This window comes from Meleagris gallopavo, chromosome 15 (assembly GCF_905368555.1).
Source record: "Meleagris gallopavo chromosome 15, MGAL_WU_HG_1.1, whole genome shotgun sequence".
Lineage (NCBI taxonomy): Eukaryota > Metazoa > Chordata > Aves > Galliformes > Phasianidae > Meleagris > Meleagris gallopavo.
The window spans coordinates 11833308-11902500 of record NC_139418.1 but is presented as its reverse complement, the minus strand read 5'-3'; the positions used below and the strand labels follow the sequence as shown (position 1 = coordinate 11902500).

At 46.4% G+C, this 69193-nt stretch overlaps 4 protein-coding genes and 1 long non-coding RNA gene across 9 annotated transcripts in view; 2 read left to right on the top strand and 3 right to left on the bottom strand.

The window, feature by feature from the left end:
* GRIA1 (glutamate ionotropic receptor AMPA type subunit 1) overlaps positions 1 to 6903 on the top strand; it is a 109347-nt gene extending 102444 nt beyond the window's left edge. For both annotated transcript variants that reach the window (XM_010719161.3, XM_010719162.3), the window contains exons 15-16: positions 2194 to 2328; positions 4135 to 6903. In XM_010719161.3, the coding sequence (XP_010717463.2) occupies positions 2194 to 2328; positions 4135 to 4323 (324 nt within the window). In that variant the 3' untranslated portion in view covers positions 4324 to 6903. The remainder of the gene's footprint in view (positions 1 to 2193; positions 2329 to 4134) is intronic.
* Positions 6904 to 24455: 17552 nt separating this feature from the next.
* LOC104913298 (LON peptidase N-terminal domain and RING finger protein 1-like) lies at positions 24456 to 34679 on the bottom strand. 2 transcript variants are annotated; one of them, XR_795282.4, is made up of 13 exons: positions 34140 to 34679; positions 31924 to 32042; positions 30817 to 30939; positions 30514 to 30624; positions 29987 to 30107; positions 29443 to 29533; positions 28524 to 28638; positions 27826 to 27947; positions 27475 to 27633; positions 26728 to 26890; positions 26477 to 26623; positions 25605 to 25993; positions 24456 to 24808 (listed from the first exon to the last, which is right to left on the bottom strand). XR_795282.4 is itself a non-coding variant. In XM_010719163.4 (12 exons), the coding sequence occupies exons 1-12, from the start codon at positions 34516 to 34518 to the stop codon at positions 25814 to 25816; spliced, it is 1830 nt and encodes a 609-aa protein (XP_010717465.2). In that variant the 5' UTR covers positions 34519 to 34679; the 3' UTR covers positions 24456 to 25813. The 2 variants fall into 2 exon arrangements, 1 of the variants encoding a protein (XP_010717465.2); XM_010719163.4 differs by having other exon boundaries at positions 24456 to 25993.
* A 5881-nt stretch (positions 34680 to 40560) lies between these two features.
* On the bottom strand, positions 40561 to 42974 carry LOC104913299 (uncharacterized). The gene is made up of 5 exons (XR_795283.3): positions 42854 to 42974; positions 41377 to 41437; positions 41223 to 41299; positions 40836 to 40883; positions 40561 to 40692 (listed from the first exon to the last, which is right to left on the bottom strand). It is a non-coding gene; the product is annotated as an uncharacterized LOC104913299 (long non-coding RNA).
* Positions 42975 to 46441: 3467 nt separating this feature from the next.
* FAM114A2 (family with sequence similarity 114 member A2) lies at positions 46442 to 56174 on the bottom strand. Of its 2 annotated transcripts, none has more exons than XM_010719164.3 (15): positions 55855 to 56174; positions 55262 to 55391; positions 54922 to 55124; positions 54645 to 54738; positions 54101 to 54196; positions 53707 to 53819; positions 52707 to 52841; positions 52388 to 52546; positions 51687 to 51810; positions 50605 to 50684; positions 49835 to 49963; positions 49481 to 49620; positions 48639 to 48711; positions 48013 to 48066; positions 46442 to 47265 (listed from the first exon to the last, which is right to left on the bottom strand). In XM_010719164.3, the coding sequence occupies exons 3-15, from the start codon at positions 55117 to 55119 to the stop codon at positions 47164 to 47166; spliced, it is 1497 nt and encodes a 498-aa protein (XP_010717466.1). In that variant the 5' UTR covers positions 55120 to 55124; positions 55262 to 55391; positions 55855 to 56174; the 3' UTR covers positions 46442 to 47163. The 2 variants fall into 2 exon arrangements, with proteins under 2 accessions (XP_010717466.1, XP_085092690.1); XM_085236564.1 differs by having other exon boundaries at positions 54922 to 55121; positions 55855 to 56000.
* Positions 55856 to 65999, top strand: MFAP3 (microfibril associated protein 3). Of its 2 annotated transcripts, none has more exons than XM_003210371.5 (3): positions 55856 to 56012; positions 60126 to 60585; positions 61948 to 65999. In XM_003210371.5, the coding sequence occupies exons 2-3, from the start codon at positions 60306 to 60308 to the stop codon at positions 62691 to 62693; spliced, it is 1026 nt and encodes a 341-aa protein (XP_003210419.1). In that variant the 5' UTR covers positions 55856 to 56012; positions 60126 to 60305; the 3' UTR covers positions 62694 to 65999. The 2 variants fall into 2 exon arrangements, with proteins under 2 accessions (XP_003210419.1, XP_019476027.1); XM_019620482.3 differs by having other exon boundaries at positions 55989 to 56110.
* Positions 66000 to 69193: the final 3194 nt, after the last annotated feature.

Here is a 69193-nt window from a genome sequence, read left to right as displayed (position 1 = left end):
AAGTCAAGGAATGATTTCACTTCCCAGGCCTGCACTGGAAGAAAGCTTATCGTGGTGGTAGAAGAGAAACATAGCTGTTCTTTCCATCCCAGCAAGTCTGCCCATTGCTGTTCCTCACTGGGCTTTCCTTGGCTTCTCTACTGCTGGGAGAGAAGACTCAGTTCAACCAAATCATCCAAGTAGTAGTGGTGGTAATGGTAATAATTATGCCGCTGCAAAGCAAATGGAGGTACCTCACAGCAGGCCTAAAATTAGTTGTGTGAAATACTGGTGAAGTCAACTGCTTTGGTCCATCTTCTCTCATTTACCAGTCAGTTTGGTGTGACATCAGGAAGAAAGTGGACATGAAGAACTAGCCTACTCTGGCTGCCAGACCTTCCTACCCTTACATCTGGTTGAGAATGTCTCCATTTGGACCATGACTCACAAACTGGAGGTGGGATTGCAAGAATATTGTGGCCAGCAAAACTTCAAACTCGTATTCTCATGAAGCCTGGTTTTCCAAGGATGTATGGCTGAAATCAAAGACCCGTGACCCATGTGGTCCCCCTGATGGCGAGTTATGCTGGTACTTTATTTGAGAGGGAGCACTAAAGCATTTTTTCTTCTCTAAAGCTTTTTCACGAAGCTTGAAGATCCTTCATATCTTGAACATCTCCACCCCTCTATCCAATCAAGCTGGAAGTATGGGTTGAAAATTATTATTAAGACAGACAAATAGGCAACTCTGCCTCCTTCTCTGTCCCATCTTTCCCCCTAAGCACATGCTAATCAGCCACTTTTCATTAAGGAACCAGGATTAAAGATTAGGATGTCAAGGAGGGCAGTCCACCTCCAGGGGCTTTGTCCCTCTCAAGCTGGTGCAGCCCCTCAAGTCTGGCTTTGAAGAGGCAGAATACATAATGTGTTGTAACCCAGTTTTCTCAGAGTAATTGCTCTGCTTTTCCAAATCTTTGCTTAAAAAAAACTCCGTAAATTTTTCTGCTGGTGCTTAAAAGTTTTTTCCTAGTAATCAGCACAGAGATAGCTGAACAAAAGTACAGTCAAGCCTGGGAGAAAAAAAAAATACATGAAGGCAGATTATAAGAGACCAGATATATTACTCTTCAAATACGGAAAACTGCAGAAATTAGGAGGATATTTGCAGAAATCTCTCATAAGAGAGAGCACAGAAGAAGCATCGACAAGATTGCAAACTGACTGGTGTATGATCATTACATAATAAAGGAACCAAAGCTGTCCACCAGTGGAGACCATCACACCTGCGGCATTGTAACACAGGAGGCTCACAGGGGGCTCAGCAACAGGCTCACAATGGAAGGTTTGAGTCCTAGCACTGCCCAGAGTGATCCTAACGTCCCAAATCCACCTGGTCAGCATGGACCACACTTTGAGAGTGGCACTGAGTGACGTCTGGTTTGGATGTGGGGAGTCAGTTTCCCTGCTGATGAAATGAGTCATTCTGAGACTCACCTCTTCCCCAGAGAGCCATTTAGGCATTGTAAAATCAGAACACAAATGCTGGCTGTGAGTAGCAGTCCATTAATAGCTCTATTTATTGCAAACCAAATAATTAGCTTAGACATGCATCAGCAGCTCTTGATTGCATATGAAATAACTGTCTTATTACACAGAAGTGAAATGTGTTTATGAGGATGGCTCAGGTGTCACCTCAACCTCAATATTAGAGAGGAAAGGAATAAAATTAAAAAAAAGAAAACCCAGCCATTTCGATGTGTTGCTCAGCAACAGAATTTGCGGGGGAAACAATCTAGGAATGAAGGAATGAGCATTTCCAAGAGAACAGGTTATTTCAGGCAAGACAGGGACAAGCAAATGTCACACAGGCAGAGAACTTTTTTCCTCCTTTAATCAATAATTTAAACCAGACATTTTGGGTGAATAAGCATTCAAGTTAGATAATTGAAAAACGGCGATCCCAAACCTTTACAAAAAGTCACACTGCTGAGAAAATGTTTATTTGTTTGTGTGAGGAAAACGTTAGATTTACTAGACACCGAATTAAAAATTGAAAACGTTCTTAGAAATGTCACGTACGCACTTAAAGAGGGAGATGATGTAATGCCAACGTTGTTCTATTGTACAGCATCTCTACCAGAACAATCTCATATTAATTTTGTTGTTCTCTTTCCCACGTGCCCTCCCCACCCTCCCTTCTCCTTTCTCTTCCAGGACAAGACGAGCGCTCTGAGTCTCAGCAATGTGGCGGGGGTTTTCTATATCCTCATCGGTGGGCTCGGACTAGCCATGCTGGTTGCCTTAATCGAGTTTTGTTACAAGTCCAGAAGTGAATCAAAGCGGATGAAGGTGGCAACCCATTCCCAGGCCTTTCACACCTTCTCTCTGACACCACCCTGGCTCCAAAGCTGCCTTCAGAGACGGATGCAGCCCAGAACATGGGTGGAAGAAAAGACATAGGGATAATGAAGTGATCTTATTACTTGACTTGCTAGAAAGAAATAGGAGCACCAAAGGAAGCTAAGAGAGGATAAATGAGTCCTAACCCATGAGCTGATGCAAGATCAGACATGTGGCATAATACTCATTCAAAGTCCAGATATAGAGTGAAATCATAGCACAAATGGTAACAGGAACACATTGCCATTCCTTAAAGCAGGCTATGGCAATGTGTGTGCAGCATGGATGAAGTGTGTTGGAGTTGGTGTGATACAGCCTTTCCTGCAGTAAAAAAAATCCCCCAACTCAAGCAGTTAACAGCAAGATAGAACTGGGGTAGTGTAGTAATGAATCAGATCCTGTTGTTCCCTCTGCTGGCATCCTGTTGGCACTATTTGCAGGTAGGCAAATAGCAGTGACAGATGCTCAGAGCATTTGCCAGATTTCTAGCCTCGAACCCTGGTTGGACAACTTTCTCCCAGATAGGTACCCTGGGTAGGTGAAGTGGGGTCTCCAAAGAATTATGGGTTTTCAGAAGGACAAACTGTGCTCTGATGTCTCCTGAAAGGTCTTTTTCTCTGTTCTGTCATGGTCTAGCAGCAGAGTACTTCCTAAGGCCTGAGAGATTTGTTTCAGTCCTAATTCCTGGTGTGCCTAAATTTGTGTCCTGTCAAGAGGGATTAGATTTGAGAGCCTTGGGAATGCACATTTAATGCAGCATCTGTGGAACAAGTACTTCTTGACTCAGATGACTAGCAGAGGTGATCCCTTACACGGATACCATTGTGCAGAAGGGTGCAGCAGGATCTGAGCTGTAACAGTAACACATCCAGTTTTTACTTTGCATGAGCATGGAAGTGAGTATGTAATAGGAAGCATGCATCAGGTTTCATAAAATTTAGGGAGATTTTCACTTCCCTGGGCACTGAAACTTACCCAGAATCAAAAAGAAAATAAGCAATCATTCCTTTGGGCTTTATGTCACCGTTTCACAATGTGCTTAACACTTTGTCAGCAATAATAACATTTCTCATTCACTGAAAATGTGCAATAACTCTTTTTGACATTCAGATTCAGGAAATTCCAAGGCAGTGAGAGCACAAGGACAAGAAAAAGTGTAAAAAATGAAAATAGCCATAAATGCAAAGAAACCAAAAGAACTTTATCTCTTGGTTTAAGAATTCTAAGAAACTAGATTCCTTAGATCTTGTAAAACAAATGCTGTGGACAGTATCTGGAACAGGAAGATGACAATTAGTTTCCTGAATTAGGTTTGCATTTCCTAGCTACCTCAGTTATCTCTGTAGACAAAAACAATGTTCAGTTTCTTGCATGTGGAAAGTTAAACATATGCTTGCAGTGAGTCAGAGCCCATCATACGTAACAGTACAGGAGTAGTAATAGCATATATATGGGAGAAAGTGCACAGTACCTCTGAGCAGATCCAGTGTGATTGTTCCGTTGTTGTAGAGTTTGGATAGTTTTTGCACATGGCACATTTGCTTTATACTCCAAATTATTGAAGAAGCATTTAATTTTGAATGTAGAAAAGGTGTGAATTAACAGAGAAGGCGCAGAAGGCACATGCAGAAAGTGAGAGTGAATGAAGGCAGGGAAGGAGAGAACAGTGATAGAAGCACAACACAATTTCTTTGTATTGTAATTTCTCCAACATTGCTAAGGACAGGGGGAGACCCCCCCGTCTTTCCTAAAAAGGGTTTTTGTTTAATCCCACAGCAATCAATCAACGAAGCCATACGGACATCAACCCTTCCCAGGCCGGCTGCAGCAGGAGGCAGTGGAGAAAACGGACGTGTGGTCAGCCACGATTTCCCCAAATCCATGCAGACGATCCCGTGCATGAGCCACAGCACTGGCATGTCCCTGGGAGCCACGGGATTATAATTGGCCTTTTGACCCATTGCCTGGGTGAGAGCAGGGACAGCCCAACTCCACCCCCTCCAGAGCCAAAAACAAACCCAACACCAACAAGACAAATGACGATGACAGAAGGGACAATTGGATGGATCTTCTCGAGGAAATCAAATCTATTTCCCTTTTTCTTTTGCAAACAGATCCACCGGCAGGAGAACAGAAACAGGTCTGTACTGCAATAAGGAGAGCATAATGAGATTTAACAGACTCGTGAACCATCCCTGATCAAAGAACCACTGGAACACTAATGAGGACTATGCCATTTTGTTTTAACTTGGTTGTTAATAAGTCTTAGTGTGTGCAATATATACATTTTTTCTTACTAATTCCTGTGGTGTCAGGGTAACATCAGTCCTTTCCCCTTTCCCTGCTCAGCCCTTTAATCTGGTTTAGTTTGGGATGCAAACCGTAACATCTGAGCTACTAACAGCAAAAAGAAATTCTGATGAATGACAAGTTGAACTCCCAGCAGGGTGTCAACATCAACCCCTTTTGTCTATCGTGATTTCTGTTGTGAAATGGGTGTGGAGTTATTGCAACAAGGCAGACAGAGCTGCGAATGGCTCTCCCTGCAACAGGAAGGACTCAACGCAAGAAGAAACTGAAAAAGAATATGAGGCTGTCTTACAGAAGCGAAGATATGAGTGAGTTTGGAAACCCCAGGTAACCTGATGATAAAGTGTTAATTCTTCCAGAGATGGTGAGTGGCAGTCCAAGAGAAGAATTATGTGCCTGGAGAGGAGAGCATCATGCATGGCATATTAGAGCAGGTGGCTGGTCTAAGATCATGGTAGCTGCTGTTTATGGAAGAGAGAAGATAAATGCAGTATTCCCCTTACATGCCACTCTCCTGCCTAGGATACTGGGGGCTAATAAGCAATTGTGAACCCTTTCTTCATTGCTTAGCTTCTGTGTATGCTCCCTTTTTGGTGGTCACATAAGGGAACCACCTTGAGCCGGGAATATCATCTCAAGACATCCAGTTCTAGATGGCTGCCTATTAACCAGTAAAACACACTAGAAGTCATGGGGCTGCAATGGGAATAACCCAGCCTTTTTGCTCTGAAATCCCTTTATGGCCATTTTTCTAATGGAAAGGGACATATTTTAGACAGTTGGCCAGAATGGCTTTCTGGAAGGAACTGTTGAAGCAAACATAAAGGAGATCCTATAAGAGCTTCATTCAAGCATTCATGACATATGATTGCATCAGAGCTGGTCAAACTCAACCTTCCTGTAAAGCTGTGGCCTGTTCTCTCGTTACAATGCCAAACGTAGCAGATCCCCACTCGTGTATCCTTAGCGAGGGGAAAGCATCCCCAAGCCAGAAAAGCAGATTGCTGACACAAAACTCGGTATTGCAGAAACCCATGCTGATGGACAGGCAGCTGGGAGCCCAGCTACAGGAATCAAAGGGACAAGGATGGTTTTCCAGAACCACACAAAAGATTCATTCTGTGAATCTTTGGCATGGACACTTCCCATCCTGGTGGGTGTGAGATGCTTCCCCAAAAGTGAAGAATCACTACGGGAGTATCTAGAGCACGAGAAGATTTGCAGGGCAGGGACCACAGTGAAGCCACCCAGCCTTGTCCCATCACCGATGGCACATAAAGTTCAAAACTTCTCTCACTCAGCAAATATCTGCCCGGGGACTGAGCTGCTATCGGAGCATTTTGAACTGCTTTTTTCTCTCTCTTTTTTTCTTTTTTTTTTTTCCCTTCCTGCAACATAGCAAGTGAGGAGCAGAAAAGGAAGAGATGCAACTGAAGACGAAGTTATACAGGCAAATGACTGGCACAAGTTTATGAGGAGGATTGGCCCATACAGCTGTCCATAGGGCTGGAAACTGCCTGAACACCGGTTTCCATTAGTGTACTCTGTAGAGCAATACGTTTACCACCTTTAACACCAGCCTGGTCCAAAGCATCTGTTCCATCTACCTGCTTGTCTTGCAACGCTTTGGACACCAGCAAGTCAAAGAATCAAGGTCTGAAGCTCAGGCACAGCATGTCTTGTGCCACTGTGTTTTCCTCTCTCTGCTGCTGGAAACCCTTGTGGTCTTCACCTCTCATCACCAAACATGAGTTCTGTCATCAGCTCTCCAAACACCTCTACAAGTCACTCTGTGTTGATTATCACTATTTTTAGCCCACTTTCCTTAACTTTAACTTCAGTTCTATGTAAGCACTAACATGGTCGGAGCAATCCTTCACACTAGCCTGCTTCCATGTACAAAGCTCTCGGAGTCATTTGCTGTCTCAGATCTTGCCACATCCCAGAGAAGGCTGCCAAGCCCTTCAGTGCTCCGTCCTCCTCCGAAGACATGATCACCATGGTGGCAGGTCACAGGGAGCCCAGCTGGGCACGCAGACATCGATGGCATTGTGGGAAGCAGTGCACCTGTGCCAGGACTGACTACCTGTGACATGAAGATGTGGGATGCGGTTTTCAAAGGCTTTTGATCAGTGATGGGGTTAAAAAAAAAAAAAAAAAAAGAGGAATAGGACAAAAGCGTGGAAAAATGTTAACTTGTAATATGTATTTTTACTACACTTTTCTTAAAAATAGAGTAACGGTAAAACTCTTAAAGACATTGACATTTTTTCTCAACAGGAATCCATATTTAACAGTTTTGGCTTTCATTAAATTTTGCTCTTTGGTACCTGGATCTTTTATTTACCAGCTATATTTGTTTTAACTCTTTTTATTTTGTTTTCCTTTATTTCTTTTTCTTTTGTCACTTCTGCAAATGATTTTGCTTTAACAAACTGAACAGTGTTTTTATTTTCACATTCTCTTTTCAACACTTTTATTGGCAATTATTGTTTACACAAGAGTGAAACTATCAGCTGGAATTTTAGCACCGAGGATCCATGATCCATTTTTCATACCTGTCCACGCTGTTTTGTGCCAGTGCTGGATGTATGGACGTGAAAATGATGTTACCCCTCAGGCAATATTACCCAACCTGAATCAAACAAAATTTCCTTCATTATTGCTGTGTCTGGCTTGTGAACAGCAGCCAAATAAACTGCTTCAGGTTGAAATTGGGAATCTATCTAATATTTTCCCAAGAGTCAGGAAGATAAACATTCACTGGGTTCAAAGTTAAATATTTTACTTACTGTTCAGAGTTTTATGAGGTTATTTTCTGAGGAGGGCAATTTCAGCATTTTAGCTTGTTTTTATAGAAGGAAGCTCTAGACAGCTGAGAGAGAATTCAGAACCAGCACTGGTCCAAAAATCCATGCCAGGATTGGTTTTCCTGGGAGCTGTCATGCTGTTTCAGAAGCTCAGACATTCAAGATATTTCTCACTCAATTTTCATGCAATTAATCTGCTTAATTCCTCTTTCAAAAGTCTGCTGAAGTGGGAAAAAGAGTGGGATTGAAAGCACTACCACGGACAGCTGCCAGTGCTAACTACTGACTAATGCCAATGCTACACTAGTGCCACGCTCTGGGGTAGCCCTTGGTGTCACAAATGTGGAAGGACATCCCTTCCCCATAGCATCATTCCTATGTGTTGGCTGGGGAAGCTGAGACATGCAAGTGCCTTCAGCCAGGCATCTCAGCTCACCCCACAGGCTGTGGTTATAGGCTCAAGGTCTTCAACATTCCCAAGGGGGTTTCACCCGCTGGTAAGTTTTAGGAGGAGAATCAGCAAGGGCCAGAATTAATGGAAATGGACTGTGAACCCTCAGGCTTCAAAGCACAAGAAACTCCAAATCAAGGGTCCTGAGAGAGAAGTTTTCCATGGGCAGAGTATGCTGCATCAGCCCATTTTGGTCTTCCGCATTTGTTTGGACATCCAGTACTGTATGATGGGCTTGAACATTATCTCAAAATGCTCTCCTTGCTCCTTCAGTGGTTTGCTCTTCATTCCCAGTGACGTTGCAGACATGCACAAGAAATTTTCCTTTATCTCTTGACAAAAGCAGGACAGAATTCCCTTTTGGCAAAAGCAAGTATCCCTTATGAAAAAGTTTTCAGCAAAAATAAAACCAGCAAAAAACACTGAATACTGAACAGACACATAACCCAATCCATGCTTTTGCTATGGGATCAGAATCTCAGCACCAGGGCACAAGGCTGGGTGATCCAAAACGATTTGTCTCTTACTTGTTTGTGCATACATATACTTGTCAGCAAACACAACAAAAAACTCTCTTGTCCAAGCCCAGTGAAGGGATAGGGCAGGGGCACATACAACAACGTTTGCTGTAACTCAGTGGTCATCATTAAACATCCTGATACATGATTCTAATACATTGATAGCACAGAGACACATGTCAGAGCTCAAGTGACCCATCACAGTGGGGTATGGATACTCTTCTCCAACATAACATGGAGATTGCTCTGAAGCAGCACCTTGGAAATCGTAGGGTAGATGGCTTCAGGCATCAGCAAATGTACCAGATTTACTGCAAATACCTTTCAGAGACTTATGTGGCCTGTTCTTTGATGACTGTTGTAGCTGCAGATATCTACAGATTCCCCTTTTGCCTACATGTTACCTATGGGCTCGGATCAATTTTCCAAACATCACTGATAGTACTGTGGCTTGGCAGCCTGCTGCAGGTGCAAGCCCTCATGCCTGCATCTCTGGTAGCCAGTTAATCAATTAACAGAAAAGCAATGATGTCACTGTGCCATTCATGGTAGCCCACTGATCTGCAGAGGGCAGGGCTTTGCAGGGCAAAATCCACATGCAGATCCCAGTTCAAAAGATGTTAGTGCCAAAGCTGCTTGGGCTACAGGGAAACTGCTGGTCATGTAGCTCCAGCATCACCCCTTTATCTCCATCCCTATCTCTCCTTCATCTGCCAGTCCCACCTACAGCACTGCAACATGTGGTAGGCTCTCATATGTATGTACATGGTGGTGGTATTCTTATGGATAGCTCTGTAACACAACATAGCCAGCCCATGAACTCCTTGGGATGGGAAGAGAGATGCAAATCCAGCTCTGTCCAGGGCAGAAGTGATCCCACAGCCTATCACACTGCTGGGTGGCATGGAGACTTCAGTGAAGTGGTGCACACTTCAGTGTCCCAGGGGAAGGGTGGCAGAAGGTAGCAATGGCTATGACGAGCACATTCCATGCATACAAATAACATGTGAAACCTGGGTGAAAAAAAAAGTGGCAATCCAAGATTAAGCTATGTAGCAGTCCTAATGCCAGGGACCTCATCCTCAACAACAAAATTCTGGTTGAAAAGAAAAAGAAAGCTGAAAGAAAGAAAAGACAATCTCTTACTAGCATAGGCAGGATGGATTTGCAGGAGTCACAAAGGAACAGTGACCCCATTTCTCTGCAGGAATACATCTTCCAAGTCATGCAAGGAAGGGCAGAAGGACACAGGACGGGACTGCTCGTAGCTTAGGGCATGCAGCACAGTGCATCCATCTCCATCCTGTGCAGAAAACAGAAAAGTCAAGGTGGTGCACAGCTCTCCCAGGGAGTCATCACTGCCCCGAGTGCTCCTGGCTCAGGGCATCCTCTGCACTGGGCTGCTACCAAGAGAGCTCCCAGCCATGCGCAAAGGGAAAGCTGTCCCCAGAGCAGGGAAATGCAGCAATCCTCATCCCGACAGGGGATACTGAGAAGCCAATGTTTGCACTAATTGGGTAGTACACACACATATGCATACTCATATTAAGAGAAGCTTTTGATGGCCCAAATTAGCTGTCAAGGTACCTCTTCATTCCTAAGGATCAATATTGTATAATGTAACAGCACAGAGTGTGTTCATTACTCTGCAGGGCTGGTTTAACATGCTGTCTGGATCCCTTTGGCAGCATTTCCTCCTCCGTTTGAGCTGGCATCAGAATTAATGGCATGTCGTGTTCTATAAGTCCCGACTTTTTAGATGAAAGGTGCACGGTGTTGTTCGCATCAGTATTACAGCGTAATAAATCAATGCTTTTTTGTTGGAAGGATTTCAGACAATTTCACAACTTGCTCTCAGGAACTCAAAAGATGATCTATCTGTCAATGGGCCAAAGGAAAAAAAAAAAAACAAACAACAATAATAATAATAACATCTGCAGTATGCTGTGAGTAGGGCTCTGGAGCCAAATATCAATCCCAAAGCTTCACTGAGCCCTGTTAGGGTAGTGCAAGGTAGTGCACAGCTCAAGTAAACAATATCTCGCCACCAAAAAGTTGTGGGGCAGGGACAAAGCCTGATCTCATTCAGCAAAAAGGAGCAGAGACGAAAGCAGAGTGGCAGAGCTTCCAGTTTGAGGAAAAACGACAGGAAAGGGGGAACAGGAGCAAAGACAGAGCATGTCAGGGCAGAGCAGCAGCAGCCACTGCTGGGCACTTATTTTATGACATCTTTACAAAGTAAACCATAAATTCCTCTGATCCCAGGAGCTCTTGTGCAAGATGGGGAGAGGCTGAACTTGAAAGAGAAGCCGTTTTGCTGCCTCAGATTAGCTCAAACTGTGTGACAAGCTTTCCCCACTTCAAAACCGATGTTGTTAGCTTCAAAATCTGCATTATTAATATTTCAATGTGCGTCCCATCAGGAGCTGCCGAAAGAGCTCTCCTGGACTCGTGACAGCTCCTCGTGTTTGATTCTAATAATATATGAATGCATGAGTTAAGAAGACATCATTAAAAGTACATTAAGTTTAATTATGCTAGCAGCCACAGACAGTGGGAGCATTGGCTTAATGCAGGATGCATAATTACATCAGAGCAAATTCATGGGATTCATATTTGTTAAAGAAAATGCTACTGGTCTGGTTGTGTCACTACAGTGGGATCCAGTTAAGGGAATGGGTTTGAGGGCTGCTCCCACCTCAGTACCTCTGCACACTGCTGAGCCCTGGTGCAGCTCATTGCACACCATGCTTCGTGAGAGCATCACAGAGCCCCAGGGGGAGATGGAGAGGTGCTGCCAGGCTGTGGGACCAGCCGAGGTCTGGGACTGGCAGGGCCGGGCAACTCATAGACATGGGAGTGCCAAGTGGGTGAATGGAGTCACAACCTGGTGCAGAGGGGATGGAAATGGACACTTGCAGTATGGCTGCTGCCCTTCTGCGGGTTCCAAGCACTATCGGTTGCAAAGCGGGTTCAGACAATTTGCGAACAATGAAACGATAGAAACAAAACAATACAAAAAACAAAAAAACACACAAAGAGCTTCAGCTCCTCCTAGGGCTGCTGCAGCTCTCTCCACTAACACAGCAGGCAGCAGCAGGGCAGTGCCAGTGACACAGGGCTGTGGCACAGGGGAGGTGGCACATCCCCACACCCAGCAGCACGGCTGCCCAATGCTTTTCTCTGCAAAGTCAACAGCTGAGCCCCCCACTCACTCAAACCATTTGATTGTGATGGGAGTGCAGGGGACCTTATAGAAGACATTTGTTCCTAAAGCTCCATTGAGCCCTCTAACATTTGCCCCAGTGCTATTAATGCACAGTGGCCCCTTGCTGCCTCCCCTCCATGGGGTCAGAGCTGTCATTGGAAGCTGAAGCACAGAGGCACAGCATAGCAGGGCAGATGGGCAGGAGTAAAAACATAATAGAGCAAAAATAATCTTGATGGAGCAAAAGTCCCTAGCAGCCAAGGCCGGCTGCAAATGGACTGCAATTGCCAGGTAGAAAATAGCAGATTTCTAGGAAGACTTCCAAATAAAGTGCCCCTGAACTTAGTTTGGAGAAAATCTTTGTTTCTATTTAGCTTGTTTTTGGTTTTTTGTTTGTTTGTTTTGTTTGTTTTTCCCTCTTTTGAGAGAGAGATGCAGAAATTCCCCACCGCTCATCCCACTTTATCCATACCCATCATTTCATTCCATCCTGGCTAACTCCATCCCATCCTCTCCCTACTCATGCAGGTGGGGGTGGCATCACATGGGTAGGGTGTGCCATGAGACAGGACGGGACAGCACCCCTGTGCCCAGCACCATCCTGCACATAGGGGCTGGAGGACCCCTGGGTCTTAGTTGCCATGAAGGTGGTTTCCACACTCCCTGCTTTTCAGGGGTTTTAATTGACAAAAGTGGTCATCAGCATTTCTAATTTCAATCTAATAAACGTGGGGAAATTCTGGCTACGGGCTGTTGTGATTTTATTTCCCATTATAGTGAGCTGAGTTGCAGCTGTTTGCCAACGGCCATCATAGCCCTGGCTCAGCTGAGAGGTGGGAAGAGACATGGCATGGATACAATTAAACTTACCTCCTCTGAAGAAACAGTTGGTTTTAAAGCAAATGGACACACTCATGTCTTTTCAGCTGGCGGAAGGAATACCTGGATATTGAGAGAGGTTTTAAATCAATCCAACATCATAAGGTTCTTTAGAGAAGACATTGATCTTTCTCAATAGGCAGCAATTGATAAGTTCAAAGAGCTTTGTGTGCGTGCATGTTTGTCCCCACACAGGTGGGCACAGTCTGTTATCTAAAAAGAAAGGATCAAAAAAACTATCAAAGCTGAGCACAAAGAGCGGCTCTTATGGGGAGAGAAGTGTCAGGACCTTTGTATCCCAGTTCCTTTTGGTGTGTAAGCCCTAGGGTAAGATGAAAGAACAATCCAGGTGCAATTAATTGTGCTTTCAGGGGTTAACAGCCAATCTGTCAGGGCTGTGCCCACTGAGTGCTCATGGGGGACTATAAATTAACCCTCTGTGGCTAGCTTGCTGTAGATTCACTTTGGGAGGGGAGTGGGGTGACTGCTGTAGAGCTGGGAGAGTCAAGCTATCACTTCCTAGGGACTCAAGGGCTCTGACAGCACTCTGCAACCCTATCAGCTATCCAGTGATATTCAGCAAGCTGCCTAAAATCTCCATCTGTGCTGCAGTGTGCTTTGGTGAGATCCCAACACAACATACCTTTTGTGGATGGACTTTGTGATGATGTGAGTCAGTGCCAGGTGAGAGGAAGGGGGACAGCCTGTGACCTGATGCTGCTAGGCAGGAGGTGGGCACTCACCTTTAATGCCTCAGGAAGGAGGAGAAACTTTCCCTAAGTTCCCAGGCTGTGGGATTTGCTGGATAATTCCTTGAACGATGAGAAGTTCTTCAGCTGTTGACAGAGAGCTGAGGCTACTGTGTGCAAATAATGGAATGGTGATCAGAAGGGTTCAAAAGGTATCCTTGCAAACTGCTGAGTAATGTGCCTGGGGCTTCACAGGAAAGCGGTGCAATGGTGGAGGTATAACTTCTGGTAACCATACTGTGTTGGGTAGTGCTGTGTGCCAGGAAGAGCAAATCTCATTGTGTCTGGGCCAGGAGGAATAACTAAGCTCATGCCAACAGTCTGCAAATGGGAGAAACAGCATTGAGTGCTTTCCCAGAGCCAGACTGTGACAGACTGCTGTGATTTGCTTTGTTTGTCTGTTTTTCCTCCTGAAGATGCCCATGTTTCTGAGGGAGGGAGGTGCGGTAGGTTTAATGGGAATGAGCTTTGCGAAAACACTTGATTTTGAGGGGGAGCTCATTAGCTAAAATGACGACTATAAAAGAAAAGTTGTCAATGTGAGACATCTAAGGAGAAGATAATGAGTTGTGCTGCAAAGCAAAACTGGGTGGAAGAAAAAGGTACATACAGTTTCTGCAGAGGGTTTTGTCTTGCAAATCCTGTTAAATCCTATGAAAAACTGGAAAACCTTCAAATCCAGAAGAAAGAAAAAATGCTGAGTCATACCAAAAACATCCTGCATGATGCTGGCCAGACATCATGGAAAAAGCTGACCTGAAATGGAATAAGTGGGAGGTCAGTGGAGCAAGAGATCCTACCCAGATCCAACAGTATGGCATCAAGGAAGGGAAGAGCCCACAGCAGCAATGCTCTGAGCAGACCTGTGGAGCAGCCACCACGCTCAGCATGCAGGTGGCAAGGGGGGGTGGGGGGGAAGTAATCATAATGTATCTTGAATAGGAATAAAAAGATTTTTGTGCCACTTGGCTGAGCAGCAGTGAGGAGAAGGCAGCAAAAGATATTTGATATTGTTTGAGGTTTTTATGCGTTTGTTATCTCCCTGCAAGGGACTGGTTGATAACTGCTGCCTTCTACCATTCTGATGTGGACTCCACAGTAAGGAGCTGTTTCCTACAGTGCCCTCATCTGTAATCTGAGGAGCAGTGGCGTTTGCTGGAGCGTTTCTGAAAAGTGCTGAGGCAATGTCAGTAAGTCTCACTGCTGTGCTTATGGAGCAGAGAGGTTCCTCAGGTCTGTCACCTTGCATATGGCAACAAAAGCTCTCCCAGAGGAAAAGAGGAAGATTTTGTGTCTGACCACTTGGTTTTGAAGCCAAGTTTGGGTCCCATCAATAGGGAAAACTCCTGGAGATGCGTTCCTGATCTAGTCTGCTGTTAGAGCCATTGAGATATTTCTCTTCCAAGATGAAAGTGGGATAAAAGCAGCTTCAGGACACATCTCAGCATGGTAAGCTTTAACCAGGTGTTTGAGCAAAGTCCGATTACGCAGTCAGCAGACACAGCCTCCGAATGACAGGGACCAAGCAATGGTGATAATTGTATGCCTAGCAATAGACTGATGCCGTGCATTTGGGCTTCAATTAATTTTCTGACTCTGAATGAACTGCCTCCTACTGCTTATAGCAATTACATCTTGTTAATTGACAATAGCGTTCATCTTATCTCTAGGAGAGGGCTGGACAAAAGTAGGGCAACAAAAGCTGGAATCAAGGTAGCATGAAGGGAAAGGGGGGGAATGAAGCTGAGGGAGGAAGTGGCTGAGGAGACAAGTCCAGATCTTTGTCTTCCTCTACCAATTCAGGCTGTCCTGATTCAAAACAGGGTATTCTTCCTCAAGCCCCACTTCCCAAGGAAAGCACTTTGGAATGAAGATCCTTTTTATGCTGCAATGTTCAAGGAATGATCCCAGCTTCTTACCTCTAAGAGAAGTTGCAAACGCCTTAAGAGAAAACTAGCACAGGTTTGAGTTTTACATGGCTTGGTGGTGTTTTTCCTCAGTCTGGTTACTTAAAACTCCTCTTTGAGTTTTCTGCCAACTGAACTTAATGCAGTAAGGCTCGTAGAGACTGAGACAGGTAACCCTCTGGGTTTCACCCCCCTGTCTAAGAAGTGAGGAGAGAATGGGCAGCATTAACAAGATAAGCCCAACTTGATCCAGAGGGAGAGAGGTGGGTCCTGCTCATCTCAAAAGGCAAAATGTTCAACTTTCTTGTTATCAGATTGAAACCTCTGAAGGCATCTTGTTCCTTCCAGCTCCTTCTGAAGCCTTGGGCACCTCTCCTGCTCTCTCCTGCACCTAATATTCCCGGTCAATTGTAAAGCAGGGGTGATGACCTTCATTTCTGTCCTGCTATGGCTCACTTCAAAAGTGCATTTAAAAAAAAAAAAACCTCACAGCATCTCTGTTGCTTTTCTGATAGACTCTGTCATCTCTTAATTTGGGTCTTTTTGTTTGCTTTCGTTCCTTTCCTTTAATACCTGATTATTCCAGGATGGCAGTAGTACCGGAGCTGTTTTTTGTTTTGTGCACAGCCAGGTGAAACACAAACAGTGACAAATTGATGATGGAGTAGAACACATTAGCGTGAAAATCCTCAGATGTCTCATAAGGTATCTCCTCTGAGTCTGCTGAAGTGATAATGCTACTGCAAGAGGCTTCTCCAGAAAGGAAATAGTCCCCTGTTGGTTATTGGTTTGATTGGATTGCGATAAAGCTTCACATCAGTTCTGAAATACGATCTGTAAAGCCAGCAGAAGTGTGCTAGGAGACCAGGAGAGGATTGTGGTGCAGGTTGGCTTTGCCTGGCAGCATGGGGTGAGCTGGGGGCTGGCACTGAGCAGGGCAGCAGGTGGAAGGATGAAAGGAGTGTGCTCTGGGTGGGCTGAGAAACCCAAAAGGAAAACATCTCTAGTTCTCTCCTTGCCACCTAGTGTCTGTTTGTGTTAAGGATTCTGGTTCATCCCTGAATTAAAACAGTATTTGTGCCTCTTATTCTTGTGCAACTATCTGTTTTTTGGATAACTATCCAGGTGGATCTTTGAGCCCTTACAAAAACAGAAGAGAATACATCTGCCCTTCAGTCCTGACTCACCCAAACCTGTGCAAACCATCCAGATGTGCTCTCCCAACTGGCTGGGGACATAACACCATGCTCACCCCAACCCATGGATATAAGCCTTTCCTAATCGGGTAAAAACAGTCGATGGGCCTTTTGTCACACCTCCAGTTCTAGGATTGCAGCAGCTTTTAATTCTCAAGGCAATTTAGCTTTGGGCAAAAAGCAATTGCGCTGCTCTGGCTGGTGTCTGCAGCAACCTGCAGTGCTGCTCTGCCATCAGCTGCTGCAGGAGATGCGCTGGGAGCTGCAGGCAGGGGTTGAAGAAATGGAGGTGTTTGATGTTTGCTTGTTTATGTATTTAGTAGCTGCTGTCTCCACAAGAGCCCCTTTCTGCACAGGAGCGATAAGCCGTGCTTGGCTCCTGCTTGTCCACCCCTGCTGGCTCCTGTTTGTTGCCATCTCATCAGCAGGCACCAAAAAGCCCCACTTTCATCCCTGCTGGGCTGCCCTCTCTGCCCTGCTCCAAAATGCTGCTCGAGTGTCATGGAAACAGCACACAGAACTGCCATGCACAGGAAGGGAGAGGGAAGCAAGGTACGGGAGCCCAGTACATCCCCCAGGAACCCACAGGATGTCTCTGGAATGATACCCACATTTACACTGTGACATGGTATGTGAAGCTGTTGCAATATGTACAGTTAAGTCAGCGTGCTCACATGGCACAGATTTGTGGCTAAGAGTAGATGCAGCACATCTGGAGCTGTAGAGGGGGTGGGGGAGGCTGCCCTGATGTGCTGGGCTCCCATCCAAGTTTGGCCATGGATGGGCTGGTGGCCATGGGCAGAGCTCTCTGCATTGCATTGCCTGGGAGTGGAGGCTGGGAAAGACACAGCTCCTCTTCAAGAGCTACAATTAATACTGGAAAGCTGCTGGCTGCTCTGGCAATCCCAGTTATCCACACTGTCTGTGTCATTCACATATCCCTTCTTAGTTGAGGATACTTATTATTATCTTTATTAATTAAGTACAGCAGTGCACTTAAGAAGGAAGGAGAGAGGAATGGCCAGTGTTTCCCCACTATGGAAAAGCAAAATGTTACATTTTGTACTTGTTGAAAGCAAAAATCCTTCATTTCAAGACATGTGAGATGCATTACTAATTGCACAATTATCTTGTTCCATGGCACTTGCGAAAAAGAACTTGGAGTGCTTTCAGCGAATTCTAGTGTTGAGGAAATAATGAATTGTTTAAAAAAAAAAAAAAAAAAGACCAAATTAAGTGCTCTTTCTTCATGACAATATGTTCCTAGACTTCATGGAGCTGTCTTCACAAAACTTTCTGAAGATAATGTAGCATGCATTAGTAAGGTGCAGAGGTCAGTGTGGCCCTGAGTAAAGGAAGGGATGATTAAATATGGCTTGTGTGGATCATTTCCTTTTTGTAACATGGGAAGAGGCCAAAGCATTCAGGTACTCACAGGGAGGTAAATTTTGCAGATCTTCCATTGGGAGCTCCCGAAAGCCCTGCTGGGCTTCATCCCTCTCCTGTCACACCGTGGCTGGCAAAGGGTGATCCACACTCTCTGTAATATAACTCTGAAAGCAGTAGTACTTACAATAGGCATTGAAAACAGCTTTTTCTGCCTCTCCATCCCTCTGCCACAAAGTGCACCATACCCAGCATCTGGGGCAGACTTGTATGTATGTTCCCCAACAGCCTGAAGCAGAGGGAGGTCCCAGTGGCACAGTGGAATGAGGAGAGCAATGTTGCTGAACTCAGCATGGAGACTCAGGTGTTTGGAAACCTTTTCTGGATCAGAGAGAAGATGAGTCTGTTTCTGTGAGATTGATCTGCAAGCACCAACTGAGTGTTCAGCTGGGCTTCTGTGAGAGAGGCAGCAAACAGTGAATTAGGTGTCAGTCTGCTGAGACATCAGAGAGATGAGGAAGCACAATGAAACATCACTGCATTCTGCCTTTTGGTGGCTGTCAGCTGGGCTCAGCCTGCTCTTTGCTGCCCTAAAATCCATGGTTTTGCCGTGGTGACTGTGTGCTCTGGTCTGGTGCATCATTATTCTGCTTCAGCCTGCTCTGAAAGTGAAACTTCTGCATTCAGAAGCAACAACCTCAAGCAACACCCTTGCTGACTGAGGCAGCCTGGTGGTAAGCTGGGACGTCTGTACATCTCAGGGGAGGTTTGGGCCAAAGTGCCTGGAACAAGTTAAACTACCCCTGAAAAATGATTGCAAGAGCTGGATGTGTGAGATAGGCAGAATGAAGAGTCTGCAAGTAAATGGGGGAGGGAGCATGCTTTCAAGTGTTTTATAATTGCTAGGATTTATTTAATCCTGTTTACGTTTACATTTGTGCATGAAATTCATAACTGTAGTGTGCAACTGGGCACAGTGGTGATATACAAGATCTTATTAATGAAGACTATGGGAGGATTTGGGATATGGAAGGAGGGGTGTTGTGATGGAATTAACACCTGCTGCTTTCCATCCCTTCTAAAAACAAATTGCTTGTCAAGAGACTCAATGGGGTCCAACTACCATCAGCTAAATACACACTCGAGAAAAAGAATTGGAATTCAAAATGCAATGGCTCACACAGGCTCCAAAATGTCTTGGCTCTTTAGGTTTGTACCAGTGGGCTCTGCCTTGCCGCAGCGTGGCATTGCTCATCTCCTTTCCTTTTCTCTCTTTCGCTGCCTGATGCTAATTCCTGTGTCTTTTTACAAAGTCTTGCACAAACTTAAATACGAAGGAGTCGTGAGCAGTCAGGCTGGTATGAACTGTTGTGTTTGCATCTCAGCTCTGTCACTAGTGCTCAAAGTACAAGAGTCAGATTTTAACCAGGTTTTGTGTCAGAATGGAAACAAGGATCAACAGATTTCTGGCCTTGTTAAGAGAAGTCTCACTGGTACTTGAGCCTTATGGACCATTTCATATTAATAGAAAGGGACGTCAAGGGCTGTCATACTTCCTATGGATGTGAAAGATGAGGGCCCAGAGAAGAAACTTGTTAATATTGCTCAGTGCCAAACCAGAAATTTAGCCTCTCCCTGGACAATATCTTAAATTTTCTGCTATGATATGAGGAGAGGGATCTGTACAGAGACTTGTTCATTTCTGGATTCGTATTTCTGTTGTTCTTCTGTGGTCAACAGAAACAGCCACACGACTAACCTGTGCTTTTCTTTATGCCAGGTGTTGAGTAAGCAGCTGTATTGGAGACAGCTGAATGCTGAGGGACGGAGGTTCCCCGCTGCTGCCTGGATGGATGGTTTCACCAGTCCTGCCTTGGTCCCAGGAGATGGTCTTGTGCACTCTCCCATGTGTCATGACTTCATGAGTGTACCCCTTGGATCCCATCATCGTTTGTCTTTGGAAAGGAGGTAAGATAATCAAGAGCTCAGGGGTGTACCTGGGGCAGCTTGGGGTAGCAGGCTGTAATTCAAGGATCCTGCTGAGCATCCCTGGAGTGATCTGAATGCATCACCCTTCTTCCAGCAAAGCATGGAAGACTCTGGTTGGGCAAAAGCACTGGGGCAGGAATGAGCGGCTGTGGTCCCCGTGGCAGTGGGACCCCACGGTTATGTGGATCCATGCCCACAAACCCAGGGGTGAGACAGCCCAGGTCCCCCGCAGACAGATGGAAAAATCAAAGCTCAGCTGAGCACAAGCCTGGATGATAGACCAGCTCAGCAGCAATGTCTTTTTTCACTATTTAAGAGCATCCTGTAGAAAACAGGAATGAGAGCTTATCTCCGAGAGCTGTCACTTCCCCACACTGCCTTCAGCTCAGTGCTACCGTGAAGTAACTGTGGGAATGTGACCTTTATGGGGAATGGTAAGTTGCTGTGGCTTTCCTGGTGTTTAATGTTCTTCATTGATTAGTTTCCATCTCCCTGAAGGGAGGAGGCTTTGACTGTGAGCCAGAGCTCAGCAGTACCGAGTGCTGTGGGTGGTGGTGAGCTCTCAAGTGAGAAAACTGGCAAAGCAAAATGCAAGGAGTGATTTTCAGAAATGAAGACGAGAAGGAGCGACTCACAGAAAGGATATTTCTTTTAACCTGGACTAAAGCCCCACTGCCACTTCCACAAATCTTTTATTGTCAGAGGCGCACGAAGTGTGACAGCTTATTTCAGCTCCAAGCTGTGATTGCTACACCTCCCCAGTGCTTCCCCTTCCCTCCCTGCCCATCCTGTGCCAAATGCTCATCGGCGGAGGATCTGTGGCCTTGGGGCTGTGACAGCTCTGCCCTCCCTTCTGCATACAGAGATGCAGCACAAAACAAAGAAGAGAAGTGAGAGGGGAGCGCCGAACCAGAGAGCAGTCACAGCTTTTGTTGTGCTGAGTGTTTTGTGCCAGCTTAGACAAGGTAAATATAATAATAGCAGCAGATAGTGGAGGAATACTGAGTATTAAGAAGTGGCTTTGAATTAATCTCAGCTTTATTTATTTATTTTGAGCAGCACCAGCAGCGCACCTCCTAATGCCCTTATCTTTTTGGGTGCACCTGGAACTGTGAAAGATTTAAACTTGCAAATCTGAAGCTTAACCAGAGTAAACAGTTTGGTCTCAAACAGTCCAGAATGGGGGAAAAAAAAAGAAAAAAAAAAAAAAAAAAAGATATACTCTATATTTGGTCTTTGGATTTGTTGCATGTGTAGAAGAGGAAGGTTTGGGGGAGCTTATGGATTTGTACAGAGCCAAAAGGTTTGTGCCTGCTGAGCAGCCTGCATGGTGGTGCATGCAGAACTCGGAGCTGCTGCTCTCTGTGCCTTGATCTGCAGGGTCACAGCCCTGGGGAACCACAACCAGGGGCTGCCCACCATGGGCTGGTGTGACCCTCACGCTGAGATGGGGTGGGAAAAGGGAGGATTTTCCCAGCTTCTGGAGGATGCCATGTCTGGCTGCTCAGGGTTAACTTTTAGCCAGGATCTTGCAAGTTTTTGGGGGCTGTTTGTTTAGATTCCTGGGGATCTGTGCTACTCAGTCCATTTTTTTTTTAACTATTTGCAGCAAAACAGGGCACTGTTTATCAGGAATTGGAGAGCCCTGCCCTGTGAATAAGATTTGATCGATAGATGCCTCCTTACAACACTGACCACTTCTTCCATGCTCCCCAAAGCCTGTTGTGAGCAGTGAGAAACCTTCCCAGAGCACAGAGCCCCAGAGGACCTGAGCAAGAGCCCTCTGTGCACCCAGGCCTGGCTTTAAGGAATCATTTGGAGTTCAGCAGCAGGTTAATCTGCCTGCAGAGCCAGATCCACTCCCAGCTTTTCCTTCAAAAGAGTTCACGTGCTTTCTGCAGGTTCAAAAAGCAAAGAGCGAGAGAGAGCTCCAAATCCATCCACATTAATTTACTTTTCTTCCTAGTTCTTGACTGCTACAGCAATCCCCAGCCTGAGCTCTCGTTTGTCAGCATTTTGGGGCTGGCTCAGCTCCCATCAGCAGAACAACACAGTCACCCCCAGGAGCCAAAAGCATCGAAGGAGGAGGGACAGCAGCAGCCGTACCCACTGCTTTTCAGTAATGATCCAATTTACTTGGGTTTTATTTTTTTGCCACTCTCTTTTTTTCTCAACTATGAAGATTTATGGTGAGGATGGTGCCCGGCTGCATCTGAGTGCAATAATCCTCCTGCGGTTGGTGAAAACCAAGCAGCTATTCCTACAGCTTGTTAGCAGTCAGGAAGATGGAAGGAAGTGGGAGGAATCTGGAGGGTGAGGTTTTTGAGTGCCTCACTCGTCACTGCTGAACCCAACGCTATTTATGGTGCAATTATCACCGCAGACAGAATCCTTTATCATCCAGCCAATATTCTGGGTACAAATCCTATTGCAGCACAGCCACTCCATATATCATCCAGGCACAGCAACAGCCAGGTGAAGAGGTTCGGAGCAGTGAGCAGCTCTGCACAAGGCAGGGAAGAGGGAACCAGGTTCCTGCCTGTCCCCATTGCCCCACTTCTTTCCCCAAATCCTTTTTCTTTAGGGAGGAAGCAATGCATTTCTCCTTCTCAGTGATGGCATCCCTGCTGAAGTTTGGCTGTGTTTCTCTAGGGAAAAGTAGGTCTAGAAGAAAACTCCCATGCAGCCACACCTCTCTGGTTAGTGTGGGGCAAGGCTGGAGGAGGAGGGGCCATAAATAGTGCCAGTGAAGCTGGGATGTTGGAATAAAAGTGTAGTGTAGATTCTCTGATGCCTTATAGGGGTTGAGCCTCCACATACCCAATATACTTTCACGAACCTGCTTTAACAGGGGGTTGGTTAAGATGATCTCCAAAGGTCCCTTCTACCCCCTGTAACTCTGTGATTCTGTGATTCCCTTCCCCACGATGCCCACATTTCTCTTCTGTTTCACTGCCTGTGTCAGAACCTTGGTACCACTGGGAGCCCCTTTCCTTGTGTCGAACATTGGAGTTAGGAGGTGGGAGCCAGCAAGGATGCAAGCAGCTGGTTCCTACAGAACCAGACCAAGCCCTGTAGGAACACACACCTGATCCCACTGCACACTGCAGCACAGATCACCCCACCCCATCCTGCTCATCAGCCTCACCAAGTCTCTTTTGTCACTGCACAGAGCCAGGCTGCATTTACTCAGGGATAAACCTTAACACCTGCAAGGAGTGAAATTCTTGAGGCACATAGCTGTAATAACCATTGCTCACAATGCTCCCTTACCTTCTAATTGCTGAAGACTCCTCCTTATTCGCATTCTCGGTGCTTGAAAAGGGAAGAAGGCATCTAGGAAATGTAATTTAATACTTCGAATGTGCTCACTTAATTGCAATCCCCATAAGCCAGCCACACAAAACTAAACAAATTCGATTAATTTATTTCAATTTGCACAAGTCTCCCTCTCAGACTGTAATTAATGGAGGGAAACAATTAAGGTAAACACAGCACAGCTGAGAGAGCTGTTCTTGCTAAAAGTCACATTTTATTTTAATAGTGCTGTATTTATATAAGTTCCACCCTTTTAACAAGTTTCCCATTACCTTGGTGTTTAATCAGTGCTGTAAATATTTTGCTTCAACTGAGATGGTTTTTGTGAAGCCATAAATCAACAGGGAGGGAGAGAGCAGGGAGAGTGCATTGCTGTAGGGGGAATAGGGAGACAGGGGCTGTGGCTGGAGCCTTGGCTCTCAGCATTAAGACACTGTGTAAATATATATGGCCCCATAAAGGTTCCCTCTCTCTACACGCTGGCACTGTCCCACTGAGCACTGAAAAGCAGGAATGATGCGATCCATCTGTCATTGCTCCAAAGTGTCGTTGCCATAGCATTAAAAAAAAAAAAAAAAAAAAAAAAAAAATCAGTGCTGCTTTTCCCCCTTTCTTCATTAACCTTTAGGTATAACACGCTCCCATTTCAGTGCAAGCACAGCCTTACTAGAGAAGATCTTAGCTCTAACAATCTCACGTTGATTTTCTGCTATCTCAGTCTAATCAGTTTGGAAATACGCCATTTGTTAAAGAAAGACGAGGCGCAGCCTGACACCTGCTGTATTAATTACTTGCCTCTTTAGCTAATTGCTTGCCCGCTCTGTTTGGGAAATTGTCACTGACGTTTGGAGTTGAAGACTGAAGGGGAAGGAGAGCTTTTGGAGGGAGAGGGAGATGGGATGGGGCTGAGAGGCGGAGGGCTCGGTGCTAACGCTGCCTGAGAGCTCTCAGGGGGTGAATTCCTCTGGTACAGGGTATGTCCCATCAGCTGAGAGGTGCAGGGTGGGTCGGGTGGGAAGAGGGTCGGTTTTGGAGAGTTGGGTGACCTCGGGCAGCACGGCGTCTCTTCCCGTTCGCCCCGCCGCGCTCAGCCTCCGCTCGCCCCCTGGTGGAGAAACGCGGTACTGCATGGCATGGAACGGCACTTGGCGCCGTGCACGGTACCAGGTGCTGACGCTGCTATCCACGATCTCAGACCCTCGCCCTTTTTTCCTCTTTGCTACCATCTATCCCCTGTTCACCGTGCCCCTCTAAATTGCCTCCACCACTGCCCCACCTCTCCCCAAGTCCCCAGCTGTCCCCATTACCACCTGGGACGCCCCACCTTCAGCAAAGGAGCAACTCAGAAGCAAACACCACCAACAAAACGTCTTTATTTCAACTATGATAAAGAACAAATACTTAAAAGAGAGGACACTAACACAACCCCAAAGGCACTCTAAGCGAACTGGAGCAGTTTGCATTAGTCCTTTCCTGCAGCACACCATGCAGCTGTGACTCCAGTGCCCACTGTGGACATAGAGGGACCCAGGCTGGTCATGGAGTGGCTCAAGCCACGCTGCAGAGAAGAAAGGCACTTGTCAAAAGCCAGTGCTGCTCCACCACACACACACAGAGCCACGGTACCAGCCCCCAGGGGCAGAAAGATGCTGGGAGTGATGTGCAGGGAAAAAATCTCCTCCTCCTGCTATGTACCAGTGCCCAGGTGCTGTATATGGAAAAAACAGGGATAAGGTGTTGAAAGAAATGTTAATCCCTTGACAGGTGGATATTAATCCTGAATTTCACCTACAGCCACTGAAATTATGAACGGGACATGAAAATCCCAAAACTTTGGGGTTCCCACAGAGCAAAGCCTCCCCTGCCTCGGGAGACGGAGTAATTTTTTCCCTTTAGTTGGAGACAAGCAGCAGTCAGGCACTTGCAGCCAGGCACTTGCTTCCCTATACAGGGTTCACAGCATCAGCCACCGGTTCCCTTTGACTTCAATGTGACCCTCAGGAGACCCTGAGCTGTTGCAAGTCCTACATTCAAGGATCCAGCTTCGGTTCTTTTATTCTAAGAATACAGAAGGTTCACAAAGAAATGCTGAGCATGGTGAAATCACACTGCTCAAGAGGCAGAAAGTCACAGGAATCACCGCTGAGCTTCATTCTTCCATCAGCAGTGAGTACCCAGACCCCTGCTGCCTGGCTGAGGGGATGGAATCATGGATTTCAGATCATTTCATTGAACTTTTCTTCTTGTTCTCATTGGAAATTATGTCCAACTCTCACCCAGAGGTTGAGCTTTCAGCTGCTGAGGCTGGAGAAAGCCAACAGGGCCTCCCTGTGCCACATCTCCCATGACTTTATACCTCCTGCCACATGCAGCAGGACCACTACCCAAAGCCCTACTTTGCCTTTCAGAGAGGAAGAGCCCAGCACTCAGTCCTTTGCCCTAAGGACGGTCTTAGTGCCAAAGAAGTTGAGCAAGGGATTTGGGCTTCTAAAGGCACAACCCACCTTTCTGGCATGGTCTCGTCCTGTGATATGGCAAGTCCATGTCACTCTAGTGTCACTGACCACCGTGTGGGAGCAGCATGGATGGCACTGAGTCACTGCTGGCAGCAGCACTGACCTCACTAAAGATGCTTTTGGTAGGACTCAAACCACAAAGAAATGCACGAAGAAAGCCAAGGGGCTGCATTCTCCCATGCAAAGAGTTTGGAGGATCAGACGAAGCCCTGGGGGCTGTGCTCAGGTGAGGGCTGCAGCAGGGCCAGGAGGACACGCTGCAGCTGGGCCAGGCGGGCATGCAGTGAGGTGCTGGAGAAGAGCCTGAGCTGGAAGGATGGGTCAAGGGGCAGGATGGAGATCAGCCACCAGCACCAGGTTGGGCCATCAGCAGAAGCCTGGAGGGGAGAGAGGGAGAGAGCTGAATAAGGAAGAGTCATTTAGTAACCAAGATCATCCAGTCCAACTGTCCACCTACCACTAATATCACCCAGTAAACCACATCCCTCAGTGCCACACATTTCCCCTGAATCAGACATTCATAGAATCATAGAACGGCCTGGGTTGAAAATGACCTCAAAGTGGTCACCAACCACTAGACCAGGCTGCTCAGAGCCACATCCAGCCTGGATTGATGCATTAGCTTCACAAAAACAAGGTCAAACACCCCACTAGTTCTGAGTTTCTGTTGCCCTTTTTATGTTTTAATAATAAATGTTGAAAAGAGAGAGAAAAGAAGTTCCATTAGTTATATACATTAACTACACTATATAGTTAGCCTATATGCATCCCAAAACAATTCCACTTCACCCAGTGTGACCCAGGCAAGCCAAAAGGTTGGACATCCATGCCCCAGAGCATCTCTGCCCCCACAACTTTACCTGGATGTCCTCTTCCTTCTCTGGCAGTGGCCCGTGCTGCAACAAAAGGTGCCTGGAGGCAACGTCCCCGTGCTCCCAAAACCTCTGTGCCAGCTGGTAGGTGCTTTCATGCAGGCTTTGCAGCTCCTGCAGCTCCTCCCCAGTCACCTAGGTGGAGGGAAGAGGAGAGCAGAGAAGGATGGGTGAAAGAGCACAGTGCCCACTAAAGGCGCCCACCACACTGGGGGCTCCTACCCCGGCTCTGCTCTCACCTTCTTGTCCTCCAGGTACTCAATGTCAGCGGTGTTGTAGCCATCTCTGTGTCCACGTCTCAGCACCCGGAACCGGCGCCCACCGATGGTGTCCACCAGCGACCTGCCGTCTGCCAGGAGCTCCAGCTGCCGGATCTCCAGCATGCAGCCATAATCTGCAAAGCTGGAGGAGAGAGGGAGAGGAACGGGGCCTGAGCAGGGTGCTGACATGTGAGAGCTGCCTCCTCCTGCGTGCAGCATCTCCAAGGACAGACGTGGTGCAAAATTAGAAACTAACTCTGCTAGCAGTCATTGCAAGAGGGCAGGGAACAATGAGAACTTCCTTGGGTTTGCCTGACGCAAAAATGGCTTAGGTCCTCATGCTGCCTTAATGTCCACAGTCTGAATACCACTAAAAAGTTCATCAAAGGCCATAAGAAGTTATTTATCCCATCTCTCTTGAGCAGGAGGACTTATGCCCCAGGAAGACTTGTCCTGTAAGTATAGGAGTAAGTAAAGAAGCCCAGTGTGCTACTGCAGCTTGTAATGGGCAGAAAATGAGCATGATTGCTACTTTAAAGGAGATGGAGGACACACAGGAACCGTGAAGCTCAGAGATACCCTCCCCACAGATACTGCTTCAGGGTAACACAGGATATGAAGTTGCCCCACGTTCTCCCTCTACTCCAAATTTTAGAAACTTGGGATTGGTGCAGACAGGATTAAACAAGTTGTGGCAGAAGGCAGCAGCCTTGCCCTGGCACTCACCTTTTCCCATTCTCATATATGCACATGCCAAACCTCCTGGTGCCAGTTTCCTGGCACCGCCGGATCATCAGGCGGTAGCGGGGCTCAAAGATGTGCAGAGGGCAGGCAACACCAGGGAAGGACATCGTGCACACGAAGATGGGGATGTTTGTGGTCAGGCTGAAAGAGAAGAGGGGAGACTGCTCTGAAACCCCCAAGAAAAAAAAAGAAAACAACGCAGGCTCTGGGTCAGCTCCCATGAACCCACAGAAAGCGATGCCATGTTATAGACCACCATGGTGCAGTCCTAGAAATGGGACATGCCACCTGAGAAGCCCCTCCCATACCCAACACACAGGGCATCTCCCTTACTTGGAGAGCTCAGCCATCTCAGCCCGGTGCAGCTCGCGGCGCTCAGCCAGCTGTGCAGGGAAGGCAGCCAGCATGATGTCCTGCAGCAGTAGCGTGGGGCTGTAGTTCCCCGCCTTCAGGTACTGCAAGAAATGAGAGACGGGTTGGACAGAGCAGGAGGGGAACCCTGAGGCTCTGAATCATGCTCACATGTATAGGAGCTGAGGGTAATTTCAGCTTAGAGCTGTGAAGAATGAGGTCCATCTGGGAGGGGAGGGTCATGCAGTGGGGCTGTATCAGCCTTACAAGACCTCCGGACTCAGATCAGACCCAGGATCCATCCAACACAGCATCCTGTCACTGACACTGATGTGGTCCATCCAGGTATAACAACCTGATTTCCCCAATAGGCTCATCTGAATCTCTTTTCATAAAAGATGAAGTCAAATTCCCAGGCTAGCAGGCTTTCCATCCATTTCCATTTTTAAAAGTAACTACCATTAACTTTCTTCTCTCTCTCAATCTCTCTCTATTTCTCTAATTCTCAGTCCTATTTACAATCTCAATCACTGGGACATCTCACGGGAACAAATTTTCTGGTCCTAATTATCAGCTGTCAGGTCATTCCTGCATGAGGAGAGCTGATATCCCTGGGTTGGGCACTGAGTCCTCTCCCACCTGTCTGTCCCCACCCCAGGCAGGGGGGTCCCAGCCCTCACCTCTCGCAGGCTCTGCTTGCAGAGAGGGCAGTTGGGCCGGTGGTCCAGGCAGCGCTCCAGGCACTCCTTGCAGAAGGTGTGTCCACATGGCGTCGTCACTGGCTCAAAGAACATCCTGCAAAAGAGCCTGTGTCACTGAATTGAACGGGAAGGAGCATGGTGATGTCCAGGAAGAAGGTCAGAGGGCTGGGAGTTCAAAATCCAACTTGGGTTCGCTGATGCAAGCGAGGATGGAGCTGCAGGCACAGCTCCCAGCCACCCCCAGCCCCATACCTGCATCTCATGGGAGTCCCCTTTCTGCAAGCAGGAGGCTTGAAAAGATTCCACAGTAAGATCTTAAGGGATTTTGCTTTCAGCAGGATCGAGGTGTTTCCCACATCCCCTCCTACAAACTTCAAGGGGAATCTACAGCGATGCTGCAGGGCTGAGACACTGCTGGAAGCTCTTTCACACCGTGCTTCCCAAGCCCAGGCAGCACACAGCTACACAATTCACCTTCACTCAAGCTGTGTTAGGCAATCTTTGCTTGCAACTCCTGTTAATTAAATGTAAATATTTATTCCATTCATTAGAAGCCTGATCTGAGACTGTTAGATTTGCACAATGAGTGAGATGGTAACTGTCCAAGGTCGGAGCTCTCCATCCCTGGGGGTCCCCATGGACCCCACCAGTGTGCGAGTTCCCTTTAGCTCTTACTTCTGCCAAACCTTACTTCACAGCACTGGGGACTGCATTTAATATTAAGAGGAGAAGAAAGACACAAACCAAGAAGCAGAACCAGGTGGGTGCTACATACGGTCTGATTTTTGCATGGTTCTGTGTGGAGCCAGGAGTTGGACTCGATGATGGGTGGGTCCCTTCCAACTCAGGATGTTCTATGATTCTAATTCCTCATCCAAAATGCAGCCAGAGAACTCACCGGATGCAGAGGGAGCACTCCAAGTCAGAAATGCTCAGCAGGTCCTCAAGGGGCAGCAGGTTACTCATTGCTGCCGTTTCCTCTTCATTAGCTGGTGGCAAAAGGAGAGGAGGAAAGAAAAAAACCTCCTGTTTCAATACTGAAAATTAAGCTTTGCTTTCTGACTTTGTTCTGAGGTGTGAGGAATCAACTCTTACACAAAGCGCTTTGGAATTTGAAAACAAACTGGAAACTGGGTGATGCAACATGAACCCAACCAACAACCCATCCATGTTCAGCCACAGCTCCTACATCCGGGGCAGAGGAAGGCAGCATCTCTTCCTCCTCCTTCTGCAGGGAAACTGAGGCACCACAAAGTAGAGTGGCTCAAAGAAGCCACCAGAGGGAGGTCTCTGCTGTACTGCCACCGCTGTTTTAGGGACAAGGGCACGGTGGTGATGGGTCAATGGTTGGACTAGAGGACCTTAGTGGTCTTTCCAACCTTAAGGATTCTATGATTTAGGGAAACTCAGATGCTTGCTGTTCTGCATAAGATGGCACTCACCTTCCTGCCTGTCCTCCTTCTGTGCCGCAGCCCTTGAAATTCTCCATCGTCCTACGGGTGTCCCCTGGCCATGCTCAGACACCACATCGCCCCCGCCAGCCTCCAGCTCCTCCTCCTGTTCCTGGGCACAGCAAGGAGAAAGAGCAACCTGAGTTTTTCTTAATAGTTCCTAGTGGTCTGAATCGTTCTCAGTTGTGTTTACCAAGCGAAAAAAAACACTATTAAAACTGAAATTTTCTAGTTTGTTTTTTTGTCTTTTTTTTTCCCCTGAATGTTATGTGACTTTTGTGTTTAAAAAAAAAAAAACAAAAAACAAAAAACCACACACACAAAAAAAAAAATACTGAGAACAAAACTGGGAGAGGGCTGGAAACCAGGAGGAGCCTCCTCAGCTCTCTCACCACCTGCTACACAACCATGTGCCCATGGGTATGGGTCTGTACAGCTGCCCTTTACCATTCTCATCATTGGGAAACCTCAACTTGGGGTGTCCCAAAAGGATGCCAAACCCCATTGCAGCCTATTACCTGAGCTTGTGTGGTGGAGGATGCAGGATCCCCTTCATCCTGCTCTTCCTGGGGACCTGATAAGCCCTGGTGGGCAGCATATGACTGAGGAGCATCCTCCCATGTGAGGACCTGCAAGGAGAAAGCAGGGCTCAGCAGGGTTCTGGGAGGAGGTGTGTGACTCAGAGACCCCAGAGCACACCTTGGGCCACCACAGCATCAGGGCGCTTGTTCCAGTGCTGGCTGAGTTCAGCAAGCTTACATCAGGGCACGTCCCTGAGCAGTGGGAGTGCACGGGACCCACCACTCCGCAGACCCACATACCTTCTCCATTTCCCTCTGCGCAGGCTGGAAGTGAGGACTGAGCATCAGGCAGTGCTCCCATGCCAGCAGGGCTTCAGCTCTCCGTCCCATCTCCAGGAGCACCTTCCCTTTCCTGTAGAAGCTCTACAGAGCACAGAAAAACCTATGCTGACTACAGGCCAGCAGCCACCTGAGAATGTGTCCCTCGTGTGCCCCAAGCCCCGATGTTGATGGATTTACTCCCACCCTACAGAGACCTTGTGAAGGGGTAAAGGGCTTTTGCCTTGAAGCTGCACAGTGATTGCCAACATGTGCAAAGAAGCAGGCAAAATCCCAGGCATGTCGCCTATGAGGGCATCCCAACACTTCCCCCAGCCCCAAGCTGTGGTCCTGCAAATCAGCATCCATTATGTCCTCACCAAGAGGATGTGAGCAAAGATCTTCCCATTAACACTGCAGAGAGCTTGTGTCCCATATTAGCAATTAATGAATTTGGGTAGTCTATTTCTGAAGCCAGTAGCTGTGAGAACTCAGAATTGCCCATGAACCACATGCTGGACCCAGCAACCAGTAACTGCTGGATTAAGATGTATACAGGTTGCTCTGAAAGTAATGCTTCCTATTTATTTCCATGGAAACCACAACAGATACAAAGAGTACAGTACCAGTATTTGATAGAGCAAGTTCTCAGCTACAAAACACTATTTTTCACCACCACTAGTTATGCATTTTCACCAGTGATGAACAAGAGCCTGCATGCTGTGCTCATATAAATCTACACCAGAAGAGGTTACCACTATTACTGTTTCTATTGCTGAAGTGCACCACTCACTGCCACACTGTGCTTAGATTCACTGGTTGGATTCCATAAACATTCAGCAAGCACCAATGAATGTCAGTGAGTGTCGGGGCCAACGTAATACAATAGGAAGCATTACTTTTGGAGCAGCCCTCATAGATGAAAGTTAAATTATACACATCTCTCTCTGTAGCTAAAAAGTCCTCTGCCTTCTGTGGCCAGCAAAGGGGAAATCCCCAGGGGGAGAAGAAAAGGGAGACATCACTCTGCTGTGCAGTGAGGTGAGGTCCCCAGCGCCTCCACACCCCCAACTGCCCTCCTCTGCTCACCTTGCACTCCAAGGGCTCAGCCCTGCACACAGCTTCCAGGTCCTGCAGTGCCTCTGGATACTGCCCCAGGGCTGCCAAGGCCTCTGCCCGGCACAGACGCAGGGATGTGTCCTCCAGGGCTGCAAAAAGAAAAGTGGGTCCTGGTGCCAAGAGCCCCTGCAGCACCACTGGGGGGCTCAGTTTCAATCACAGTGGGATCTGGGCCATTGTCCATCTTTTTGGGATACAGTACGTGCTCCCCATGGAGGCTGTCACCATGAGAGTCTCCATGATGGAATTCAGGGCAACGTGTCACCCAACAAGCCAGCAGCTGGGGACTGCCATTCCAAAATGCTGCAGCCTCTGGGAGCCACCACTACTGTCCCCAGATGGGGGCAAACCCAAGGGTGCAAAGAGGGCTCCCATCCTCCCTACCAGGTGGCTCTGAGTTCCCAAGTGCAAGCAAAGGCTGAAACAGAGGAAAGGAATTAGGGCATCCAGGTCTGTACCAGCATGGTATCACCAATGGGATCTCAGCACCAAGGGGCGCTCACAAAACAGCACCCCAAAGTGCACGAGGCTGTACAGGCTGGGCACCACGTGCTCCTTGTGAGCCTACATGCAGGTGTGTCTGTGTGTGCTGGGATCGGGATCACATGCAGCACTTCAGGAACTGGCTGTGCCGGAGTTCAGCCCTCTGCACACGTCTGGGGATGAGATACTGCAGCTCCTAATGACGTGCAGAGGTGAAAACACGAGTACAAAGTCCAGGGGCTTATTTTCCACATCAGCAAGTACATTCAAACATTTACAGACTGTCAACAAAGTGACTGATTTAGCACAAATAAGACATGTAAAATCAGGCAGTGAGTTCTGCGTTTCTGTGCCGCTGCAGCTATTTTTGCTGTATGATATCACCAAGCATCAGGGACGTGAGCCAGCTGGCAGCACAGTGCCTGAGGAGCCCTCCTGTGTTACACCATCCACAGCACTATTTGGTTCACTTTGTCAACCTGCTATCTCCTGTTTTTCTATTCCCTTTGGCCACACGGTGTCCCAGTGGGATCTGTGCAAAGCCCACAGCTCCTGCCCTTAGCAGCACTGAGCCCCAAAGCACAACTCACTGGCACAGCCCGAGCAGCACCTGCACATACAGGTGTATGGGAGCTGCCACTGATCCCTATTTCCTCATTGTCCCAACCTGGACTTCCCCCAGCCAACAGCAAACTGAGCACGCAGCAAAGAAAGACCAAGCACTGAGCCTGCAATAGTTCACTCTTTCTTCTCACATAGCTAATTGCAAGACAAAAGTCAGCCCACAACACAATGAGTAACGGAGCACCATGCACGTGTGTTTGCTCTGAACAAAGGGCACACAGGACCACGCAGTGCTTTGGGAGGTTGCATAAAGGGACCACAGTTCGCTCCCTGCTGGCCCTTTGCTTTGGGGCCCACCCCACACCTCTGGCACTCATTCCACAGCAGGTGATGAGGAGGAGATGCTGTGCTGCAGGAGCAGAGCTCGGTGCCATAGAAACGCTGCTCATTCTGAGAGGACCTTCATGCCTCTGCTCCCCAGCCCCCCTGCTTCCCAGCCGTGTTGTGTAACCCCGCTTGGAGCAGCGTCACTCTCCAAGAAATCCACTTATGGACACACAGTAAAGCAGAGCAACCTCCTGGGCCTGATCCCAGTCCTGTAGGTGAACATCTCCTCAGTGCCAGGTGCAGAAGGGAGTCAGAGGGCCTTGCTGAGCACTGGGTGGGCTCAGTTTCTGTCCCCGACTAGAGAAGTTACTTTCCATCACCCCTTCCCCCCCTCAGGTGCTCTTCTAATGATACACCAAACACTCTGGGAAGCTGTGGAACTCAGCTTTGTCAGCTCAGCTGTTAATGAGAGCTCTTTCCAGCTGCTGTTGACACCAAGGACACACTGCAATGGGACACCAAGCCCTGACCCTGGGGATAAGCAGCCACTATGGCCCGGAGAAGGCCGTGTCCCTGTGCTGCTGATGGCCTTCTGCAGGGGTGAGGATAACCCAGACACAAAAGCCAGCAGGTGTTTCTGCCCTCCCCATTCCATTCCAACACTTCTAGCACTCCTAACGAGCTCCCCAGGTGTCCAGCCCCAGCTGCGTCAGCACAGAGGTTACCATAGTGCAGGGACAAAATGACCTGCATTGGTACCCACCTGCTCCAACAGCATCCCTGCACAGCCCCTCGGGCCCCACACTGCTTACCCATCTCAATGCCTTTCTGGGCCATCCTCAGAGCATCCTGCAGGTCCCCACGGGCAAGATGACTCCGGATGCGTGCTGCCAGCCTGGCCGAGCGGCTCTCCCTCTCCTCGCACTTCTCCAGCAGGTTACAGAGCACCACATTGCATCTCACCGCCTCGACGCCCAACAGCTTCAGCCGGCGATGGCACACAGGGCAGCGGGAGGGCACGGCCCCGCCGAGGCACGGCTTACAGAAGGAGTGCCCGCACGATACGGTCACCGGCTCCCAGAGGAGGAGGCGGCAGGACGGGCAGCGCAGCATCTCCGCGCTCCCGGGGGGCAGCGAGATGGGGCTGCACACCCGGGGTGGGGAAGAAGAGGCAGAAGGGTCTCCGCTCATGGCTACAGCCTCCGAACGCCGAGATGTCCCCGGGGCCGCATAGCCGAGGCTCGACCCGTTCTGCCCCGGGGCGCCCGACGGAGCGCTGCGGTGCCGGAGCTCCGCGTTACGACTCCACCCGAACCGAGGCCCGCCGGGATCGCCATTGGCTGCCGCCGCCGCCGCGCCGCCCCACCCCGGCCGCGTTTCGTAACGGAGTCGGCGGCACCGGGGGCGGTGCTGGGAACGGCGTGAGGGGACCCGGGGTGGTCCGGCGTGGGGCATCGCGGTGCGCCCTGTGGGAACGGGGGAGCTGGTGTTTGATATTAGTGCCTGGGGGGATCTTATATCCGTTCCTAATACCGGGATTCTGGTGTTGGATTCCGGGTATCAGGGTGCTGGGGAGCACCCCCGGCCCTCTGCGAATGCGTCCCCGGGAGCGTGGGGAGGTTGGGGTGCCTCGAATGCATCTCCTGCACTGTGCGGACCCCTGCGGGATGCTTTGGGGGAATGGGGCGTCCCTCCTCTGCAGGTGGATCTGCAGACCCAGAGCTGAACCAACCCAAACTCTGTGATGCAAAATCCCCTTCCCTGTCCCACAGTGAGCTGACGACAGCTCTCCTATTGCCGGTGCTGGGAAAAACAGCCAAAAGCAGCTTAGTAGATCAGATTTTATGTAAGGATGATGCATATTCCCCACCGGCTCTTTTGTCTGTCCCTAAAAGCCAAACAAAGGCAGGAGCAGGCTGGGAGAGATGCTCAGGAAGGGAGGTCACTATTGGGGCGGGAGTGCTGGCAAAACCAAGGGAGGGGCTGGCAGAGCGTGGGGCTGCAAAACAGGTTTGGTTTCAAAACCTGCTGTGATTTCATTAAACAGCACATGAGTGCTCTGAAAAGTTCAAAACCTAATTACTGCGTGTGTGCTCCAAGGGCTTTGCATTTTGCATAGGATTTCTGCAGGAGGGGGAAGTTCAGGCCCTGTTCAGCAGCAGTGCCTCCAGGCCTCCGCCCCAGAGCTTTGTTCAGATTGGATATTAGGAACGATTTCATCTTAGAAGAATGGTAATGCAGTGGCACTGCTGCCCACTGATGGGGTCATCATCACTGGAGGTGTTTGAGAACCGTGGAGATGTGGCATTAAGGGACCTGGGCAGTGGGCACAGTGGGGGTGAGCTGGGGTTGGACAACCAGGGAGTCCTCACCCACCTCCGGATCACCCCTGGAGCAATACCTGTTCATGAGCCACACACTGAGGGTTCATTAGCCAACATGACCTACATGGCAGCGTTGTGCTCACAGAGTGCTCCCATCACCTGCTGCTGTGGCTCAGCCTGGGAGAAAGTAGCTCCTCCTGGCCATGGGGAGCCCGTGATTGGTGAGGGTGACAGAAGGTGACCTGTGCTGTCCCCAGGTTTTCTGTTCTGCACCTCCTGATTCACACCACTGCTTTTGCATAATGCACATAAAAATCCATCAGCAACAACACACCAATCCATCAGAAACCAGGCTTGTCAGCACCACTGCAAGGATGGTTTCCTTCATTCCAGTAAGTGCTGAGCAAGTGCTGAACTCCAAATGCTTTCACTTGTCACTGAGGTGTTTGAGCTGACTCAGGACAGACTGCAAAATAATAATAAGAGGTTTAAATACTTAATGTTAACCATTCTGCTGGCCGGGTGAGGATGTTAAGTTTTGCAGTAGGCTGTGGCAGGTGCAGAGCACAATGGGGTGTTTTTCTCTTTAAATGCTAAAGGTGGGACACTTGTTTGCTTGCTTTTAGCACATAAATGCTTCTTGCAAGCAGTGGCATTTGTTTCTTTCACACATCTGGGGTAAAGGAGCGGCACGGAGATGGTAGCACTCACATATGGGGCACACACAGCTGTTTCTCTGGGCAGGAACACACGCTATGCACACCGTGACCGTGCTCCACACCTCTGCTCTTCCCATCACCTCCTGCATGGATGAGACTTCCGTCAGACCTGAAAATCCTGTTGTGCAGAGACAAGTTTCCCCATTTCCAAAATGCCAGGAGGAAAGTGTCAGCGTCCCTGCCAAGAAGTGGCAAAGGGATTGCAGTACTGCCACAGCACATGGATGCAGCACAGCTGGATAGGAGCCAGAGCAGCCTGCATAGGATGAGGGTCTGCATAGGATAAGGCTCTGGGCTGTGTTTCTGCACCTGCTCCTGCCTGGATCCTGGCTCGTCTTCATGCAGCGTCCTTCAGAATTGGATCAAGGAATGACTTCTTCACCTCAGTACGTGCAAACAGCACGCAGGGATTGTTTGCATCACACACCTCCCAGCGTGTCAACAAGCACAGCAGCTTCCTGGAATTTTTGCCTTCTTTGCATCATCCCGTTTCTCTGTCCAGGTCGTTGTGCAGCTGCCAGGTTTCTCTGTTTGCAGCATGCAGTTCAGAGCCAGCTCTGCTCAGTGAAGGAAAGGAGGGAGGTGGTGCAGGAGGTGGCTGTGCTCACGGCTGTAACACACACCTTTTCTTTCAACTCTCTGCAGGAGCTCTGTGCCTGCTTTCTCTCTGGTGGCTGCAGCACTTTGCCACACTGCTCTGTGTTGACTCGATGCTGGGCAGACAGCAGTCACATCAATTGCAGCGTTGTTCCTGAGCCCCAAAACTCAGCTGCTCCTCGGTAAGGAGGATCAGCTGTATGCAAGGTTGGGGAATTGAAGAAAGCTTTAATATTTTCCTTTAAAGAAAACTTTAATATTTTCCTTTCTGAGTCATACAGGCTGTGCCTGGGGCATTGTCATTCCTAGAGGAACGTGTTGGTTGTCACATGGACAGGGCAGACAGTGCTGTGATGTAATGCTATCCCAGTGCTCATGTAAATGGGCATCCTGGAGAAAGGAGAGGAAGGAGGGGGAACGCAGGTCTGTATCTGGCTTGTATCACTCGTACAGACACCTTGGCAACGAGGTGGGCAGAGCATTGTCACACAGTCTTGTAGCAAATCCTATAGAAAACACACATAGGTGCCCTTTTCCACAGGCACGGATGCAGAAACACTGAAGTCAGAACTATCTATCCCCATTCTCTGGGTGGTAGCCCGGGGATGTGTGGCAAAACCACAGTGCAAGATACCCATGGTGCATCCATAGTGCGTGGTTTCAATCAGCTCATTGGTGTTCCAGGGACAGCTGCAGCCCCCCATCTGCAGGAGCAGCATTTCTGCCTGTGTCTTCTGCCCATGCTGATTTGCCCTCTGGTCTTTGGATTCCAGGTGACCACCCAGCACAGCTTTGGAGGGCTCAGAGTGCTGTTGCTCCATGGATTCATCACCCTTAAGCCCCTTCTGGTGGACCTGCTGGAGGAAATTGCGTGTGTTCATAACAATCAGCCCAGCACTGCTGCTTTGTGGATGTTATGAATGCACTGCAGTTGGGTTTGGAGAATAAGAGCCCCTCTTTGCTTTCCTGAAAGAGCTAACATGGGAGTCTGAGGAGAAGGCATTTGCAGGGGAGAAAAGAAAAGAGTGCTGTGAAGGAGTGCAGGATTGCTACACTCAGAGCCGTTTTTACGAAAAAATAAATCCAGGCACTGCAGTGAATAAAGCTCCAGTGGAACTTCCAGCTTTTCGTTATAACATAGCAACAAGCAATTTACACCTATTTAGAATGAGAGGACAAATTGTAGAAGAGCTCAGCACAAAGTCTCCAGGGAGCCAGAGTGGAAGGAGAAACTCACCCTCCCAGCACACCCTCCACTTGTGAAATGCATGTTCTGATGTGGTTTTCCTTTTTCTACTATTTAGCCCTAAAATAGAAGGGTTGGTCTGTAGGAAGTCTCTGCCCGGCGCCCTGCAGGGATTACCAGATCATAGCAGGGCTGCAGGAATCGGCTTTTCTGGGAAACTCGGGATTTCTGACTGTTTCCACTTCTTGGTGGAATGAAAAAAAGCTGCTCGCAATTTTCCATGGAGGTCACTTGGGAACAAAGGAAAGACTTCTGTTTGATCTGTACCTCAGAGAGGCTCGTTTCCATACAGGACATTTTATGTAACAACACACCCTTGTTTGCTGAATGCAGCCCCGAAGTGCAAGATGGAAAATTTTGGAGCAAAACAGAGGTTCAGCCTTTCTGATCTGAAATCTTTCATATTCAGAGAAGAATAATAATAATTTAAAAAAATTTTTTTTGAAAAAAAAAAAAAAAAAAACCAACAACACTGTAAGGTGGGGGCATTTCTGCAATAAATGATGTGGAAATCCATCTTCTCTCCATGCCCAGGGTCTCATGGCAGCTGTGCTTCTGCAAGGTTTGTGCATGGTCCCTTCAGCTGCTCCCTGAGCACAGGCTGCACACCTCCTCCTGCTGCCTCAGGGAGGTTATATAAAGAGGAGACGATGTGTGTAAACAAGGCTTGCTTAAGTAACTCCTTGGCTGTTGATTTCTCTTGCTGTCTCCTTTTCCTACTCCACCCTCCCCTATGCTGGACGGACATGATGGGCACCTCTGTGTCCACGCTCTGCTCCCCACCATCCAAGGGTACATCCAAGGTTGAACCTTGCAGAAGTTTTGAGCAGATTCAGTGGTTAAACACCACAGTGGGGACAGATTTGGTGTTCAGCAGTGCTTGGGAAGTGCCCAGCCATCACAGCCTGGGCAAGCCCAGAGGTCATGCTGGGGGACACCTCTCTGTCCCCAGCCACTGCCACCCATGGGGACATACAGTTCACTCTGCTGAAGGTCCTCAGCATCCCCAAAAGCCAGATGTTTTGCTTGTGTTTTGCCTCCTCCAAGAAGTGTTATTAAAGCCCTTGATACACTTGGCTGGCATTGATGCTTATGCTATAATCCCGTTCATGTCACCTGGATGCAAACCAGGGCTGAGACATAATGAGGAGTTATGGACCATGGGTGATTTGAAATGGTTTGCATGCCTGCAGCTTTCTGGGGAAACCTCATGGCTTCAAACGAAGGCAGCACATTGTGATGTCCAGAGCACAGTGCACAACACAGGATGGAGAACCTTTGGGGCTCCTTTGGTTGCTCATACAGCCGTTCGCTGGAGCTGCTTTGCCTTGAACCACAAAACAGATGCTGTATTTGCACAGAGCTCTGTGCACTGCCCAAAGAAGGGCCCATAAAACAGAGTGAGACTTTTCCTGTCTCATTACTCACCAGCACCCAGCAGCACAGGGATGTGCACGTGCTGGATCTGAGCACATGAAGCTCTGGGATTTGGGGCAGGGTGAGGATGGGTACTATGAACATTGAACCCCAGAAATTCCCACCATATGGGAGCAAAGCCCAAAGGCACTGTGGGCGTTCCATGTTTGGATGCAGGCTGCATCCCGTGCACGAGTCCCACATACCAACACAGAGGGCGGTGGAAGCTGCAATGCCCTGTGGGGCTGTTTTACATCGAGGTGTCCTTGTTCCCCTGACCACAAGGCACTTAGGCTCGGCCTTCCAGAACCCACTTTAGCTGCTGGGTTGGTCTGTTTGTTTTGTCTCCGTATTTTCCCTTTAATCTCTATGCTGGTTAATTAAGACAACATTCCTCAGCATCATTCCTGCTCTTTGCTGTGGTTACACAACAGCCGGCTGCATTTGTTCCGAGAAGGCAATACTGAAAGCCAAAAATTCTGTGGTTTCAAGTAAAATCCTCCAATTTGGCTCAGAAGTTTGTCCGAAATAGGCACTATTGAAGGCGTGAGGCCGTTCGGAGGAAGCCTTACCCAACACCCCACGAGTCGTTACGAAACCCCCGGCCCCGCTGCCACTCGTCCCAGTCCCGGTAGATGGCGGTGACAGCTCATTTTTCCCGTTTTTCCCTTTTTTCCCGGCTCTCCCAGCCGCAGCAGAGCACGGGGCAGCCACACGCTCGGCATCCTGTTAGCGTCCCGCAGTTCGGGGTTAATTTTTCCCCTGCGAGTGCTTTTGCTGTGGTTTCGATCAATGGGAAATGCCATCCAGCTGTAAGCGTTTCTCTCCATCCTTTTTCACGATCTTGACCAAAACCTGCTCCCCACCACCTGCCTTTTCATAGCTGTTTTAGGGGCGGACAGCTTGTTGGGATGAACAAATAGCATCTCTCTTTAGGGTCCAAATGCTTTTATTTGGCTACCAATGGCCAGCCCCCTCCAGCATCCCCACCTCTTCGGCATGCCCAGCAAGTCTACTCCTGGGCTTCCTTCTCATCATCCTCAGCGTGGCCCTGGTCCTGAGGCTGAAATAAGAAGAAAAGCAGCATGGTGTGAGAGGAAGGCTGGGTGCTGCTGGGTGCCTCCGGGTGCTGAATGCCCCCTAAAAACAGCATGCATGCAATGGTTGGTGCTGGGGAGCTCAGCATGGGGCACGCTGGACGCTTACCTCCTCAGTGCTGCTGCTGCTGCTGCTGTTGTCATCATCTCCAACTCCCTGCAAAGAGGAAAGGACAAGTGTCACCAGGGGACCTGCCCCCCCATTTGCTATTCAGGATGGAGAGAAGTTACACAGAGAGAAAGAGCCAGGCTCTGAGCTGGCTGTCAATGGAAAAGCCACGTCGAGTTCAGGCTGCAGATGGCTCAGCATCAACCACCAGCTGTGAACACCACGAGTCAGGCACCGCTGTCCTTCACAGACAGGATATAAATTAAATCTTTTGAGGCTTTCAAAATCCTCCCACAACTCTTGTACAAAGCAACCATCCCCATGCCACAATACCCCTTTCAGGGGCTGGCCCCACCCTACCAAACACCAGCACTAGGATAACCATACCTCGTCTTTTTCCTCCTCTGCCTCCTGTTTTTTTTCCTCTTCCTTCTCCTCTCTCTCCTTATCTTCCCTTCCAAACCCTGCAGTGGGCACAGGGGGAGGGTCATTAACGGCAGCACCCAGGAGGGTCCCTCCCCAGCTCCCATCCCACACTCACATTTCAGGATCGTCGACATTTCACCACAGCCAAAGGGCTCTGGGGCACGAGGTGCTCACACCTATGGCACACAGAGGGGAGGGAATGAAAATACATCCTTAGTCCCTGCTGTTTGCATGCAGAGAGGTACCTCAACTCCATTTCCAAACCCACCTGGGAGCAGGTGGGAACCACAGAAATATTCAAAATGTTTTAAATTAAGGGTAAGTAAGGCTCCATGCTTTGGGGTTCTGGAGAAGCAACAGATGAGAGACGTCCCCCAGGGATGGGATGAGAGCAGGAAAGGAGATGGAGGCAGCGGCAGTAAGAAAACTCTGAGCGTTGATTAAGTGCCTGAGCAGTGACAGACGGCGAAGAAAGCAGCTCAGAAGAAGGCAAACAGATTTCTTTAAAAACAGCAAGAACAAACAGAGCCCAAAAAAAAAAAAAAAAAGAAAAAAAAACCCCAGCACTGGCAGCTTAAACATTCCTTCTCAGACACAAAGAGCAAAATTGGCACTTGTGGCAGAGGGAAGGCAGCAGGGCAGGGAGCAGGGCCATGCTGCAGGCGGGGGCACTGGGGTTGGCCCTTTGCCCCAGCACACAGCTACAGAGCAGTCTCTGCTCATCGCTGGTGGAGAGAGGCAGGAGGTGAAGGCTTTCAATTAATGTTTTTAAGCCCACAAAATGACACTGTCTGTGCACAGTGAAGCACAAGGCGGTCTCTGGGTTGGTTACGCTGATCTGTGTTTTCCAAACACGCTCCAGGAGGCCGCAGGCAAAGCGCAGGTAGGGGCTGACAAAGGCACAATTGGTGCAAAGGTAAAATCTAATTAATAATGAATAGCAATCTACTTCCTCTCCATAATTTAGAAGTGCAGCTCTTAATTAGAAATAATTACTTTTTAATCTAAAATCGTTAAAAAGAATCGAACATTAGCGAAAGGAAAGGCAGCCCCTAGGAAGGTGCAACCGATTCCCTGACGCTGGGTGCCATGCACCAAACAGCAGCTCCTGCTCAGCCCCAGACCCATGAGGCTGCCTCTGCTCTGTGCCTCCATGTCAAATGAGCAGTCGTTCACCACAGCCATACAGGGCTCCCAGCCTCGGATGGAGCTGTGAGCTAAAGCATGGGCAGGTGAAGCTTAGCTGTGCTGAGCTGTGATTTCCCTTTGCAGCTGAGCAAAGCAGGAGGTGCACATGGAACAGAACGCTGGGAAACAAAGCAAGCCTTCTTAAACCCATCACATGTGATAGCATGTGTGGTCCCAATGCCTCCAGGCACAACTGAGGAGGACTGCAGCCCTTCCCAGAGAAGATAGGGCACGATGTCCCATCTCCATCCGCAAGATGCCCCACAGCAAAGCTGACCCAGGGCTGCTCCTGCCTCACCCTGCGCATCACCCCACACTTCTACTCCTCTCCTCCAGCCCACAGCATCAATAAGCCGGTCTGTAAATGCCCACAGCGACATTGAAGATGGAGGAAGGTGTCCTACCTGAAGCAGGAAAGGTGAGTGGGCTCCTCGGCATCTAACTGGCAGCAGGCAGAGTGGTGGCTATTTGAGCATTGCGGTCTCCTCCCCAAGTCTCACTTTGGAAGCAGAAAAACTGGCTCTGCCACCCGCCCCGGACAGCACATGACACTGAGAACATGACCAGTCACATTCACACCTTTAGAGCCTGGCAGACATTTCTGCCTCCAGCACTGGCAGCAGCACTGAGCCTGAACCCATACCAGCTCTTCAGGGCACTCCATTGGGAATATACCAAGGGCAGAGCCCTATCAGACACAGAGGATGGAACTTGGAGGTCTCCTTAGAGCCAGAGGGTAAGAACCTCCACCACCAGGTCTTTGCAGCCCTCTTCCCAGAGCATCACAGCCCAGGCAGTGCTCCTTCTGCTCGTCCTTGCTGTTGGCTTCTGCTCCAACATATCATTAAGCAAATAGCTGTCAGCAGAGAGCAGTTACCAGCAAGTCTAAACACTTGCATAATGTGCTTCCCCTCTAATGCAATGCCCTCGTTCCTAATAGCACCAATATGGGATAATAACAGCAACGATAATGTCAAGAAGGGCTTGTGTACCTGAAAGCTGATTTGTTTTCTCCACCTAATAAAAGGTATTACCTCTCCCACAAGATTTGCCCCATTTAAACCCTTCAAATCTACAGCAAAGTTCCTCCCACAGTAATTACAACTGTAATTGTAACCCATGCGCAAGCCAACCCTGGGTACCCTGCAGTAGAGCTGCAGCTGCACAGAGGTCACCCACCCCAAAAACCTGCCCATGGATGCACTGAGCCTTCTGGACTCATGGGAGTCCATGCTGGCCTTAAATACAGAGCATGAGTCCTCCCAGCAAGGTTACATCAAAAGTAAGAGTGGGCAAGGCACACAGAGATCAGGGTCAGGATGAGCACGAGGAGCATGACACCAGGTCATCACAGGGCAGGGAAGATGCTCACTGTCAGGATCAGCTGGAATCCAACCCTGCGTGTCCGAACAGCTCCTGCCATCCCCTGATGAGGATACTCACCCACAGGCATGGTGCTTGACCTTGTTTTGAAAATCATGACCCTATTACAGCAGTCGCTGCTCCCTGCCTGCCCTGCCAGGCTTGTGGTATGATGATGGGGCTCATCCATCATTCTCCAGTCGGCAAGGGCACAGCCCTGGCATTCCTGCAAGGACATGGGGACACAGAGCACCACTCCAGGGCTGTGGCTCCTGGGGGCTGCGGCTCCTGGGGGCTGCCCCAGCCAGGCCACAGCCAGCAGCATCTTGTAACGTGAATCTGGTTGTTACAATGTGATGGGACATCAGTGATCCCAGCCCATAAAGCACACCTGAGCTTTGCTCTCAGCCTACAGCAGGCGTGGAGCTGCCCACAAATGGAAAGGGAACATGGCAGCCAGCACCCAGCATCAGTGCAATGAGCTGCTGTCAAAGTGCAGAGCTGCACTCCCAGAAACATTAATTAGCACAGGACTGGGCGTTTATGTCCTCCCACGCTGGATTTGATTACTGTGCTAAGCAGCCTTTGGCTACAGAAGACCAATCTTTCTGCTGAAATCACATCACTACAGACAACTGTTTATTTATGATCCAGCATGTGTACCTGGGGAAGAAATGCCACAGCCTTCCTCCTCCTGCCACAAGCTCTCCCCTTCCTGCTTCTGAGTCAGAACATTTAATTCATGCTGTGGGTGATTCAGGACACCTGGACAACCATCCCCTCACTCACAGCCACCAGCACCGCTGGCACCAGAGCTGCTGCTACTTCCAAATGAGCAGGACAACCACTCGCCCCTCCTGCGTCAGAGGTTTTGCTGCTGCTGAACGTGTGTGTGTTAATAATGAAAAGTGAGTCCCTGGGAATGTGGCTGGGCCAAGGCTGGGAGCACGTCGGGAGAAGCAAGCCTTTTTCATGTCTTAAACCTTTCCACAGCAGCTGCCAGGAAGCAGCATTTGCAGCTGCAAGTAACAGAATCTCTCCTAAGGAAAGAAAATAATTGTGGGAGGCTTTTTCCCCCTCCCAGCCTCTGCCAGCATCTCAGCTAACTCTTATCTATTCTCAGCCACCTCTCATCTCTCTGAACACCACCAGAAGTTCTCAAATCACTGCCAGCTCTCATCAGATTCACGAGCAAGTCAAGGCTGAGCAATAAGACCTCCAGACAGTTGGATGGTGAATTCTGATGCATCCTTTGGGTAGCAAGATTTCAACAATTGTAACTATTTCTGTTGGCAATCTACTGCGGTCCTTGCAGAGGCACACAAGTGAAGCTGCTGCACATTTGGGCATTGGCTGTTCTAACAAAAAGCAGGTGAGCATGTGACTGAAAGAACTACCATCTGTATTATTTAAAAAAATAATAAAAAAAACAGTCTTCCCTTTAATTATTAAACTACACAGAAGCACTGCAGGCCAGCTTAAGTAGACAACCTGCAAAAAAAAAAAAAAAAAAAAAAAAAGTAGCTGCTGCTTCATAAAGCCCTGTTATCATCATTTTTTCCTCTTCTGACATTTCTGTAAATCTTGGCTTTGTGGCAGGAGCCAAGGTGACATTTTGTGCCAATGCAGTAATTTAGAGCTCAGATGTGGGAGCTTTCACGCCCCACCCTGTGTTTAGTGCCTTGTTTGCTACAGAAGGGTGCCCTGCCATGAAAGGCCCCCAGCTGCCCCTGCCCCACAGCAGCACACAGCTCTGCCCCCAAAACAAGCCAGGGGATGAGAAAAGGCAGCACAGCTCTTCCCTGCTGCTCTGTTAGTGCCCCTTGCCACCTGAAACCGTTCTCAAAACAAATCCTTTTCCAAAAATGCTATCAATGTAAAGAAAAAGTATATAATTTATTGTAGCACAGATGTTCTTCTTCCTCAGTCACACTCCTTTCAAGTCTAAGATTCTTTAAAAAGCAAAATATAATACTTTGATTTGATCAGCCTAACCAGGACTAAGGCAAGGGCTTTTCCACACATGTAAAACCAGAGCAGCATTAGCAGAGAGGTATACTAACACAAAGAACATCTCTCTGTTGCACAATAGAGCAGAGAAACTGCTCCAAGCCTTCAGTACTGCAGAAATCTGCAAGGCCTACTAGAACCCAGACGATTTTAAAAATAAGATCTGAGCATCACTCTTAACAGTGAGGCAGGTGTGACACTCAGTCACCTCTGGTTTGCTATTCTGGACTTCTTTAAGTTCCATTTAAGCTGTGCATTTCTGCTCCTGTGATTCCAACAGAGGCTGTTCCCTTCCAGTGGGAAAGCTCAGAAGATAGAAATTGTAAAAAGGAACAAAGCAGGGAACTTTCATAGCACAAAGGAACAGATACGATACGTGAAGCAGCTTCTGAGACAAATTAGGACTCCTGCTAACAGAACCAAATTGCTTCCTCTTCCCCTGCTTTAATATATCTTACAAGAAGGAGCATTACATTATAGTATTTTTATACACAGATTAGAAAAAAAAACAACAGTATCTGTGTCTGAACAGTTTGTGGCTGACACATCAAGTCACATTAAAAAAGGAGCATCCTATGGCTCAATTCTCTCATTAGATTGCTCAAACAAGAATCAATCCCTTTTAGCCAGTTCTCATTTATTGCTATAAAGTAAAGTACCCACATTCTTAGGGCCAGATCAGCATTTTTCTAGTTTATGCTGAGGCAAGCATTCTGCAAGAGAACAAATAACAGCACCCTAGTGAGTCCCAATCCCACGTCCCTGAGTCATTAGCAGACACCTTCAGGAAGCTGGGGCTTCTCTTCTGCAACAATGGCTCAAGAAGGAACCCTCTCTGTTCTATTCTTTCCAGTCTTGAAAAATAATCAGGAGTGATAATCAAAAATCTTTGTCTTCTCTTGCATCTTCTATCCATTTCAGCTCCAATGCTGAGCACTCAGAAGCCTAGTTATGTCCCTCTGACTTAAAAATCAACTATGACTTCAGCTAACTCTTAAATTGCCAGCTGCCTCTCTTTTCTCCAGCATTGTCTCCACAGTCTAGAGAGCTTCTCCAAAGAACTTGTTAACACATACAGCAGAGAGACTCCACTCCAAGCCTACGGAAACAGGGAAGCAGTCTGCATTTGAAGTCTGTCACATCATCCACCAGCCTGGACTATGCTAATCACATCCCTCAGTGAGCTGTAAGAGCTGTCATTGTCAGACTGCACTTTATCATTGCTCTTGCAGTAGCAGTGATCAGTTCATCTTTTTCCCTTTTAATATCAGCCATTACGTCATTCTCCAGCATGGAAAATACGAAGCAGAGAAGGTCAAGCAGTTCTTAATTAGATGGGCTTTTATTGCTGTGATAGTTCCGTTCTAGCCTCAATAAGAGAGAGCTGCAGTACAGGCAGCAAGAGCTGGAAGGCATCTTGGATGTACGAAGCACTGTTTGAAGCCTATGAAAATGATTTAAAAAAAAAAAAAAAAAGACACATGAATAATTATGCTACCAGTCAGTTTCACTAACCTCATACTCATTTCAAACAGCATTGATTGATGTACATAAGAAAAAAAACCCTACTGCTTATTGGGTCTTTACAGCTTCCTTCTAGAAACCAATTTAATGTAAGTTTTTGAGGGGCTTTATGTCATTCAGCAAAAAAGCAACTGGCTTAAAAGCTGCTACACAAGATCAAGTGTGATCTAAAGGTAGGATACTACTTTGTGTAAGAGATAAAAAGCATTTCTTTCAAAGAGAAACATAAGCATGCTGCATCAGGAAGGAAGAATACATCAACAGAAACATCCGTTTCCCATCCCACCTCTGAAGTTTACAAGCATTGAGGACCAACTTAACAGCTGGGAAATGCTGGGACTCCTGCACACTGATTTATGAGCTTGTTTAAGATTTGAATTCAAGCACTGTACAAAAGTGCTAGAAAGCCAGATATCTGAACAAACTACTCTGCATCTTCTGACCCACGATAGCTATCAGCTGGGACCACCCCAACCAAGTTCACTCTTCACTAACATTCATGTCCTGTGAAGATCTACAGGCATTTATTAAAACCTGTAAGTTATAAGATAATTAAGTAGAATCTTAGGCTACAGAACTTTGCATGCATAAGGACAGTGAGGTGGAAAAAACAGTGTATCTATTTTTTGAGTATTAGCTTAAAGTTTTAAACTTCAGCATAACTGACCTCCAAAAACACTCCAGTGATTAAGGGATTAAGCACATCTGCCTTCTCTTTGACCTGCAGAGACCAGACATATATTATTTCGATTGAAAATTTTATCATATTACTTCAAACAAAATAAAGCTAAACTCTCTATAAGGTTACTGTCACCACTGCTCCCTTGACAATATGAAAGCTAAGGCACAAGGTGCAGAGGATCTGCCCTGCAGCATGCAAATAAGAAGAAGGTAATCCACACACATCCAGTGCAGGCCCTCTATGGATACATATCTTCAAATGAACTGCAGGCAGTCAGAATGTAAGGACAGCATCTGCAATTACACCTAAATGTTTTGTAATATCTACAACAGAATCACGAACCTCATTTCCTTCTGCCTCATCAGTATTGTCAGCACCAACCTCCCACCACCATTCTGTGCCAGGCTGAACACCTCTGGTGGCATTCAAAAGCTCAGCATACATTCAGCTGCCACAGTCTGCAAAAAAGTAATCTGGGAGACCAGACTACAAAGCAAAAACCTGCATGCATAAATGAGGAAGCACAACAAGTGCTTTATGGTGAGGATTCCAATGCTGTGCTGTAATCAAGTAATACATCTCATCCCTAAGAACTATAATGCAATCCTTACCCCTGCAATTGTTAAGCACGTAGTAAACTCTTTGGAGAAAGATGACAGTTCCTTACACAGCACGATCGTCACTCTGTGGAAGAAGAGTGGAAAGCTATACAGTAAATACAGTCTACAAGGAACAATCCTCTTTTAGTATTCATGTAAAACACAAATACCTTGTTTCCACGTACATAAAGTTAAATTAAACCAAAACTGGTACACAGCATTTCAACAGTTTATGAAGATCCAAAAGTTCCCCAAAGAAATGGGGGAAAAGAATGGTGGAAAAATAAGTAATTAAAATTGAAAACGTGAGAGAGCTTTCAAAAAATAGACATAGCAATTCAAAAAGGAACAGTACTAATTTGCTTTATTACTAACAAGTACCAATTTCTGAAGTAGAAAGTCTTGTGCAGTTCATCCTTACCAACTAAATCGTGCTGCAAAGAAAAATCCTCCATGCATTATTTGTATGATCAGGCTATTAATTAGTGCAGCCATTTTACAGTATCACGTACCTAACAAACAACATGACTAGCAAAAGGGTGGTCACAAATCACTTTTATACAGCTGTTTTTGTCACATTTTAAAATTTCTATCTACTAACTAGCAGAAGTTTGGGGAAAACATTTCTCTTGGCTGTAACAGCTTTTGAGCAGGGTTCCCCTTCTTATCAATAAATGTCTTCAAGCTAGATAAAAAGTTGAATTACCCTATGGGTGGCATCCCTATCTTCAGCAGTGAACATCCATTCAAGAGCAGAATTCAAGAGCCCTGCACCCCTTGGAAACGCAAAGCAGTCTTAAACGGTTTAATCATAGGTTACTACATGTTACACATTTATGAAGAGATAAACATACTGTGAAAGGGACTTGGCTCTGTCTGTGGCAATCACCTCCTGCTTCTGACCATGCAGAAACAAAGCTGCAGTTTTGTGGAACGTTTCAATGGAGTATGCTGTCAGTTCAGCCAGACTTCTTATGGCAAATGCATGAATATCCTGCAAGAGTTGGAAAAAAACCTCCCGCATCATACAAGAACTAGCAGCCCTTGTTATTTAAGGCAAACAAATAATACAATGAACTATCTGCCTTTTCAGATCCCCAAATCTGCACAGAAATAGAAACCCATAAGTTCCAGTAATCACAACTGTAATTCAGTTGCCAGATAAACACACTGTGATCAGATACTGTCTTATTCCATTGATCAGTTACCTCTACTGATTTTTTAATATCATGGTCACCACCTCCACGTTCTACTTCCTGGTTTTCTTCACTCTCTTTTTCTTCTTTAGGAAGACTTCTGTTGAACTGTGCTATCCATTCATGAGCAGATGTCCTCACCTGTACGAAGATAATGACTAAAATGAAGCCCCACTGCACACCACAAAACACAGAACGTTAGATCTCCCTAAAGGAAGGAGACAGCTACATCAATAAACTATCCTTATGCCTTCCTGACTTCGTAGAAGGTTGGCTGCATGCATGCAGTAGAAGACATTCATTTCTCTAACACCGGGTGCTGGGATTTACCAGCAGGGCCATGATTAACTGAGGAGCTTCAAAAACATGTCTGCAGAATGCTGCTGCCACTTGGTGGATCTGAAAGGTAGTGAAACGATGGCAAGAAGGGCGTATCTTCTTCATAGCAGCTTCTGAACATAGTAAAACCAACTGATTTGTGCCAAGAGGAGGGCTGCAATTCAAAATGGTAGGTTGGTTTCACTGCAGTGGCTGATAGCTTACTGCTCAGTTTTCTTTGCCACCAGATATTACTGCCCAGCGATAGGGCAAAGACCCACTGGTGCCCACTGATTCAGAACATGGTTTTGCCCCATAAAGTCAAAGGAAAAGGCCCATTTCTTTTAACTCCAATTGTCAAAGAGTCTAAAACATAGCTTGTCTTCATGCCTTTTCACAAGCAAAGCAAGACTGAGAAACAGGTCTTAAGAGAAATCTCTCCAGCTTTTAGAGAAACAACTCACCATGATCAGTTTATCTGGCTTTGTGGAGATACGCAATTCTGAAAATAGCTCTGTTACCTCCTTGGTGAACTCCTCATCTCCTAAAGGAAAGAGAAGGCTAAAGAATCCCCAGAAAGGATGGATACAGGAAACAAGCAGGACTTTAATGCACAACTAGTTTTGCACAAGTCTGCCGACTGTTTCCTACATTTCTTCTTGAACCATCAACTCAGGCAAGAATGGATCACATCTGGTCTTTTAAATATGATTTATAATGTAAGTTATGAAAAGGTGGAGACACCAGTGCCAGAAGATTAGCTTTTGCTCTCTCAACCCTGGTTCTTTAGCTAAGGTAATTCAATTTTTACAGGCAGGCAATCTATAACACATCAAATAAACACAGCATTTTACAATGCACTAAGTTGTGCTTTACCTTGGAGAGTCTGAAATATTGCTTAAAGCCTACAGTTCTCCTGTTATATATGGCAGGGCAGATGTTAACAGTGGGGGAGAGGCAGTGAGATCCATCACAGAAATACAGAAGATACATTAAATGCTAAATGCTAGCAAGTGCAGGTGTGAGCTCTCCCTGATGAACCATTTAGGTAAAAGAAATGCCAGAAATTTACATTAATACCTGCATAATCTTCAAGAATCAGATGGCTTCTCTGTGTGGAAACACCTCTAAGTCTTTTGGTCCCCTGGCTAACTCTCACTTAAAAAACAAAAAAATTTGCTCTCCCCTAGGTTAGAGTTAGACAACCTATTCAAAGTCTTTCCCTTATGAACAGGGAAACCTGGTGTCTCCTTGCATTATGAATATTGGCTCAAGGTCAGCTCTAAGAACAGACCAGAAGTCAAGTAAATCTAATCTTGTTCTGGCAAGAATCAAGTGATTTCTGCTACAGAATTAATTCACAGAAGCCTTCCAACGATGAAGGGCATTGCTACCAGTCATGCTTCTAGCCACAGATGGCTTCAGAATTAAGCATCTAGCAAAAGAATAACTTCACATCCATTGCTAGCACTCTCATGACTAGTTGGTTCTGCATTGAGAATTTCATTTAGAACCAGCTTCTCTTTCCACAACCTAGGATTTTTACCTTTCTTTTCTTCCTCTTCTTCTTCAAAGAATTCAGCTAAAGAAAATGCTTCATTGAGTTGCTCCATTTCCTCTTTCACTGTGTCCAACTCTTCTCCAGAGAGGGCATTTAGAACCAATTTCACCTAGTTAGGGGCAGAACAGCCAAACGGAGTCCAGAAAGAAAAAGAAACAAGATGGAAGATGAAGTAACTCATTTACATTGCACGCAAAAACATTACAATACTAATGAGAAAGTGGTGTTTTCCTACATGAAGGTTGAAGAGGAAAGATAAGTTAAGTAACAGTAGATTCTTATGGAGTTATTAAAATAATTCCCTTATAAAAATCTGAACGACTTCTGAATGTGTATGCTGACCAGCCCTTCTCCTTGCCCTGAAACGGAGAGAACACTCTCTGCTGTGCCTGTAGTACTACTCTCCTCCAGCAAACAAGCACCCTCTTGATAAGGTGTTGAAGAAATGCAGGAACTGAGGTTGATTATGCAAAGAGAATGGCTCTAGGAGCTGAGGACAGGACAGAATGCTCCCAAGGAAAACAACAGCAGATCATAATGCAGGAGTCAAAGTGAAGTTATACAATCACCATTTTGTAACAAGTTTTGAGCACTTCATTTTGCATGTATGTACAACATCTCAGATCTCTTTTTCTCCTGCTCAGCTGAACTCAAAAATAGAAGAAAAAATTGCTCAAGGCCATTACCTTTGATTCACACTCTCTAGAAAGCATCTCTAAGGCCTCCAGATGTGAAAGACCCTGAAACTCATCAAACAGTAACCCATAATGGGCTTTCTTCTCTGTAGTCATGGTAACCTCAGTAGCTGTCTGCTGCTCTTCTTTCTCCTTTGCCTCTCGTAAGACCTGAAAAAGAAATGCAGAGGACTCAGGTCAATACCAGAAGATACAGAATTGGGTAGGAGAAAGCTTTAGGTTCAACAGTAAGAGATGGCTGCTTAACGACAGGATTTCAAAAGAAGAAAAAACAATAAGAAACCAACAGGTTGATACGGAAGAGCCGTACCTGAGATAACGTAGAGGTTCTGTTCATTAGGCCCTTTGTTTTTTTGAATCCAGGATCTCCCTCAGCTATCACATCCATTGTCTTTTTCCCAATGAATTCCAAGGCATCTAGACCTCCAGTAATAACACTTTTACCCTGTGAAACAGATTTGCATACCGTCAGTGCTTAAAAGTCACAGAAGACCATATAGCTGAAGAAATGAGAGTGAGGCTATATTATGCTAGACAAGTCAAATTGGTCCTTGTCACCCCAGAATTCAACCCTAATCATCAAAAATAGAGTAAGAACAAGGAAAGTGCCATGATACACTATCAATCAACAGTTTAATACAACATTCAAACAGCTACATGAGTCTGTCAGAAAATATTATTATTCTGTGAAGGAGGTGGTTCTCAGCACTCTGAAGTATTCACTTTCTGACACTCCAAGCAGAAAACGCTACACATGTGGGCTTCAGTTGCTTGTTTTTGCTTTTAAGGCTTGAACATCTGCAGCTATTTCAGATTCATGGGAAAAATTGACAAGACAGCAGATCACAAAGGCACTGTTTCTAAGGGTACTGGACTCTTTGAAGTCTATTTCTCACGGTCACAGGAGCAAGCTGATTTCCAAGCAATTTGTGCTGGTTTCACGAGTTTCTGAAGAGGAGAATGAGTTTTACATCTAGGCAATTCTCTGAAAATATTCCAGGAATGAGTCTGACTCTCCATTTGACTGAATGCCCTAAAGGAAGGGAGCATAGATAACAGCACAGAGGTGACATGCATGGGAATACATGCATCACACAGTTCAAGGATGGGCATCCTTCTTATATATCAACACTTCATATACAACTAACAAAACTAAAGATGACTTGCATGTCAATTGCCAGCGTGGCATGAGATAATGCCTGTTTGAAGGCTGACATATTCTCTCACAAAAGCCAAAATTAAGTTTCCTGATATGATGCTTCAGACACCACTCTCAAACTCATTTTCTCCTGCTTTCCCAACTCACTCACTGTGCTTTGAACAGCAGTAGAGATGGTTGATAGAACTCCAAAAGCTCCAGCAATAGGAAAGGAACTGCCATCACCAGCTGCACCTGCGCTGATAACATCGGGATTCTCACTTCCTGCATTAGAAGGCAGAAAATCAGCTTCCTCACTCCCACAAAAAGATCCTTTCAGCTGCTGAGTGCAGAAAATTAACTAACAAAATGTGTCAGCCAGAAGCGGGGTTAGAACTGAGATTATTTTAGTGTCCTCTTTCCAGAGCTAACACCAGTAAGCAATGTGCTGTTTTTAGCACTTTGGCATCTACACCAACATGAGAGATTGAAGTAATGTAATATCATCTGGGGGCTGATTATATTGAGATTTGTTTCAGTGTTGTTCTTACATAACAAAAACTGACCTCTTGTAGCCTCTCTGGTCTCTGAAGAGATTTCACTAGGACTGGGGATCCCAAGGGTTGTTTCTGCTTTTTCTATGACATTTGAAATACCTTGACCTAGAGAAGACAGCAGCAGTGCTTTATCCATGTGGTATATTTTATCCCTCATAAGAACAGAGACAGCAGATACGTATAATGTTTTTCTACTTCTGTCTTACTCCTGTACAAAACAGTTTAATCCACACTAAAACATACCTCTATCCAGACTGTTTACTTTCCAGTGTAATTAATTCTGATTTCATTCAGGTTTTAAATCAACTTGCAAAGTTTTAAAACATCAAATTACTCAAACACCTCAAAAACTTGGTAGTTTTGGTTGAGTTCCTCTCCTTAATCTCACTGTACCTTTTGGCACGTGTTTACCCACTACTTGAACAGTTTTCTTGACATTTTCCAGTACTTGCTTCTATAACAGAAACATCATTCTCAAGAAAAAAAGAGCTCACAAGCTCCTGAAACATGAGGTATGGTTAAAATATTCATCAAATACCAGAAAGAGACTTACCTACAGTAGCTACAGTAGCAGATGCAGTTGACAGAAGGGATTTCCCCCAGCTTCCCCAGTACCCCCATCCTGACTGAGATGCAGGTTCTGAAACCTTTATCGAAGAAAAACAGAAGAGAGCAATTCAGGTAACAAGAAGAACACACAGCCTCTGGTGGGTAACTTTCACGGTGATTTTTCTTTTCAAATGAACAGCAATGTGAATTTTCAGAATTCTTCTGTGCACAAAACCATGAAACTTCAAGTCACATCATTCAGACTGAGCACAAACACACACCTTGGAAGTTTCAGCTGTGGGCTTTTCTGTGCCAGCAGGCTGACTTGGGGCTTTGGGTTCAGGTCTTTTCCGAGTCACAGGCACAGGTTCTTTCTCTTCATTGCTCTCAGTGCTGCCAAGTTCTTCCACCTTCTGCTCATTTTCATCCTCGTAAGAGGCTTCCTCTTTCAGATTTTCACCATTGTCTTCTTCAGACATGACTACTGCGTTCACAAGAAAGCAAAGCAGATTAAATAACCTCCCGCTTTCACGCTGTGACACTAGTTCATAAGCAGCACACCTGTGCTTTAAATAATTCAGCAGAACTCTGGCAGAAATCCCATCTTGTTGCCACACGTACCTGCACAAACAGATTATGTTTTTAAGGGAGCTTCTACAGGAGAAACATCACACCTGGAAGTTTAAAGTCCCACAGGAACAAGTGGCCCTATCTCACCAACACACCTTCTCTGCAAGAAACGCTGCCAGCTCTGAAAAGCAAACAAAACACACAGCAGGTGATTAAATACATGGCTTGCTTCACAATAAAATAAAATAAAATTAAATTAAATTAAATTAAAATAATTGTTTCGGACCGGCTGTTTTGGAAGGGGTTGGACACCAGTGGGGACAGCTATTAGGAAGCAGGCAGGGAGGGAGGCAAACAGCTGGTTTGCTTTTATATTTAGGGCTGAGTTGTTTCGTGGAGCTCCAACAACACGGGGTGTGTTACAACGGCCGGGGGGACACGGCCTCTGCACCCCGCAGGGGCGGATGACAGCACAGCACAGGCTGCGGGCACCCGCACAGCGCTGTCCGCACGGGTCCCTGTGCTCCCCCAACCTCCCCGCTGCCCAAGGAGCCCCCCGGCTCCATCGGGACTCCGCACCCCGCAGTCCCCCAGCAGCGCTCCAAAAGCCGCACCGAGGCGGCCCACGGGAGTCCCTGCCTCACCAGCCGGGCCTCCAACGCCGCGCTCCCCCAGCGGGCGGACCGCACCATCGAGAGGAGGTGCAGAGCGGCGCCAGCTCGCCGACACCGGAAGTGAGGCGCACCCGGAAGGGCGACCGAGGAAGTACTTCCGGGTTGCTGGGCCGGTGGCGGCGTCTGAGGTGAGGGCTCGGATCGGGTTCGTTCGGGTCGGGCCGTAGCTCCCGGCTCCGCGGTGTCGTCAGATTTCCCTTTGCGACCTCAGAACGCGAGGAAGGCGGTGAGGCAGCTGCTGCCGGGAGGCGTCGGGGCACACGCCTTAGCTCGGTGTTTCAGCGTAGAGGTGCGGTGAGGAGGGCGGCTTGTGGCGTGACGTCATGCCCGCCTGACGTCATGCCCGCCTGACGTCATGCCCGCCTGACGTCATTCCCACGTGGTCTGACTTCACCCAGCCAGCAGCGTGCCTGGCCGTCGTGCTGGGGCCACTTAGCTATTCATTCCCAAGTTGTACCCTTGATTGCGTTGAGCAATTAGCAGGAACACGCTTGTTCTCACACAATCCATCGTGGGCTCTCCCTGCAGCACGTCTCCTATCTCTCCCCATCCTGCTAGGCATTGAGGCCCCGCACTCCCCAGGTTTCCTATGCCCTTTGCTTTTCCTTGGAGCTGATGGCTTTGCTCTGTCACACCTGATTGAGCTGTAGGTGTTTCTGCGCACTGCAGTGGAGTCAGACCGGACGGTCTTTAAAGTTCCCTCCCAGCTCAAACCATTCTGTGATTCCGCTTTGCCCCAGTCACGCAGTTCACACCTTCAGTTCTGTGTCAGATGCTTCCCCCAGGTCTGAAGGGCGGTCGGGGCCACGCGGGACAGCCACGTCCTTTGCACTTCAGCCCAAGCTGCAGTCAGAGTGCAGACTTCCTGCAGAAGTCATCAGTGAGCACCATTTGGTGCACGTTGTCGCCAGTTAACTTGTTTGGAAACCATCATAAAGCCAAAATACACTTCCACGCTGTTTGCCAGGGGTGGTGGGAGGACGGAGCAGGCTGTGAGGTGTATCTCAGTTTATTGCTTTGCATTTCTCCATGTGTGAGATGATGTTATGATCAGTGAATGCAAAGCCGTATAACTTTCAATCTCTTGGGTCCCAATCTTGCAATGCTTTATAAATGTGTGTAATGTTAAGTACTCTCAGTATTTCCACTGACCTCAGTGGGACTACTTAGAGTACTTTAATTTAAACACAAACATTTTTTCAGGATAAGTGCCAAAGATGACTCATATAAGCATACGCATCATGGATTTTTATCCTTTCACTGCTGTTTGTTGTTACAACTTCGAGTCTCCTGAAGGTTCAATACGTTGAGCTCAGCTCCAGGTTTCATTGTAAAGTAGCCAGTTTCTATTCTGCACATTTCATCTTGCTTAGGTTTAATGCTGTCTTGAAGCATTGTAACACTGGCACTGCTCAAGCTTTATCCTTTTTGGATCCTTTATCAGCTCCAGCAGCTGTTTTGCATGAATGTGATGGCTGAAGAATACGGATTTTGGAAATCATTTTATTTTTTCCCAGCATTCAGCAATGAGAGATCGTTGTCTGCTTAACAATAATGGGTTTTCCAAAAGTGAAATGTGACAAACAATTTAGAATAAATCAGACCTCGAGGAGTTTAATAGTAAAATTCAATGACCCATCACCAATGTTTTATACATTATGCAAGCTCAGTGCAGACATAGCGGAGAGCATATGCAATTACTGAAGATAATTATCTTATTCTTATGAGGGAAAATGTTGCTTAGTATTTCTTCTGTTAAATAATTGACTGAGGTTTCTAATGTCGTTTTGGAAGGAATGTCGCAGACATTTGGAGATGTAATAATTTAAATTTAATAATTTAAAATGGCAAAAATAACACAGGCCAAGTACAGGAGGTGCTGGAATTGGTCTCTAATAAATCTGAAACATTATTAGTTGGGAGATTATAGTTTTGGAAGATTGGAAGCTGTGCCACATTTGATTCAATAATGAGGGATGGGATTTGCAGACACTTTGTCACTATCAACAGCTGGAGCTGCAGCAAATCTTGCTCAGTCAGGCCAGATGTCAGCCATCCACAGAGCACTCACAGCCCGCTGCCTGCATGTAAGGAACCTGCACGAGGTTACCCAAATAAGCCAGTCTGTTGTGGGCAGCTTTGTGAAGGCTCTGAAACTCTGAAAACACCAGAGGTCTGAAAAAAGAGAAAGGTTAAAAACCCCTCCTTCAAACAAAAGGGTGGTGGTTGGTCAGCAGCAGTCTTAGTGATGTGTTTTCAGACCTGTGCAGTCTGTGGCTGGGATACCATTCTCCAGAGGCAACAGAAGTCAGTAACGCTTCCCCCAAAGTCTAACTGATGGAAAATATGTGTGAAAGAAGTCTTGGTGTTCTTTTTCTTAGCTGTTTAGCTGTGGAAAAGTATCTTCTTCAGCACAGTGGTGCAACAGTTCTCAGTGCTGGTCTCATCTTAAATGAACAGGCAAGAGGAGTGGCAGAGAGAGGAAAGGAGAAAAAGAGGGCAGATGAAGAGATTGCTGTTTATGGAGGAACAAGTAGAGGGCCTGGTTTCTCGTTTCCCTTGCAGGATTCAGTGGGTGAGTTGGTCAGTCAAGCTTGAAGGAGAGTTGGACACAGCTGTCTCTTTTGCCTCCTTTGTGAAAATGATTTGGCAATAGCTGCAACAGAAATGGGTCAGATACACATTTCTTACCAGACGTCAGATCCAGAGTCTGATTTGACCTTCAGCAAGTTATCTTTAACTGAAAGAATTCCAAGTCTGGCAAATTCCTATTCAGCAAATTTTCCCATTCCTGAATATGTTTAATTTGTCTCTGCTGGAAACACAATTAGTACAAATCAGCTATACATATTTATAGCAAATTATTTTTCGTAAGTGATATGAATTCTGTCTGCCTTAGGCAGCGTGAGCGAGCGGTTCTGGAAGGACAAGAACTGTCTGCATTATTTATTAAGAAAACTTACTCCTTTGTATTGTGATATTTATGACATTCAACCCTGCTTGCTTTGTTATTGCTAGAAGAGAAGATGATGAATTTGAAGTCACGCTGTCAGTGGGGTGAAGTCAGATATTTTGTAAGATAACATTTTAGCCTGTGGCTTTTATACTTTGTGAATAGTTTTCTACGGCACTGGAGTGATCTGGATGGAATCATAACCTCAGGGAATGCATATTGGATTAGAATTTCTTTTTGAATCAGGCTTTCAGGAAAATTGATTACAGATTTTCTATTAATGGTGCAATCTCATTTGGTCACAATTTGGTTTTATTCTGGCTTTTAGAAAAGAAAATCTTTGTGTGCAGAGAACCTCAAGTTAAATTCTCCATCCTAGTGTCTTCAAATATCTTGTGCACACATAAATCTGAAGTGAGAGTTCCATCCCTAGAGAAAATAATTTTTCAAACAGCTGTGAAATACGGGGCAGGATTTGGTGTGGTGAAGATAATAAGCAAGGTGTGACTGCTGAGATGTAGCAGCATAAAGCAAAAGATTTTCAGTGGGAGTTTACTGTACAACAATAACAGCAAAAACCAGAATGCAGCAGCAGCAGCAAAAAAGGTTGCCAAAAAAAGGGAAGTGTGTTTAGACATCGGTGTCCTGTTATTCAGAATGGGACTTCCTCCCTTTGTAGGTAGCTGCCACAATAATTCTCCCTGCACAGGAAACGAGGAGCATATTATCTAGTATTTAGACACATAACATTGATTTTACCTTAAAATCAAGTAAGTAAATGTACAGGTGCTAAAAATCAAATGTGTGAGTGCTTTTATTCCTCGATGCTAAAGGAAAAACCAGCATTGAAAAAACAGGACGTGAAGGGACTTTGATGTCGGTGTGGAGGAAGGCAGAAATTATTTCCTCTCTTGCTTTTCTTTCTCTATTAAGAAAGCACTTTTTTTTTTGCTGTTAACAGTGCAGAATCCACTTGCTGATCCTGAAGGTACTTATGCAGTTTGAGTAGACTGTACGGTTTTTTTCTTTTTTTAAAGCCACATTTCTCTTATTGGTTATTGTTCCGATATTATTTATTTGGATGGGAGGATGAATGTGTAGAGGACTGAAGGTTGTGCTAATGGCTTCTTACCCTCATTTCATTACTGTGTTCTGAGCAAAGCTCTGATTTGGAACCTCTTGGCTGACAGTTTATATTATGCTGCTGGAAATCTGTTTACTGGGAATGAAATTTGAATACACCATAAGCATGCTGCCATTAATAAACTTAATTGTGTTTTTTTTTCAGTTGGATTTCCAGTTTCCTCTCACCATATTGATGGTCTTGAAAGTGCATTTGGATCCAACACGTTTTCTACCACTGAACAAATTAAGAACCTCCTCTCTATCTCAGATCCATACAGACGATTTAATATCTTAACCTCATTTCTCCAAATTAAATGAAAAAGCATTTTTCTCTTAACTTTCCATGAAGCTCAGCTATTGCCTGTTAATTTTGACTGTTAGTGCTGATCTTTCGATTGGATTTACCCTGGAAAATGTAGCTTCTAATGGGACACTTGCTTTTGAGTCTTTCAATGCATCACTTCATCCAGTGCCTCAAGCTTTAGCAAGTTCCCCAGCACACCATGATATCATAGCCAAAGAGGGAACCAGTATTTTAATTGAATGTAAAGTGAACATCAGCCAATATGAATATATTCTTTGGTATAACTCCAAGGGACACCTGCTTCAACAGAAAGATGAAGGTGAGCTTTTCTGCTGTTTTATATCCTTGGGCATTCTGCTTTTATACAGTACATGAAAGTCTCTGGAACTTTATTGTTTTCTCTTCCTATGCTCCCATTTTTACAGTTGGGAAATAGGAGAGAACAAGACAAAGCTCTGGCATGTGGTGGATCAGGTTTTATACCCAAGTTTTGAAGTCCTAGCCCACCCATCCTGGTATAATGCCCTTCTGTCATTTCATTCAAGAGCCATCACAACATGCAGTACAGAAGAACTGAGTATACATCCTACCAGATTGTAACTGATGTTATTATTGCTCTGGTTCATATTACATCTTTTCAAACACATGAATTAAATGCAAGTCTCCAAAATTATGACCTTTTCAAGCTGTCAAGCCTTGCTTTAATTTTGTTACAGGATTTTGTAAAGCATGAGGTAACTGATTACACTTATTTTCTGGTTTATGCATCACTGAGATTGCGGAAGCCAACGCAGCTTGTAATGGCCAGGGTTGAAATGGATGCTATGTAACCCTTTCCTACAGAGAGAGAAATAGTTTCCTATTTGGAAACTATTTGGCTCTTGTAGTTCTGTCCCTCCAATTTTTAATAATAATAATAAAAAAAAGTCTTCTAGAGATCTGTGTGGCATCCTCTATTAGTATTAATGAAGGTCATTGAACTAATTGATAGGATCTTCTCAGAGGCCGTTGCACTGCTTTAAGTATTCAGCGACCTCTTTGTAGTTACAGTGCCATCTGGAAATTAGTTCAGAGTAGACTAATTAGAAGAATGAGTTATGAAAACAATTTTTACCCCAAGTTATAAACCCGTAGGAAATACTGCATAAAGCTTCTTTTATTGATTTCTTCGTACGTAAGTTTTGTGTATCAGCACTGCGTGCTCAGCAGAAAGCTGTGTCTGAAGAAAATTCTGGGTCCTTTTGCCAGCTGAGCCATTTACAGACTGCGATCTTTTTCATGGGTCACTTGACTTTTGACTCAGAACATATGGAATGTTGGATTCTATAGAAGACAGTCCTTCCACATAGTGAATTACAGTGGGTGAGAAGTTCTATTTAAGAATTAGGTTCCCTGTCAGATAGAACTAGTGATGCAAAAGCCCTCCAAAAATATAGATGAGAGAAAACAGAAGAACCAGAGTAGCAAGTGCACAAAGTAATTTAGCATTAAGCACTAGGATGGCTAACTGAGTTAGGGCTTTCTGTGTCACAAGCATAAAAAGGAAAATTTAATTCTTGTCCTACTGTGTTATGCTAGAAACAGAGTGCTTACTGTAAAGCTTGTGGAGCAAGCAGCATGTCTCTAGCTTACCCAGTTGTTTGTGTTTCATTAGCTCACTTTCTTTCTTCTGAACCTCCAGGTGGACGGTGGAGGATTGCTGATAATTTCCTTAACATCACAAAGGTCAACTTTGCTGACCGGGGACGATACACGTGTGCAGCTGTTAATGGTAACAACACAGCGTATTCCACCGTCACCCTGAGAGTCACCTTCACCTCAGGAGACATGAGTATTTACTACATGATTGTGTGCCTCGTTGCCTTTGCTATCACCCTCATTTTGAACATAACTCGTCTGTGCATGATGAGCAGTCACCTCCGCAAAACAGAGAAGGCTATCAATGAGTTCTTCAGGACGGAAGGGGCTGAGAAGCTTCAGAAGGCTTTTGAGATAGCCAAGCGTATCCCCATCATTACATCAGCCAAAACGCTAGAGCTGGCCAAAGTCACTCAGTTTAAGACCATGGAGTTTGCTCGGTACATCGAAGAGCTTGCCAGAAGCATTCCCCTTCCGCCACTGATCCTTAATTGCAGGGCATTCATGGAAGAGATCTTCGAGGCTGTGCGAGTTGATGATCCCGATGAAGTCGGTGAGGCAGAAAAACAAACCCAAGCCTGTGGTACCCAAGCTGCAATATACCCCATCAACCCGGAGATCAAGCGCAGTGATTCGCCAGCCGGGGATTCTGACGATGGGTCTGTGAATGAGCAAGGCCAAGAAATAGCTGTTCAGGTGTCCATCCACCCACAGGCAGAAGCGCAGAGCATTGACACCGTTTCTCATGACAGCTGCCAGTTTGCTCCTTCTGAGGAAGGCAGCTGCTGAACCCAGCCACAGCTGTTGTACAGGAGCACGGGTGTCTCTGGGATAACGTGAGAAAGGGATGTGCAAACAAGCTGCCTCATCCCCTGTGCACAAGAGTGGCTTTTTTTTTTCCAAATTGCAAGGTGCCAGAACTACTGATGTCTGTATTTCCCGTCAGTGTTTCGCTGTGTTGGTCTAACAGTTTCAGATCCGTAAGAGAAGGCTGTTTGAGTTATTGTTCAGTGGATTTTCTTTTTGCAGCAGCTTGTTTTACTTCAAGTATTTACAAAACAGTAATTCTTTATCATCAGCTCCTTGGTACCCTCTGATACCTCTGATCTGTGTTAGAAGTAGCCAAGCTGAGCAGAACAAGATGCATTAAGATCTTTTCCTTTGTAGGCCTGTTCTTCCTTCACAAAGTGGAAGCGGAATTCCTTAAAGCCAGTGTTGTTATCCCTATGAATTGAGTTGTGGGCTTTTTTTGAATTGCCTCACACTGCGTGTAGCCCATCAGAACCATGGTGAGCTTGAACAAATCTGTTTTGCGAAGCGTGCTTCTATGTTGCTATCAAAATGTACTGTACTTAGAACAAGATTTGCACCAAGATCTGCTGCTGGACTAAACAAAGTGCTATGGCAGCTTAGAGAACAACCAGGGGATCTCTGCTTTCTGTGCATCTGCATCTGCATCTGTACTCGAGTGTGTGGAAAGCAAATTGCTACAAACCTTGTCACTGAAGCTTGGTGCTGATTGCCAACACGCCTTACCCTCGTTCTGTCTTACAGAGTGGAGCAGTAGGTGATACCACTGGTACTGTTTTTTGACTCTGCTGATTTCACTCACTGTAGAGAACCCAAAGTTTCATGTTGCATTTGACACCGTTGTGAGAAAAGAATGACAGTAATCTTCTAGTGGCATAACTTAAAGGGAAATTTGTCTACAGTTAAGGTATCTCAGGCAGTTATTTCTGAACTGTGTAATAATAGAGGGGAAAAAGCAATGCCACTGACTTTACTCTGGCTAGTGCGTTCAGAAAGCAGTGGGAGAGAGGGCTTAGCAGAGGGGCTGGCTGAGCTGCTTGCCAGCCTGTTTTCAGAGCAGAGTGGTTGTTGTCCTCTCCCATGTGCTGAAGAGGAAAGGCAGCTGACATCCATACCTACACATGTACGTGCTGCACCAAGGGTCTCCTGCACAGCTTCCTTCCTCAGCTCCGGAGCTGCGGCCTCATGGAAACCACAGGCAGACAAGAATCAAGTCTCTTCTTTCACACGTTGGTGCTGATTTTTTTTTCTCCCTAGCATTTATAAGTTGTATCACTTAAGTAGCATTATATATCCTATCGAGATTTAGTAGATGTAAGGGTTGTAAAAACTCCACAAATTAATTTTTTACAACTACTGGAACCATTCTGCCATATAATTTAAACAACTTGGCAACGGGAGCACCATTTAATTTCCCACAACTCTTTTTTCTTTTCCTTATTATTACAAAAATGTCAGTTGAACAAGTGATTCTGGAAGGCTGTTCAGGATTCTTAAGAGGATTTGACTCTACATTTACATGAGTAAGCAGGCACAGTGGTAATAACAGGGTGGAGCTTTCTGTTGTAGTGCATCCTCCTAACAAAGGGTCTGAGCAAATTACATTTATCACATCATACCAAATGATGGGAAAGTGAAGCATCTATTACTGTTTTAAAATACCTCCTGGGGAAAGTTATGCTAACAGCCACCAGTAAATGCAGCCTACTTGGCTTTGGTATATTGGGTAAAAGCTGTGTTTTTTGGTGAGAATGAACACTGCTAGCCTTAGTTGCAGTAGTGCTCTGACCAACTTGGTACCTTTGCCAAGACTGTAGCAAACATCTGCTTCAGGGGAGGAAAGCTTGCTATAGACACGATAGATACTGCCCTCTGCAGTAGCTTCTTGTTAGTTTCCGTGGTTTGATGGCACTTTATGTCCAAGTGTAAAATTTGTGTAGTTTTGTGTAACCTGTCTGATTTTTAAAAAAGTTTTTGGTGATCAGTGTTAAATTCTTGTGAATAAAGGCCTGGTTCTAGAAGCCCTGCCAAGATGCTGCTGGCTTCACTTCTGTCCTACAGTGAGCTCTGCAGATCTATTGTCTGAGCACAGATTTGGGGGTTTGTACCACTTTGTATGTCCTGTCTGAAAGCTGATGGCCACAGGAGAGGGTCATCTCTTTAATCTCTGTTGAGCCAGAGGCCCTTGGCATTGTACCTGCTCCTGCCAGTTTTCACAAAACAGCTCTCCTTGCTTCTGTGAAGCTATTGCATTCCTTGTGGCAGTAACATCTTTGACATTTCCCCCTTCCCCTATGTGCAATGTAGAGATGCAGCTATGAAATCAAAGCTCCGTTTAATTGCTTCTTTGGAAGCAGTTATGCAGTTGTGATTGACAGATGTCTCATCAGAAGCAGCAGCTTGCAGGCAGCAGGATGATCCTGGAGGTGCATCAGATGGGTGTCAGGAGAGGAGTTTCAGGATTAACTCAATCTGTTCTTTGATTTTTATTCTTTATTTCCATAGTTCCGAGTTCTCACTGAGCGCCGTTACGTGGTGTCTCCATGTGTCCCCATTTCTGGTGGAGAGGAAAGAATCCTACATCCAAGTCCTCAGAAATGCAATTGCCATGTCAATTGCTGGATAATAAAGCCTAGTATTTTCCTGAATTATTACAGCATTTTGTTTCCCAAATTAATTCCATCCCTGGGAAGGAAGCTGTATTGCAAGAATTTCAGTAAATCAATGGCACTTATTAAATGTAGGAACTGATCCTACCTCCACTGAATTCAATTAGAGCAGATTAGGAGCCTCAGTGTATTTTACAAACAATATTACAGGTTTTTTTGTGCCTCTGAAAGCAAGGAGGGTGGTGGTGGTACGCAGTAAATGTGATTTCCGGAGAAGGAAACCTGACACTGGTTTCAAACAACTTGTGAACTCTTCCTACATTGACTAGCTGTGTGCACGTAGGTCTGTTTGATGTGACTAACTGAAGATTAACATTGAAAGATTGTATAAGTGACAGTGTTTCTAACTTTTCATAGGTCAGGGAGATTCTGCAGTGGTTTCCTTGGTTTAAACTGAGTTCTTTGACAATCTCAAGGCTATTTTATCTCTTCTTTATAACTGCTTTTTATTTAAAATAACATAAAATCTACTAATTACCCGAGATTACCTAAAAATAACTTTGTAGTGGTTATTTGTATTACATGGATTGCAACGTCACTGTTTGATGTAACTGCATAGGATTTCATACTTTCATAAAATGAATTGGTAGATTTGCAAAATAAATGAAACACAAAAGCTTTGTTCTCTTTGGGGTTACTTTTTTATCACTGAGGGGAGATGAGCAGCAGGATGGGAGGTTGAATGCTGGTAGCCACTCTGATAGCAGAGTGCCAGGACACTCAGTCATCTGATAGCCAGCTTCTGCTCCGATGTCTTTGGGATTGATGTTTTCTGTGTCTCAGTGTCCCCAGCAGCATCTGTCTGGTTGCCAGCTGCACATACAAAAGCTTACAGACCCGACATGGCTTCAGCAAGGCCCGTGCATCCCTCAGTTTCACTTTTTCAGGGTAAAAAGGTGATTGTGAAGAGCAGAGACCCTCAACCACAAGCATTTATTTTCTGTTCTTACCTCTTCTACATGGTTGTATAGTTCTGTGTTTTTTTAATGTTGCTCAAAAGATGGTATATTTGGAGACAGCTTGTCTCACAAATGGCAACTTGGTGCAAACGTGAAGTATTGAAAGCCTGCAAGAAACCAAATCTGTTATTGTTTTCCTTCTCATTTTGGTGACCAGGCTGACCAGGCTTGGGTTCCTATTGCATTGCAACAATTCAGAGCATTAAACTGTGCCAGAAGATGATCCCGGGGCCCTAAGTGAGGAGCTTTCTACCACTGGTCACACCAAGAAACCCCATTTCCCTGTGAGTGCCTGATGTTGTGTGAGAATGAATGTCTTCTGTATGGGCTTTTCCTGTAGCTCTAGGTGCCAGCCTGCAGCACAGAGTAGAAGTGCCCCTAATACAGTTTAAAAACTGCAGTCCAACCTCCTCATCCAAAATACAGCTTCTTGAGAAACCTTCCATAGTAAAACCTTTGGAGCTGTTTGAGTGTGAGAGCAGACTTCGCCCACTCGATTTTTAAAGAGCAGTCTCTAGCTGCCACTCTCTGCACAAGGAAGATAATAGAATTAAAGCTGAATCTTGGAGATTTTCCTGCGGGAATCATTTGCTTAAAGGAAGAATTATTGGACCCGTACTCCTCAGGCCAGATCAGTGTTGAGTCAGCATCTGCTTTCTATCTCTGTTATGAGATATGCACGAGTGAGAATGGTTCATTTTCTTAAGCTCCCGTAACCTGACTCCTCATGATCCAACCCACGGTGAGAAAGTTCATCTGCCTGAATTTAAAGCACTTTTCCATTTGGATAACAACAGATAATTGAAAAAGGAGCTGCATTAAGGACAATTGTACTTTAATGTTCGCTGAGTCCCCTGAAAAAGATCGTTTCTCTTCCCTTGCAGCGCTCCTATAAGTGCAGTCTCTGGAGGAGACGCAGTGGGAGCACCGCCGTGTGGTTCAACTCAGGCAAAGTGATGGCTTTGTTGCCTCCTCTCTGTCAGGTCATTTCACACCAGCTGGGTATCTCTTCTGTTCTCTTTTTAAATTGTATAGCATCTCATTCAGATGTCTCCAAACACTGCCAGCTTTTCCACATGCGGAAGGGAGAATTGCAGCATCGCTCCAAAACCAGAAAAAAAGAATGGTTTTGTTAGACATTGAAATGTGGAAAAAAATCCTGAAAAGGCATGAAGTGCAGCTCTCTCACTGGTAGGACAGTGCCTATTCCTTGGTCACGCTTGGCGGCCGATGATCGTAATAATATCAGGCAATTAGGGCTTTCATTTTCATTAGGCTAATTAATTGTTTGCACAGCGCCCTGAATATGGAATCATTTTCCTTTGGAAAGAATAAAAGGATTAGAATGGCTGCATCCCAAGATGCTCAGAACGTATTTTATTTATTTTATGGGAGAAAAATTCTCTCGTGCCCCAAATGCAAACCATCTACTCGAGCGGTAATGCCTGCGCTGGGACATTCACATCAACGGAGACGCTCACAGATGATACATATGTCCATCCATCTGCCTCCACGCTCCATATGGCATCTGGGCTTCCTGCTGCATGCCGATGAGCCCGCACAGAGCTGGAGTTGTCTGTGTGCTGCCAGGTTTGTGTGTCGGCTGTGTTGGGAGCCCAGGAGCCACGAGCAATGCCCTGGGATATGGGCCGTCCCAGCATAGCGATGGGCTCCACATTGGGATCAAGCAGGGAGGCCGTGGCACCATGGTTGTAATCGTACCAGAGGCCCTCGAGTGGTTTATGCTCTGAGTAAATCAGAGGCAAATGAAACCCAGGCGAGGATGTCATGAAGAAAGGTACCCAGTGGATGCAGTACTGCAGAGGCGATGGCTAGCTCTGTTTTTCAGTGTTTGTCCTATTCAGTGCCTCTCTGTGCTACCTATTATTAAACATATATTTCATATTAAATTGTTTCAAGTCTAATACAAGCTTGCAGAAAGGCAATTCAGTGGAAAGTGAGGGGACATATCCAGCCTTCAGCTTAGGGGAGAGGCTCCCATCCTATCTGTGCTGAGTCTTGAAAACGTCCCTGGTGTCAGTGCTGGCAGGCAAAGTCCCTGCCTATAAATGCAGTATTTTGGGTGCAGCATTGCTTCACACCTGTGTGTGGTGAGGCACGGTAAGCAATCCCCAGCACGGACATCAATGTGCAAAGGACATAACCACCCACTACCATCATTTCAAGAGCTTTCCTGCATTTTACTTACTTTCCCTCATTGGTGCCTTCTTTTAAGCTTTCTTCATGGTAAGTATTCTGAGGTTCTTGCGTGGTCAATTGAAAAATCCCAAATTTTCATATTGTTTTCCTCCAACCGAAGTCTCCTGAGTACTGACTGAGGAGGAGGACAGCGGCCCAGAACAGACATAAAGGAGTTTGGACAACTGCCCTACATTGGAGGATGGTTTTACTTTGGAAACCCTACGTGCATCACTCTCTGTTACAGAGAGTTGATTTCAACAGCAAATCTCTTGCAACAGGGTGTCACTTCTCTTCCATACATTACTTGAAATGCTTTATTAATTTGATGACCTCGTGGGCTCTGAGAAAAAGCCATTTATCAGTGTTTTGAGGAAAGAGAGCTCCTCGGAGCTAAAGGGACTGTTTTGTTGCTCAGATTTATTGGTTGGCTGACTTAATTCTCCATTCAAACACGATGATTTTTAGCTGCCGGGCAGTGGCCCTTTCAATGTGGAAGCTAATTAACTGCTAGAACTCTTCGTAGCGAGGCTGTTCTTGTGCTGTGTTGTTTTTTGTTTTTTGTTTTTTTTTAATCCAGAGAAATAAAGCAAACACGATCCTTGAGACGCAGGTTGCATGGATACCATATCAGCGCAGACACAGAGCCCTG

Excerpts from the sequence above, each read along its gene's own strand:
- FAM114A2 (XM_010719164.3), bottom strand. The coding sequence starts at position 55,119 with ATGTCTGAAGAAGACAATGGTGAAAATCTGAAAGAGGAAGCCTCTTAC. Across the intron at positions 48,067-48,638 it reads CGTGCTTAACAATTGCAGGG|GTCAAAGAGAAGGCAGATGT; the intron begins GTAAGGATTGCA and ends TGGTCTCTGCAG. Across the intron at positions 47,266-48,012 it reads TCACTGGAGTGTTTTTGGAG|GCTTCAAACAGTGCTTCGTA; the intron begins GTCAGTTATGCT and ends TCATTTTCATAG.
- MFAP3 (XM_003210371.5), top strand. The coding sequence starts at position 60,306 with ATGAAGCTCAGCTATTGCCTGTTAATTTTGACTGTTAGTGCTGATCTT. Across the intron at positions 60,586-61,947 it reads GCTTCAACAGAAAGATGAAG|GTGGACGGTGGAGGATTGCT; the intron begins GTGAGCTTTTCT and ends CTGAACCTCCAG.
- LOC104913298 (XM_010719163.4), bottom strand. The coding sequence starts at position 34,518 with ATGAGCGGAGACCCTTCTGCCTCTTCTTCCCCACCCCGGGTGTGCAGC. Across the intron at positions 26,891-27,474 it reads ATATATGAGAATGGGAAAAG|CTTTGCAGATTATGGCTGCA; the intron begins GTGAGTGCCAGG and ends TCTCTCCTCCAG. Across the intron at positions 26,624-26,727 it reads AGTACCTGGAGGACAAGAAG|GTGACTGGGGAGGAGCTGCA; the intron begins GTGAGAGCAGAG and ends CCCTCCACCTAG.